Here is a 57,121-nt window from a genome sequence, read left to right as displayed (position 1 = left end):
CAGAAACTGTAAACTGTTTGCCTGCTGCGAGGTTACTTACTACGCACTTCATCATGGTCTAGTCTGTGTAAGATTTTGGCTTGCTTCTTAAAAGAGCATCCTTCTGCAATCTTAACAGTCTTGCAGTTTTAATCCGACTCCAGCATTCCACTAAAATGTTTTCCCTCCATGCCTGTGTTCCCCATCACTGTCCTTCCTCTTTGTGAGATGGGAGATTTGGTCTCAGGGAAACATGCCCTTTGACCTGCTTTATGTAAGATGGAAGCACAACTTTTTAGTACAGGATGATGCCTGGATCCAAAGATGCCTTACAAGACCCAGATGGATTCTAAGGAGAGAGGAGGTCTTCTCTTTTTTAAAAAAGGTGCTGGCTATCTGGAAAATGTAAAACTTTCCCAACACAGGATAACTAAGAAGGGACATACGTGTTCAAAGTTGGCAAAAATGTATTTCAAGTGAGCTGGATGCAAGGCACAAAACTTTATGCATGTCTGTCTCTTAAGAGTTTGCATTGCATCACCTAAGGTGTCAACATATCTCACATCTTAAATTACTGCTTTCTGTTAAAACTGCTTCAGTTAAAACATTTGTGGTACCTCCATGCAAGTCCGTAAAAATTGACCCACCAACTCAGTGGTCTTTTTAATACAAGCCAAGATCTGTAACCACAGTGGCCTGTTTCTTTCAAAAGAATGTTTTTGTGTTTGTTTGTTCTTTTTTTTTCCCTCAAGCTTATGTATTTCTGATAAACTACATCTATAACCAGAAAGTTTAGATGGTACTTTTCCCCAGCTGTTTGGGGACAAGCCTGTTTGTTGCATCCTCTCTGACAGTGGGGAGCTCCCCAGTAGTTCCCTGTGTTGGCAGAGCGAGGTGCGAGGTGGTGTAACTTGGTTCAGGTCGTAGCCAAAGCAGCTGGTGGGTAATCCGGCAAGAGCACGGGAAGTGGCAGCGCCCTCGCATACTGAAAAATAATCTGAGAGGTTTGGAAAACAAATTTCACCAGATGTCATATTGTATTATTCCCCTGTCAAGGCAAACAAGAGCAGCACTGTTTTCCACGGAAGTGCCAGACAAATGGGATGACGCTGAGCGAACATAATGATATTTGTTAAGTGGTGGGCCGCAACTTTCATCAGAAAACTTCAGATAAAATACCACAAAATAAATGGTTTGGGGACAGTGAGTAGGAGCTGAACTTTAACTAACTTTTGATTGAGTTCTGTGTAGTCTGAAGTTGTCCAGACGTTTAATGATCTGGATTTTCATCTACTCTGGGCAGGTATCCAGAGCAAGACATCCACTAATGGCTATCATAAATCTTAATGTTAGCGTGAAGTTTTCCCTTCTCCTCAACTTCAAAATAAAAACCTTCACACACCTATCCCTTGGCATACACCCTAGCAGAAATAGTTTTTTCTGGGAGACCTTTGATAAAAGGTGTTTTTCGCAGCTGACCAAGGCTTCAGCGTGTGTGCAAGACGCGAACGCTGAGGCTTCTTACTGTCTTGAAATAAACATGCTTTGGTTCAGCTCTGTTTGTTACTTTAGGACCAGTTTTGATTACTCGTTTTGGCACAGGGTTTGCCTGTCATTTCTCACCTTATACAATGTCAGAAACTGCTAGTGTCTTGTCTAGGATTTTAGGAACTCTCTTAGTCTTCTAGCAGTGTGTTTCATTAACAGGCTCAGAGGTATATGGGAGGACCAAACGTTAGCAAGAGCTTCCTCTTCGGTAATGGCAGTACCAGAACTGGCACAGGCTGTATACTGTGACACTTGAAGTTTCTCCTCTAGCTCTCTTGCTCTCACTTCTGCTCAAATGTGATTGTGCAAGTGTACTCTCTGTGCCTTAAGGTGCTCTGACAATATGACAGGTTAAGACATCCCTTAGAAAGAATTCAATGTAAACCAATTTTAAGGCTCAAATTGAAGGATGGCGTGGTTATTTGGGAAAAATGGGCAACCACAATAAAAGGATGCAAGAGGATTTGTAGATAACCCGAAGTTAGCACTTGTGAATACCATCCCAAATGCTTATTTGGAACCAATGCCTTACTTGAACTTGGGTTACTGGACTCTATTCCCAGTACATTTGGTGTTAAGTCAAGTAAGAGAATGTCACTCTTGATTTAATGGGCTCTGCTTGCTCTGGGTTATCTCACCTGTCTTTTATAGTGTTTGTTTATGTTAGGTTTGTCCTGTTTTCTTTAATCCTTGTGTGTTTTAATATAAATCTTGCCCTCCTTGATTTTACAGGGTATGATACTTGTAGGAAGAGCATGAAAGAATATGCTATTTTGGTCAACTTACAGGTCAAATTAAATTGTGAGAAGTACAAAAGGGAGAGCTAGGTCTGGAAATAATTTGAAGGCGTTCTGGTAAAAGGGTACTCACTGTGCTGAAGTCTGAATCAAAACTCGTACAATATATGTGTACTTTGTATATAAGCATTTCTAGAAGATTGTAAAGCTCTTGTCTTCCAAGTGTAAAGAACGTGAAGTCCTCTACCTTAAATTTCATTGTGCTGTGTACACCATCTCTGTGCTCATGATAAAATCTGGACTTTAAGTTAGTACCAGTTTCAGGAACACTTCTTTGAGTAATCATGTTCTTCCCTTGTAAATTGTGTACCTCAGTGGGTAGGTCAAGAGAGCAGACAGGTTCTATCTGTATGTACTGCTTAGGAAATATTTTACTTCACGTGAATCTGTCAGTAGAGTTTTAATGTAGCATTGTAGAGAGAGCTTGTACTCAGAAATACCTGCTTGGGTGTTTCTGTACTTAAAACGGAAGAGTTTGTTCACTGGTTTATATCCTGCTATTTATTTGAACAAAAAAAAAAAGAGGAAAAAAAAAAGGAGGGGGGGATTAGACTTATACTGTGTATACCATGTTTTATACCTGAAGTAACTTGGAAGTTCTTTATTTAGGATCAAATCGGTGCTGCTCAGTCTCTTCTGAAAAAATAATTTTAAATACAGCCATTACTTTGGCTAGCAGAGTTTGGAAGTATTTCTATTTTGTCTGTGAAAAGCACTGCATTTTGTGAGAAATGCTAATGTAGTTTGCTTTAAATGAAAATTGGTTCAAGTCCACTCAAAGGCAAAATTTGAAATGTCCTGTGATTTAACACAAATTTGGTGGTTCAAATATATTTCCTGTGTGGTGTTAAAAACTACAGTGCATCTGATACCTCTTATGGAACAGTATGGATTATTGAAGGTGTGTGTCCAAGGCTCATCCACTACTAATTGTATTTGACCTCTCCAGCTCGCATTTGAGGCGCTCTGAGCCTGCTCAGGGGTGGAATTTGCTTTTGAGTGTGCTTTAAATGCACCTTTTTTTTTGGGGGGGAGGGGGAGCACAAGAACACTCTCCTTTCCCTTCATGCGTGTAGTCCACCCCAAATTCTCAAGAGGTGGCTTGGGAAGGTCTGCTGGGGCCCCAGCCCTTTCTCCCAGCTGTACGAACACCTCCTGGGCAGCGGCGGGATGGCCACCGGGTGTCCTGGCACCCGGTTGGTGCTAGGACCCGGGGTGGGACCAGCAGCCACTCGGCGCTGTGACTTCGCTGCCTTCTATTTAAAGACTGCCCTGAGTCAGGAGAAGCGAGAGCTGCTGGGGATGACAGTTGCTTCAGGCAACCCTGGGGAGGACAGGGTCGGGGGTAAAAATCACTGGCGAGGGCCTGAGCTGGGAAGGGCATGGAGGGGTACCACCGCCCCGAGTGTGACAGGGCATCTGAGACCTCCTCCTTCGTAGGGGATGAAGAAGAAGAAGAAGAAGAGGAGGAGGAAGAGGAAGAAGAGGAGGAGGAGGAGGCTGTGGACCCGGAGGAAGCAGAGGAGCTGACTAACAGGTATTGCCTCCCCAGGGACTCGCAGCCTCGGGGGCAGCTGGCAGCCTCATCCCAAAGCACAAGCCCCAGGGATAACAGAACAGGGGCCCTGTGCTGGTTTTAGTGCCCTTTCCCCCTTCCCTCCCCCAATTGCCACAGATAAAAAATGTGTGTGTGTGGTGGGGGGGGTGTCTGTTAATGGGTGTGTTTCGGTTGGGTATGGCTGTAATTAAGTTTTGTGCAGCAACCGCCTGCCCTGAGTTCCCTGGAAGCTTTTCTATTTAAAGATCCTCTGGTGTGCCAGCTCAAGTGGCATCTCCCTCTGCTCCTCCCTCTCTGGCTGACTCCTTGTCACATATTGATCTGAAATGCGCTGCAGATTTGCTTGTCAGCAAGAAAAATGGTCAAAGATTATAATGGCACACTGAAGTTCGTTCCTTCTTGTGGCCCTTTCTCCCTTCCCACTTGTCCCTTCCTCTTCAGTCTCTTCTTCCTCTAAAAAGGAAAGACTTGTTGTATGTGCTCGCCACTGCCTGTCATGATTTGTGTGGTTGATTTTTGGGGTGCAAGGAGGAATATGTTATCACTTTGATTTTTTTTAGGGTGGTTTTTTTAATCTTCCTTAATAACTCTTGCACAGAAAGTTTGTTGTCCTAACACTGTGTTCCCGCTGTCAGGAAAATAAGGAGCGGGACAGTGGCCCGGTGCCTGGAGCATGGTCCTTGTCCTGCGCAGGATGCGGAGGCGTCTGCAACCCAACCCACGCAGACGGGCTCCTCCAGTCCTGCCAGTGCTGGACCTTTCCAAAAGAGACCTCAGAGTCCCCCCTGGCACGTATCGGCTCGCAAGATTTCTCCCTTGTCTGAGTAAAGCCTATGCGTTTTGGGTGGATACTGTAGGAAGAAGTTTAATGTCATACAGTTCCTAAAAGCTCAGTGCTTGTGGAGCCGTCCTGTGCTTCTGAACCACTCCAGGTGTATCGCAGTTCAAAGCGCTTTCTGACATTGCTGGTGGCCACTGGGAAGCAAAAGATGGCAGGAGAGAGGTGGAGAGGCCCTGTGCAGCCTAACCCACCCCCAGTGCTGCAGGAATGAAAGTCAAACAAGGAAACATAGCCCGGGGCTGCAGGAAAACCTCCGTGTGGAGGGAACAGAGAGCTGGTTTCCCAAAGAAGTTGGGGGGACAACCCCCAGAGTGTAACGCTGTTTTTCTCCAGAGGGAGATGTTGACTCTTCAGTCCCGTACAGGCAGAGAGAGGGGTTATGTGCTGATAAATACAGCTTGCACAAGGGTACAACCCTATGAGAAAACCAGCTGAAGTCGATGGAGTGGAGCTACTCACTGCAGACAGCTAAAACACAGCTGAATGGGTATTTTTTAATGTATTCTGCAGTTAAATGACTAATAATAAAACTCAAATTGAAAAACACAACTGGCAAAGGCTAACTTTTCCCTTAAAGGGAGGGAAAACTATGTAGCCTTGCAGTTATTTACCGCTCGCCCTGGGAGGACGGCTTCTCCACAGGTGCCTGTTAGCAGCTCCCCGCAGCTGGGTCTTGCTTCTGGCTGGCAGCCTCCGCACCGCAAACGCAGGCACTGCATCTCACTGCTTAATTAAATCACAGCAACCATTCCCTCTAGCTCTAAGAATTGTAGAGTTCATCTCTGTCCTTTACTGTCTTACTCATATGAGAGGTCAGACTCTAACAGAGAGTTTTTTAACAGCTGTGCTCAGTGGTAACTGAGTATATTTAAATCCATTGGATTAGTTTAATTAGGCTAAAGGAGATGTTAAATTTGGGGTCTGGCACAGATACGGTAACTGTACCAAGCGCTCAGCAATAGCTTAGTAAAGTTAAATAAAACTGATTCTTCAACTGCTTAAATTTTGTAGTAGTAAATGCCAGAGTGGTTGTTGAGCTTAGGGCCTTCTCCTGTGCTGAGTTCCTGGACGGAGCTCCTGGGAGGTGCTGGCTAAGCAAGAACAGCTGGACCGAGCCCCTGAGACGTACTTATTCAGACTGTAAGCTAATTATTTGTTGACAAACAGGTTTTCAAGCCCCTGTGGCAGAAGATTTTTTTTTTTTTTTGTGTGTGTGCTCTGAAAATGTAGCTTGAAGGAGATGTAACCAATATGCAAACTTGGCTGAAGACAGCCTGTCCTGGGCCCTGCCGTCATGGATTTACTTTTAACAACCCCAGTCTCTCTGCTGCTTTTGTCTTCCTCCTCTGCATGCAGTTGAGCAGCACCTGGTTGTGCAACATTGCAGCCAGCAGGAAATTCCCTGTTGGCCCTCATTTCCACCTTTCAAGCATGCTAAATGTCCTCATTCCTATTTTATAAGAGGGTTAGGCAGCAAGATGTCTGGCCCAAGGTCAGCAAGTGCCCGTGTGACAGAAGCAGAAGAGCCACGGTGTTTCCCTGGGACACCAACCCCTGACCCCCCCCACCCCCGAAGCCCCACTCCACTTCCCCACCAGTCCCTCTGCAGCGGCCGCAGGGAGTAAAATCCCAAAAGCTGCAGCAGAGCTTAGGGCTTGCTCCAAAATGATGATGCGTGCAAATAAAAAGCAGAAAAGTGTGGGTCTCACATCTACATTACCCTTTTTGATGTAATCTTTCAATAATTTGTTTTCCTAAAACAAGTGTTTATGCAAGTAACGAGACTAACACATGGCATCAGAACTTATTATAAAGATGGGATAAGGCATCACGTCCTTGTCAGCATAAATAACCCACTGATCTTCAGAGCGTTCATGCACTATTTTCTTGCCTTTGCACATTTTACTATCTGAGATAGACAGATCGTGGCAGATGCCTTTTGTTTCTAGCTCCGCAGATGTCTTTAGTTTCTAGCTCCATGTAGAATTAATCATCTAAACAAGGAAAATATTTTGAAAGTGCGTGTTGTGTGTTTTAAGGCAAACATGAGGATGAAGTTAATAGATTTTAATTTTTGTGTTGATAATGGTAAGATTAAAGCCAAGCTATAGGAAGATAGTTTACTGCTTATCTGTTATATGTACCCACTGGAATACCTGAATCTCTAACTACGTGATGGGTGAGCAGCTCTGACATGGTTCTGTCTCTCGGACCATTCCCAGCTGGTTTCCTTTTGCAGTAGGAAGGTGTCTGGATGTGTCAGTGTGCAGGGCTTACATAAAAATGGCTCTGCAGCCAATCTACATGTGTTTCCAGGTAACTTGTTTGCGTGGAATGGGTGTGGGTCTATTCATTATCTATTCATTTAGTCATAATTTAAGACCAGTAAATGGGGAGAAAGTTCTGGAGTTCTGGAAATGTTTTTAAATTTTCTTTTTTTTTAAATGAAGCAGTTCTTCCACAAGATCAGAAGTGTGGAAGCTTCAGAGCCAAGTCTAGCCTAGGATGAGTGGTGAAAACGATGAAAGGGGAAGCAAAGCAGAGCAAAGGGAAGCAAAGCTGCAGCATCCAGGAGAGAGAGAGAGTGCAACGATGGCCAATGGGATGGTGGGAAGGGGAAGGATGGGGATTTGTCTTCCCAAGGAAAAGATTGCCATACTCTCTCCGAAGCAAGGGAAAGGATGTGTGATTTTAGTTTCCTAGATGAAGCAGCACCTGTCTGGGGCCAGGGCAGAAGGTGCTGGCAGGGCCGTTCATCCACTGTCGGCTGTAGGGATGGTGAGAGCAGTGGGAACAGGGGACAGAGTCTCAGGATACTGGGCACCAGGAGCAGCTGAAGGGGGTGGAGCATCGAGGTGGGGGCATTGGTGCAGCTGGTGAACCCATCCTGCATCCCAGCCCCCGCCAGCAGCTGCAGCCGGGAAATACACCTCACTACGTGTTTGGTTTCTCTTCAGCCTTCTAGAGGACATAGTAACTGAGTCCTTGACAAAGGTCTAGATTGCAGTCTGGATCTACAATAGCACACAGTCTTTGAGAAGTTCCCCCTTAGGTCTCAACAAAGTTGTTAAATCACTGTGTAAAGGAGGTCTCCCACCCAGACTGAGGAGTTTGTTTGATACCCGTGCTCCCGCCACCACCTGTACGGTGGAGAATCCAGAAAGCAAGAGCAAGACAGGCCTCCGGGGCACGGACATGCTTGATGTCTCAAGCAGTGTGTGAAGCTGTGACAGCAACACCACATGTCCATGCTGTGACCTAACGTCTGGAAAGGAGACCAGCAGCACCACAGCGGGTTGTGTCACTTCCCAGGCGTTTGCAAGCGTCGAGGATGGAAAGAAATGTGTGAGGCTAGCCCAGCTCCTGGCTCCCAGCTACACTTAATAAAAATCGGCTTTGTAGCAGTGAGAGCAGCAGTCTTACTGCTTATACATAATTATTCATTTGAATTTGGACGGATGCATGAGCCACTGCGTTGCCAGAAGGGGCATCATTGACACTGAAGGAACCGAGCAGTAGGTTGGCAAGCGAAAGGCTGAGTTTAAAATAGTGACTTTCTGTAGCTTCTAATTCTTTCACCCTGAAGAAGGAGTGAGATGAGCTATAGCCCTAGGAAATGAGGAGCAACAGGCAGAGACCTCGCTGAGCGTACTGATTGCTGCAGGGGAAAGGAGCAGCATGGTGAAGGCAGAAACGACAGGAACGCACAGAACAAAAACACGAACACAGGAAAATAAAACATTTCCTTCAACTGGGAAGGCAAGCTGGCTGGTACCAATTTCCACCTCCCCTGCACTGTGCCTGCAGGGTCCAAGTAGGAGCCTTCAGGGGCTGAGAGGTCTTGTCGGTGCAGGCCATCGCCACAGCGTGACATCTCGGTCGTTTTATCTGGGCTGTTCTCAGCCCGCGAGGTGTTCTGCAGCAAACAGCAACAATGCTTTGCTGAGTGTGGCAGGAGTGACAAGGCCTGATGTGAGGTGGAGGGAGAGAGGCCCTGGAGGATTTTAGAAAGCTGATGGCCTGTCTATACTTCTCTGGGGTGGTGGCAGCGCAGCACGGGTGGACAGACCTCTCACTCAGTGTGTCTGAATACAACTGCTCCGGCAGCTGGGGGTGGTGTGGGAGTCCTGCTCTGTTTTGCACCAAATAGTGCAGAAAAATAGGTTTAGAAATATATGAGCGTAATTTAGATGCTGAAAAATCAAAAAAAAAAAAAAAAAAAAATTAGTCATCTGTTAATTGTGGACTGAAATAAGACCTGAAAGCTTCCTTAGTACTATTGCTATTGATTTATTTAATTTCATTTAATTTCATTTCAATTTCATTTCATTTTGCCATGCCCAAATCAACCTAACGCCAAGCCATGAAACTGGCAAAGGAAAAGCTAGCAGCAACATCGGTGTAGATTTGTTTGCTTTGCCTCTTCCTCCAACCTTATGGAGCTAGCCCTGCTAGAGTACACTGCACCAAGGCAGATAATCAGCTGTACACCCTGGGGTCTGTATCTGCTTGAGGACTGGTTTGGGGTTTTTTTTGGCTAAAATGGGATTATTTGGTATTGCACTGTCAGATTAGCTTTGAATTTTGGGTTTTAGTCCAAGCTGTCATGCTAGTCATGGTCTCCAGGCCTGCTCAGTCACCACAACTGGCTTTAAGCCCTATCACTGGACTTTGATACCATGTTGTCCCACTGCTGCCTGGTCAGGCTGTTGTCCCACAGGGTGACTCCAGTTTTCAGTTAGCACCAAGGCCATCAGAGCTGAGATGAGTCTATGCATCAGTCTGCATAGACCTCAGCATGGTGCAACCCAGGGCAGCCTTCTTGTTCTGTGCTCTGGAGAGCAAATTCATGGAAAGATAAGGCAAGCACTGCCAGTATTGGGATTACCTCGTTTTTTTCTGATAGGTACTAAGATGTTTTGCTGAGTTCCCTTTACAAAAGCCTTATTGTTCGGAGAGTTTGCTTGATGGAGCAATTATGGGTGTCCTCAGGATTTCCTCTTCTCCTCCTTCGAAGACCTCTGGCTTCTGCCAGGTGCTTGGCACCCTCTGGAGCGATGCTGTCTGCTCCTCAGGGGTGTCCCCCTGCCTCTGCAGCCTGGAGGCATCTCTGGTACCCTCGTGGTGCTGGGTCGCAGCCTGTGGCAGCTGGTCAAATGGGTTCTGCTTTTCCTATCCCATGGTCAGGAGCCAGATTTCTTCACTCTTGCTGAAGAAGTGTTTTATCCTAATCAACTGGAAAGCCACCCTTCCCTCTGTTCAGTGGAAGTTGGACCTTGTGTGGCCACAGGTTTGCATCCTTCCAACGGAGTTACAGAGACTTCAGCACTTCTGCTCTTCTGAAGCCTCTGCCTTTGCCAGCAGACACTGCGTTTCTTTCCATCAGCTACTAACACGATTTCCCTAAATGACCTACTGTCTTCTCAGGAAATATTGGAGTTGAGTGTTTTGATTACCTCTTCTATGCTTTTTTGGAATAATTATTGCAACCCTAAAAATGCTTTAAAAAAAAAAATTACATCTTCTAATTGCTTTTGCTATTCTTCACACTCTTATTTCTAAGACTGGGTTTTCTTTTCTCTTTCCAGCCTATTTTTTTTTTAAACTGAGAGAGATTTGATTGCAGTGTATGATAGCGTACTGATTACATATAACGAGGTTTAAAATTAGCTTTATAAAACATTGTTATTTCATCTAGAGAGGGGCCCGTATATTTTTATTGTTGAATGTATTCTAAATTACTTTGTTAAATATGTAGAGGATGAAACACATGAGAAGACAGTAACAAACTAGCAGATAGATCCCCTACTCCTTTGAGCATTGTATAATCATTTACACTTGGGCAAAGCAAATGTGGGTGCTATTAAAACACTGACAGTATCTTTTAAGTGTTTAATGCAAGGTTTAAATTATACTGTGAGATAACCATGCACTGGAGAATAGCCCCAGAATCAGCTCAATCTCACACTGGCAAAACAAGGTCAGATCAAACTGTTTTTCCTGCATTGTCAAGAGCATTTAAACACCTCCCCTTCATTGACCTAACCTTGCAACATGCAACTTAACAAAATTTTATCTAAAATACATTTGTTAGATGAAACATGTCTTTGCTTATGCTTGTGTTTCAAAATTTATGCACATGCAGTATTTTTACAACTTTGAAAAGTGTTTTTGCTTCAATGCAAAAATTTAGATTTTATTGCAGTAATTTAATTTGTTGTGTGTTTTTACAGCTTTTTCCCCTCCCTTTTGTTCTTTTTGGTTTTAGTTTAAAAGATCTTATCCAAAGCGAAGATGTGAAACCCAAGCTGCAATACATCATGAATAACCCTTCCTTTTCTATGGTAACAATTCAAAGTGAAGACAGTGGGATAACCTGGGAAACCAGCTCTAGCAGATGTTCTACTCCCTGGGCCTCCGAAACTAGTACAACTTCTGATCTTTATAGTATGGAAAGCTCACCGGTAGGTTCTCCTCCAGGAAAAGTCATCTTTATTATGGATGAAGGCAAGATTATTCGGAAGAGGAAGCGCAAAGCTTCAAATAGGGTGCCGATGGCTACAAGTTTGAAGGGAGGCCAGGGCAATAAAAAACGTGACTCTTCTGGAGTGCAGAGGCAAGAACAAAGAACCGTTCTAGGAGATGTTCAGGCCTCCGTGTTGAACGTTGAACAGGTGGAAGCACAAGACACAGATGAGGAAATGCTGGATGACAAAGAAGATCTAGAAAACACCACAGAAGAGCCAGTAAAACGGGCTCCGATAAGATCAATATTTAGAGAGAGCAGACTGAGAAAAGTAGGGCCGATCCTTGGAGGACCAGTACAAGCTAGAATCCAGCTGTTCAACTCAATTTTTGGAGGGACTGAGCCAGCCCCTGAAACATTGGAGAAAACCAGAACCCAGAGAAGCAGCTCAGTTTCAGGAGATCCTGAACAGTTAATTGAAACATCAGTAAAAGAGAGATTGCAGAAGTACCGTTCACTTTCAGAAGCAGCACGTTCAAAAACTTTCCAGAGAACAAAAAGTAGAAATCTTGAAACACCATCAGAGAGAAGAAGAAGGGAGCAAAGACAACAATCCACAGCACATGCAAATCAAAGCTATTCTTCACCAACAACACCTCTTGAAAAGCAGTTTACTAGTAAAGGTGATGTTTCATCTGAAAATATTAAACCCATTAAAATGAAAGATAAACCAAACAGATTTTCAAGCTTTGGTACAGAAACAACTCTTCAACACAAAGAAAGAAAAGACAGACAATCTCTTTCAGAGACTCCAAATCAGGAATCAGGACATCCACTGAAGTCCTGCCCTCCTGAAGAAGCCAGGAAGCAGCAAAGTTATTCACCTGCAGCCAAAACATCAATAACAGAGCAAACAATCTCCACTTCATCGGAGTCTGATGATAAATCAGAGAAACAAGTATTGCTTCCCTCAGCTGAAAATGCAAACAAGAAACCAGACCATTCCCTGGTGACAGCATCGGATCATCTGGACAAACTGAAGGAGCAGGAAATTCAGCCCAATTCTGCACCACAGTCTGTTTCAGGAGATTTTGTTAATGAATTAGATAGACAAAGTACCCAACCTATTTTGCCTACCGCATCCATGTCAGAACATCCTGAGAAGGAAGCACAGAAGTCAGCAGTTCAGTCTTACTTACCTAGTGCTCCATCAGCTAAACCCAAATATTCCACTCTATCTGAAAAAAGACAGGAGGGTATTGTCCCCCAGTCATCAGAAACTGCACAATCTGAGTCTGAACATGTGCTTCTACCACATTCTGTAGACAAAACAGAGAAGGAAGAAACTGAGTGTCATTCATCAACAAGTGCACTGTCAGAAAATGAGCCTTCTGGTCTATTGTATTCTGCTAAAAAAACAGAGGGTCAAAAGACCCCACCATCGGAAACCCAAAATGTTGACTTTGAGAAGCAAACAAGGGCCGAACAAGACTTTTCCTTCTCCCTTCAGGAAACAGAGGAGCAAGGAATTCAGCTAAATGCACCTATTCCTGAAAAGATAGATTCTAAATATTTTGGCATTTCATATCCTATTCTCACAGAAACAAAAGAAACTCCGAAAACTTCAGCTATAAATAAAGCAGTAGACTTGGATCACCTTGATTTTTCCAGTGAAAAAAACAAGCAAGCAGAGAGTGTGCAAATGGAGATGGAGCATCCAGATTTCTCATATTCCAGTAAAGAAATTGAGGAATCAGAGAGAACACAGATGGAGACAGAGCATCCAGACTTCTCATTTTCCAGGGAAGAAACAGAGGAATTGGAGGGTGCACAGATGGAGATGGAACATCCAGACTTTTCTTTTTCCAGGGAAGAAATGGAGGAACCAGAAAGTGCAGAGCTGGAGACAGAACAGCCAGATTTTTCATATGCCAGGGAAGAAATGGAAGAATTGGAGGGTGCACAAATAGAGACCAAGCATCCAGATTTCTCATATTCGAGGGTAGAAGCAGAGGAATTGGAGAGTGAAAAACTGGAGACAGAATATCCAGAATTGCTTTTTTCCACAAAAGAAACAGAGGAATTGGGGAGTGCCCAACTGCAGACAGAGCATCTGGATTTCTCATATTCCATGGAAGAAACAGAAGAATCAGAGACTGCACAGCTGGAGGTGGAGCATCCAGACTTTTCTTTTTCCAGGGAAGAAATGGAGGAATCAGAAAGTGCAACACTGGAGACAGAACATCCAGATTTCTCATATTCCAGCAAAGAAATTGGAGAATTAGAAAGTGTACAAATAAAGACAGAGCACCCAGATTTCTCATATTCCAGAGAAGAAATAGTAGAATCAGAGAGTGCACAGCTGGAGACAGAACAGCCAGACTTTTCTCTTTCTAGGGAAGAAGTGGAGGAACCAGAAAGTGCACAGCTAGAGACAGAGCATCTAGATTTCTCACATTTCAAGGAAGAAACAGAGGAATTGGAGAGTGCTCAACTGGAGACAGAGCAGCCAGATGTCTCATATTCCATGGAGGAAACAGAGGAATCAGAGAGTTCACAACTGGAGAAAGAGCATCCAGAATTTTTTTCCAAGGAAGAAACAGAAGAATCAGAAAGTGCACAGCTGGAGATCGAGCATCCAGACTTTTCTTTTTCCAGAGAAGAAATGGAGGAACCAGAAAGTGCAGAGCTGGAGACAGAGCAGCCAGATTTCTTATATTCCAGAGAAGAAATAGGAGAATCAGAGAGTGCACAGCTGGAACATCAGGAGTTTTTATTTCACAGGGAAGAAACAGAAAACCAAAAATCTGTTCCTTTTGAACAGCCAGAGTCTTACTCCCCTGAAGAAGCAGAGCAAGAAGAAGCAGCACAACTTGCAGTGGTACCTTCAGATTTGTCATGTTTGATGGAAGAAGTAGAGAAAGAAAACACTAGAGAACTCCAGTTGGTACATCCAGATACATTTGATTCCACCAGAAGAGCAGAGACACAGCAAACTGGGTATCTGGAAACAGCACGATCAGATTTACCATATTCCACAAATAAAACAAAGCAGCAAGAACTGGCACAAGCAGATTTGGATAATTTTCTCACGTCATATTTTGGTAACAAAGGAGAACAGCCGCAGCCTATACAGCAAGATTCACAACCTGGAGGTAAGATGTATTCCCATGCCAAAGAAGTGCAGGGAGAAACTACTCAATTGCAGTCAGAGCATCCAGTTCTGTCATATTCTACTGGAAAAGAACAGCCACATGAAACCTCACAGCTGAGGGCAGAACAGCCAGAGACATCATATTCCAGTGGCAAAACAGAACAACAAGAAATATTGCAACGAAAGTTGGAACAAGCAGATACGCTATATGCCCAGGGAGAAACAGTACAAGAAGTTGTACAAAGAGACTTAGAAGGTCCAGACTCATCATGTTTTGTTAGTGAAGCAGAGCAACATGAAAATGTACAACTAGCTTCAGAAAATAGGGATTTCTCATTTGCCACCAGAGAAGTAATGCTAGAAGGAGTGGAGTCAGGATCTTTGGGGTCCTCACGTTTGATCGACAGAGCAAAGCCCTGGGAAATGGCACAAATTGAGGAGGAGCAGTCACTTCCCTCCTGTTCCACTGCTGGTAGTCAGCAACAGGAAACACCACCACTCAGTGTGGCCCAGCCAGACACATCATACTCCTTTGGTAGAATGGAAGAACAAGACACAGTACAAAGAGAGCTGGGACAGCAGGAAACAGCCCAACAAAAAGCTATGGAAATGGAAATGGAGTACTCAGATTTGTCAGAAACCTTGGGGAAAGAAGGGCCACAGGTCATAGACCAAATTAATTTGGCACAACAAGGAACAGCTCAACCAGAGTTAGTGCATCCATCTCTGTCATATTCTCTCCGTGAAGAAATGCAAGAAGAAATGCAAGAAGAAATGCAAACAGAGCCAGCACATCCAGAACAGCCATTCTATGTAAGTACAGAAATGCAGGAAGAAATGACACAATACAAATCAGAGCAACCATCTCTTTCAAGTTTTACTGGCAAAACAGAGCAACAAGAAATTGTACATACAGAGCTAGGGCAAACATTTTTGCCATCTTCCAGTGGAAAAGAAGCTCCACCGGAAATGGAAGTGAGTTCAGAATATCCAGATTTGTCACATTCCTTTCATGAAGCTGAACAACCAAAACAGTTTAAACATCCAACCCTACCATTTCGTTTGAAGCAACAAGAAACTGCACCACTGGTAATGGAACATCCAGATTTTTCATGCGACAGTGGTGAAGCAAAACCAGGCAACACCGTAGATCAGGAGTCAGGACATCTAGAGCTCTCATGGTCCATGGAAGAAACACAAGGAAAATCAGAACATTTGGATTCACCAGAAAACCTGGGTGCAGCAGCACAAGATGAAAGTATGGAAGTGGAATCTAAATGCCCAAATTTAACATGTTCTGATGGCCAAAAAACCCAGGAAGAAACTTCACAATTGGGTTCAAAATATCCAGATTTATCATTTTCCTTTGGTAAAGCCAAAGAACAAGCAACTCAAGATTTTGAGTCAAAATATCAAAAATTGCCAAAAATGACCAGAAAAAGAGCTTCTCCAGCAACTGCACAAGTAGAGTCAAAACATCCAAATTTGACATATTCCCCTGCCAAAGAAAATGAGCCAGAAATTGCACCAAGGGAAATGAAGCATCCTGATTTGTCACATTGCACTGATGAGACAAACCAACAAGAAGTAGTAGTGTTGGATCAGAAACACAGAAAAATTTCTGTTGGTAGAGAAAAGCGGCAGCAAGCCATAAAACAGCAGTTAGAGCAAGAAAAGTTATCACATTCTCCTGGTAAAACAGAGCAATTAAAACATGCCCGGGAGGACTTGGAACAATCAGATTTATCATTTTCCATTGACAGGCCGGGTGATAAAATTGCCGCACCAGAGGCAGGGCACACTGATGTGATATATCCTCTGGACAACATAGAGGTGCAACGACAAGAATCGGAACAAATAGGTCTAACTTACCCCTTTGGAAAAGCAGAAGAGAAAACAATTCATCCAGAAGTGGAAATCCCACATTTGGCCTATTCTGTGGGTATGTCAGAAGAAGAAGAAATGGCAGAACCAGGGCAGGAACATCCTGCGTTGCCTTACTCCGCTTCCAAAGCAGGAGGACTGCAGACTGCACAGCTGAAATCCAAACACACTGGTCTCACGTATTCCCTCGACAAAGTGCAAGAAACAACCCAGCTGGGGTTGGATGTTTGTGACAAAACAGAGCAACCCCCACCTGCCCAGCTGGAGCTGGGCCATGCAAACTTGGCTGACAAAGTGAGGCAGCAAGGGATGGAGCACACAGCCTTGGGACATCCCGATGAGGGACAGCCTGTCAGCAGAGCAGAGCATCCACAAGCTGCAAAAGAGATACTAGGAGCTTCAGATGCATCATCTCATAGTGGAAAAGCGGAGCAAAGAGAGATGACAAAAATGGAGCCAAAGCATCCTGATTTATCATATTCCATTGATAAAATGCAGACACAAGAAACTACACAACTGGCATTAGGAAAACAAGATCTATCATCTTGGTCTGGCAAAACAAAGCGAGCACAAACTGCTGAAGAGGAGCAGCCAGGCTTCCTGTATTCCTCAACAAAAGCTGCACAAGGAGAGAAAGCACAGCCGGAATTGGGACATTCACAGTTATCTTACTCTGTTAGCGAGGCAGAACAAGAAACTGCACATGTGAAATCAAACCGTTCAGATTTATATGCTGGCAGATTAGAACACCATGAAATTGGACAACCAGAGGCAGAACTAATGGATTTGTCATGTTCAATTGGTGAAAAACAGCAACCTCAAATGGCTGAAGTGGATTTGGAGTATCCGGATATATTGTATTCCGTTGGCACAGTACAGCAACAAGAAAAGATTCTACCAGAGCAGGAAAAGCCGGGTGATTTTTCATCATCTCTCAGCAAAGAAGAGCAATGGGAAGGTGCAGGGATGCAGGCAAAATACCCTGAGCTGCAGCAGTCTATGGGTAAAACAGGATTGCAAAATCAGCAAAATCAAGCAAAATCAGAATATGGAGATTTGTCATTCTCTGTTGGTACAGCAGAACCTCATGAAACAACACAGCCAGAGTTGAAAGAACACGATTTGTTGCATTCTTTTGTCAAAACAAAGCCATCGTGGGCTGCCCCACAGGAGTCTGAACATCCAGATGTCTCAGATGACATGGGTAAAGTACTGCACCCTGATTTTTCCTCCTCTCTTAGTGAAGAAAAACAAAGTGCACAACTGGAGGTCAAACAGGAGAGAGGAAGCTATGCATCACACCCAGAGGAAACAGTACGACTGAAGTTGGAACAGCCAATGTTGTCAAGTTCTCGTGGCACAGCAGAGCCATCTAATAGGGCCCCACTGGAAGCAGAATTCTCAGGCTTCTTGTATTCCTCTGGCAAAAAAGATCCACAAGAAATGACAAAACAAGAGTTGGAACATTCAGATTTATCATATTCCACTGATAAAACACAGCAACAAGAAACCACACAACTTGGGTTAGGGCAACCAGGTTTATCATCTTGTCCTGGGAAGACAGAGCAACCACAAACTGTTCAAGTGGAAGCAGAGGATCAGGACGTGCTGCATTTCACTGGCAAAACAGAATGGGAAGGAACAGCACAAGCAGAGGCTGAATATCCAGATTTGTCATATTCCAGTGACAAAGTAGAGCAGCCACCAGCTACACAACAGAAATCAGAGCAGCCTGTAACACCTCATCCCATTGGAAAAATGGAGCAACAAGGATTGGCACATCCAGAGCAGCAACTCAGTTTGTCATATCCCACTTGCAAAACACCGTCAGAAGAACCAACACAAATGGACTTGGGGCAACAAGATTTAACATACGCCCTTGGTAAAGCAGATGAAGTGCAAACTGTGCAAGGTGAACTGGAACATACAGGTTTGTTGTATTCTTCCAGCAAAAGAGAACAAGACATGGTATTGCCAGAGTTGCAACATCCGCAGCTATCTTATCCTGTTAGAGAAGCAGAAGAGGAAGCTACACATCACAAGTCAAACTACCCAGATTTGTCATATTCTATTAGTCAACAAGAGCACCGTGAAATTGAACAAGCAGAGGTGGAAGAAATGGATTTATCCTATCCAGCTGGCAAATCAGAGCACTCACAACCTACCCCAAAAGTACTTCAACAGCCAGAGTCCTTTGGCAAACTGGAGGAAAAGCGAATGGCCCAGCCTGGCTTTTTGAACCCACTTGGTGAAGAAAACCAGAAACCAGCTTCACAGTTAGATTTAGTGCAACCAGGTTTATCACATTTGCTTGGCAAAACAGAAAAGCAGGAAGCTGCACAAGTGCCTTCTGATTTTTCATATTCCGCAGGAAAAGCAGAGCAGTTGCAATCAGAACAACGAAAATCAAAATATCCAGATTTGTCATATTCTCTTGGCAAAGCAGAGACTCATGAAATGAAACCACCAGATTTATTGTACTCCTGTGGCAGAGCAGAACAACCACAGGCGGCCCAGCTAGAGCATCCAGAGACATCATGTTTCATGGGTGAAATGGAGCAGAGGGATGGAGCCCAACCTGAACTGCCATGCCTCGATTTGCCCTATGCTGTTGTGGAAACAGAGCAACCAGAAACACCTTCACCTTCTGTATCATATGCCTCTGGCAGGACTGAGGATCAGGGAACTGTACAACTGGGCTTTGAACAATCAGATTTATTAAGTTCTACCGACAAAGAAGAAAAAGATGAAGTGGCCCCTCTGAGAACAGGACATGCAGAGAAACGAGACCCCGGGGCTACTTCATCTCTAACTACTCAGCTGGAAACAGAACAACAAGATTTATCCATCTCCACTGAGGAAGCAGAGAGCAAAAAAATTCAACTGTATTCATCTCTTACTGAAAAAACAGTGTCTGTACCTTTGGGTGTTTCACATTCTGTCTCTGAAACAAAACCAGAAGGAAGACCTAAGACTTCACCTGTAGCTGGAGACCTGTCCCCCAAGCACTTAGATTTATCTGACACCCGCTGTAAAACAGAGCAGTCAGAAACTGCCCAGCCTGAGTCAGGTTTCGTCTTTGCAAGAAATGAAGCAGAGAATAAAAAAAATATTCTACATTTTCCTGTGGCTGCACAGTCAGAGGCTGAACACGTAATTTTACCTGAAACAGAGAGGGAGCACGCTCCACATTACTTCCACACAGCTGTGCAATCAGAATCTGAACAATTAAATTTATCATATTCTACAGATAAAGCAGAAATTCTAGAAAGTCAAGGTTATTTAACTGTACCTTCAAAACTGGAGTCTGAACCTTCAGTTCCATTTTATTCAGCTGATGAAACATATCAGCAAGAAATTCCAGCTCATTCAAAACCAACTTCTGAGTATTTGGCTCCCACACGGTCCCTTGCTGAGCAAGAAAAGCAAAGCATGCGGCCACTTATTCCCCAGTCTGCACAACCACAATGTAAACATGTAATTCCACCACATGATGGAAAAGAATTGCAACAAATTCAGCTCTGTTCACCTAAACCAGCAAGCTTGAAGACAGTGCAGTCGGAGACTAGGTCTCTAAAGCACACACAAGACCAAGACAAGCAAGAATCTCAAGATCATTTGGTGGACACAAAATATTTGTCATCAGAGCAGCTAAGAAGCCCCCTCAAATTCACTGCTGAGCAGGATAAGCAAGAAATGCAACCTGGTGTGCAGATAGTGCCAAAGTTGGTGACCACAGAGTCGAAGGTGACTGCTGTAGCAGACCGGCAAGCAGTGTCATCAGATTCATTTGTACCTTTTCATACATTACCTGAAAAGTCAGTGTCAGTGGCTTTCACTGATGATGAAGAGAAACAAAATATTCCATCATCTTTATCTGACGTAGTAGGCATGCTTGGAAAGCGATCTAATGTAGTTTCAGGCAGTTATACTGAAGGAGAGGATAGACATGAAATGCAACGATATTTGGCAGACCAAAAGCACACATCCTTGGAGCATCTGGGAACTGTTTCATCAGATCTTGTTTATGAAACTGTGACAGTCAAAACTCAGCAGTATTCTGGTGAACATGGCAGCCTTTCTTCAGCGGAGATCAAGTCCCTTAGCTCTAGTTCCGATGAAAAGCAAAATCCAGATATTCCATCTCTTGGGCTAGCTAGCTGGCTGGTAGAAGAGGTGAAAGCTCACTCAATTAGTCCACTAAGAGCTGCAGAGGTAGACAGGCAAGGAATTAATCTTTCTCCAAATGAAGCTTCCGATTTTGGATCAAAAAAATCCCCAGCTGGAAGCTGCACAGAATTTACAGTTCATGGTGCTACAGAGAGTAAAGAACATATGTTTAGAGTTTCTGATTCAGCATCAAGTGAAATTTCCCATAGAATGTCCTCAGACACTAGTCACAGAACACAAAGACATGGTTTGCCATCTCTGGTAGGAGACAAACCAGATCTAGACAAAGTTCCAGACCGTGAAACTAGCATTGGAAACACTACAAAAATGGAAGTAATGCGACATATGGAGGTAGAGAAAGTATCTGAAATGCCTGAACATTACTTGAGAGGAGAGGAAGAAGTGGAACATGTGAGCACTGTAGAAGACAGACAGGATGCTCCAGAGACTACTGAACAAAAAGATCTATTCAATATAATTTCAGAAGGTTATGAAATACTCAATATTCATGCTCCTACACATATTTCTTCTGTGGATCAGGAAGAAAGTGAACACATGCCAGATAAACTAGAATACTTGGAAACAAATCCTTCATTTAAAAGAAAATTAGCTGATGATGGCCATAGAGCCCTAACTTCTGGAACAACCACAGAGATTTCAGAAAGCTCAATGTTAGGAAAGTCTGCAAGCCATAAACTAAAAGAATTGGTCAAAAATGATGGTGTTGAGGAAACTGGAGAATCACAAGAAGAAAATCCTATGTTGCCAGAAAACAATAATAATGCAGATACTAATAATGGTCTGGCTGATATGGATTATTTTGAAAAATATACATTGATTGATGATAAATCCCCAATTAAGCCACATTTTGAAAGACCAAGTTCATTGTTTCCTGTGGCAGAAGATCCCAATGAACCTGTGGAAGAAGCCACGACTTTTAAAGAAAGCACTGAGGTAGATACTTTGGAAGAGGAGTTTTCCTTACTTGAGGATCTGGATGAAGTCTTTTATGGTACTGTGAAAGGAGAAAGCAAAATGCAGTCCTATGCAGATGCTCCAAACCCTTTACCTCTGCAGAAATCAATTGATACGAGCAGTAAAAAGGTTACAAATGTAGAAGATGAACGGAAGTCACCAGGGACCCCACTCTTTGATTCAGAAGAAGGAGTGCTAGAACGATCTCTGTTGTTCCCTACCACTGTTGCTGCAGTTAATCCAGAACTTCTAGAGGAGCCACCCGCTCTGTCATTTTTATACAAGGACCTCTATGCAGAAGCAGTAGGAGAAAAGACAAAGGATGAGACTCCCTCTGATGAGGAAAGTGGTAATTCTAATGCGTCTTTCCCTAGTAGAAATTCAGACACAGATGATGGAACAGGAATATATTTTGAAAAATACATTCTGAAAGATGAAATTCCAAGTAAGGCCATAGGGCTTCAAAAGGATCAGATACCAGAGAATGAGTCCTTTAGTGGAGGAATTTCAGTTCAGATTTCAGAGGACAAACACAAGCAGGGGTCTGGTGATGTTCAATGTGTCAGGACTGACGTTCTGACAGAAAGGGGTGTTGTGGAGAAAGTTCAGGTTGACAGTGACATTCAAGCAACAATTTGTAAACCAACGCATGCCATTCCTTTTGGAAGCAAAGTAATTCTTTCAGGTGCAAGAGCTGATACCACTGAACAAAGAGCAGAAGAAAACGTACCTGTAGAAACAACTGAGGAGTTGCTAGAGCAATCAAGTCATCAAGTGTATAGTCAGGTAGCAGATTATCAGGGAGCTGCATATCAAGAAACTGGTAATAAGCAGGAGGAACAGCATGAAGTGACAGCAGTTCCTCAAATGGAAAAATATGTCCCATATGTCAGGACTCCTGTTGAAGACAGTGAAGATGATCAGTATACCCAGGAAAATCTTTCTAGTGTCCCTACCCTTCAGCAAACAGAGAAGCCACACTTGCAAGGAGAGGAGCAACAACCTGATGTTTATGAAGATCTCGCTGAATCAATGGACTATGATGTGATTACACAAGAAGAACTTTTGCAAGATGAAATATCATCTCAATTTACACATGAGGAGCTATTATTTGAAGACAGAGACTCTTTTGAGCATGCTGGTGATAGTTATGAATTTGTTAATGAGCCAGAGCAAAGAACACCTGTTGAGCTTGAAGATTCAGGCTTTGTGGTGATGTATCCTGAAAAATCCGCAACAAACATTCCTCAAGTTGAGAGCCCACAAAGAGAACTAAAGAAAGCACAAACAGACACATACTGTTACCACTGCAAATGCCCAATATCTGCTATTGACAAGCTTTTTGGAGAACATAAAGACCATGAAGTGACAACACTAGATGATGCTGCAGCCAAGATGAAGGTAAGAATTAATTTGGGTGAGGGTGGGGACATGCTAAAGGTGATTTCCCCAGACCTCCTGTGTTGTTAGCGGAGAGGCTTCAGAGAGCAGTCCAGAGGCTAAATCACGGTAACCATAAAATAAAAACTATTCCTAAACACCTGTTAGAGATCTTGAAGGGACATTATCTTATTAAGGTATTCTCTAGAGTCCTAGGTTGCTAAGCTGGTATTTTTATTTGTTCAGAAGTTTGAATGACTTTGTTTATACGTAGCTGTTACCAGACTTCCCATCTTTAAGCCCTCTCCCCTGTGTAGGTTTGTTCTGGTTCATGTATGTAGGGGGAGAATGTATGAATGGGAAGAGGGTTGTTTCTATAAAAAGAAAATTTTAGTAAGAGCAGCTCATTTCGCTTGACAAGGTAGAGAAACCTCCATATGTGGGAATCAGTATCATCATAAAACATTCCCTGTCCTAGCTACATGTGTTGGTTGCTCAGAGATGTTAGATGAGTTACACAGTTTACACTGCACAGTTTTGTTGAAACTGCATCCTCATTTTCTGTTCAGTTCATGTCCTTCTGTGCCAATAGTGGTTTAGCTGTAGCGCAGGTAAGGGTTTAGCAAGTCCTACTTCTTCCCACTATCTCTTAAGCTGTACCGCTCTAAAGGACAGTGAAAAATGCTCTCCATTTCACTAGGCTAGTCCTTTGCTATCAATACTAATGAAAGTGCTTTCGTTTCTCTGGAAGCTCTTCTTCATTGAGTTGCATGTATTCTCTCACATTAAGATGTAATCTCTCACATTTCCCATATTGGATTTGTTCATGTACGAGTATACAGGTGTTCCTTTCTTGGTTACCACTTATTTAATCTCACCCCAGTATCTGAAAGCTGAGTTCTCTTTCCTGGCACAAGTTGGGTTGACAGTAACACAGATTTTGTGTAATTTCATTAAAATTCCAGAAGGCGTGTATCTCTGGTGTTTATGTTACCTTTATGTTAACTCATATGCAAGAAAGAGAAATTAAAAGTTGTAGGAATCAATGTGGCAGTTTCAAATATCAGTATTTACAAACTATCTCCATGGTGTGCAGATGTATGACAGCAGAGTTGCTTTTTATACATGGCCATTCATGCTTGACTTAGAAGTGATAATTAGCCACCAGTAAGTAATAAAGTCACAGACCCCAACCATCCCTCGAATGTACCTGCATTGCAGCGAGTGAAGTTAAGCCACAAATAAATGTCCCATGATATCACTCACTGGCTGTGAAGCACGGACATGAAGCCAATATTAAATCTGGCCACAACACAGGCTTGGCTTCACATGATTTCTAGCACTCTGGGCTCAGGTTACTCTGAGACGGCATTTGTATGTTTCTTGTTACTTCTGTGTAACTACTGAGAAAACGTTAAGACAGCAAAGTGCTTTTCACCTGAGTTTTTACTGTAGAAACATAGCTTCACAGTAAATGAGCTATGGATGGCATGTCAGATTTTATAGGTTATCTCGACAAACAAAAGCTTGCCTCTGAGTCTTGGTGATTGGTCCTAAATACTTACAAAGTGAGCCTTCAATTGTGCAATCCAATGTGACATTTATAATTAATGGAAAGTCATATGCTAGTTCTCAACAGATCTAGCTGTAGAAGTTTGCCATATTAGAAGGCTGTCGCCAAAGGAAGGTAACCTTCCATTTAGATTTATGCCAGCTAATTAAAATTAAGTATTTTTATAAATTATAAATTGCACCTGAGCAGATGGCCAGCTTGCTTTTATGAAAGGTCAAGAAGGACTAAGAAGAAGTTCTGAGTCATCTCTGATGGCTGTTGTCCCTTGGACTGGCTTTTGTTTCCACATCTAATTCAACCCGGGATTCTGATGAATTCTGGTTTATAGGAAATATCTTTAAAATTCTGATTAAAAAAATTACAACACTGCATAATCTATTAGCCTCATAATTACATGCATTATCTTCCTTTTTATGGGCTTGTTCCTGCAATATCTCAAGGACCCTCATGAAGCTCTCAGTACACTCAGTCTCTAGCAAAACTGCACTGGAATTCATAGTGTTCAACAACTCGTATAGACACTCAGCACCCTGTTGAACTGAGCTCACTTTTTTTGGTTTGGAAACAGTTTTGTGCCTGTTCCAGTTGCTATTTCTGTGCTTGTCTTTGTAGCCAGGGAGATACTTGAACTTAATTTAGCAATTGTTCCAATGGAGGCTCATGGCAAAACAGAAACATTCACCTAAAATAAGTTGTGTGTAAAAACTTTATAAAATAACGTGCTTATGTTACTGAAACATTTTACATTTCAGGATCAGTTAGGTGAATTGCTACTAGCACTGGAAGAAAAGTCAATGAAGATTGAAGAGTTTGTGAGTGATATTGAATCGCTATTTAACTCTGTTGAGGTAAGTCCAGTGTTTATCGAAATAGGTTTTTTCCCCTCTACAAAATTATATCTAAGATATGCTTGCTTTGTTACTTAGTGTCATTACTTCCACTAAAACAGGCTGTTTGTCCAGTCCTCAAACTGACCTCTCCCATTGGAAGGTGTTCACTTTAGGAGAAGAAGATCACTTTTTTGCACATTATTGCAAAGTGGAATATGTCACTATCAAGCACTGGAGCAAAAAGTTCCCTTAATTTTGTTTATGCTTATAAAAACCTCACACTGTTTGTGTCTTTATTTAGGATCCTGTGTAAAGCATCTAAATGAGTAGCTTAATGTCTTAACTTGTTAATGCCCAAGTTCTTAAGCCTTGAGGACTGTATTAATTTCAGTTAAAAGTATTGATTTTTAGCTATTTTGTAGTCAGATTTCCTATCTCAATGCTTAAATATAGAAGTTTAATTTTAAACACCAATAGTAAAAAAAAAATAAATCTGCCATTGTTTTTACTGTATTTCTTTAGCATTATTTCTCCCAGATGAGTTTGATTAGAGGAATAAAGCTCTCTTATTCTCAGGGTGCCAGAAGGAGTCTGGTGGATGGCTCATGTATGGCTAATTGAGAGTTTATGTGTATTCCTGAAGTGTTGCAATTTTATTCTGCAGATCAATTCACATCTGTTTTTTTCTTTGCAGGAAAACTGTAAGAAAAATGCAGAGTTATTGGAAAAACAGAATGAAGAGATGCTTAAGAAAATGGTAGCACAATATGAGGAAAAATCAGAGAACTTTGAGGAAGTGAAGAAGATGAAAATGGAGTACCTGTATGAGCAGATGGTTAACTTCCAGCAAGCTGTTGATTCAGCAAAGGAAACTTTGGAGACAACAGTAAAGGAAACAGAAGAACTCGATGGATTTGTTTTCCTAAATGTAAGTAAAAATGGCTTTCTTACTGTTAGTTTTATGATATGAGGTAGGAAAACCTCATTCTCAGCCTACAGTACCTAGGCTGAGAATGAGTTATTTACCTTCACTTTTTTTAAGATAGCTAAATCCTGCAAGCTCAGCTGTTCCACTCTGAAACTGATAGATCATTTGCTTTTGTCACGTGAAGGCTCAGAGAGAATTGCAAGGATGATTCATAGGATGAAAACATGCCTTACGTCATTAAAATGGTTCAGTTTTGTTTTGTGAGGAGAAGGCTAAGGGACACTGATAATTTGTCTAGAATTAATTACTCACTAAGGAGTAAGAAATGTTACTTTACTATATGAAAAATAAAGGTGAAACAAGAAAGTGTAATTGAAATTTATGTAAATGGGAAGCAGAGTTGTTGAGTTGTGGGGTTTTTGTTGGTTTTTTGTTGTTTTGTTGTGGGTTTTTTTTGTATGAGCAGATACAGACAGTAGGTATGCACTCAAAGTACTGAGGCTGTGATAAATGTCTACTGCTGAAAAAACACTGAGTGGCTGTGTGGTGCTTAGTTGCTGGCTGGGGTTAAACCATGGTAATGGAATAGGTTTAGGAATGTGCATGTGGGGTGCATGTCTGTAGTGGTACTTTCTGGATGTAAAAAGCATCCCTTGAGTCTGCATGACTGGAGTTATCTAGCTTATGCAGTCATCAGTCATTAGTTGGTGTCAGAGGGTCTTTCAGGTTAATCATTAACTGCCTGGGTCCTCCAAGATTGCTCTTGTGCTGCAAGATTTGTCTGTAAGTGAGCTGCAACACTTTCTCCTTGATAGAAGTGTATCAGCAGTCTTGAAGGGCAGTAATCTTGTACTGTTACGGAATTAGCATGTAGTCTGGAAGCTGCAAAGAAACTCTCCTGCGATGCAAGAAATGCAAAGCTGAAATTACTGTCTAAAGACTGACCACTCACGCAAAATAAATCAGCTTTCCAAATACAAGCCCCCGGCCCATATACCAGTAGTTGTGGAAATGGTGGAGCAGTATTTGGTTTTCCCCCCTGCTCCAAGCTATGCAATGTCTTAGTATCCTGTAGCCAAGTGAATGCCATGGGAGACTGGCTATTTTGGGATGGGTGAGAAATATATCTTATTTTCCTGAACTTTGTGAGGTGCTGGATCAGTGCTTTGGCAAAAAGGTAACTTTGTAATCTGAAATTCTTTTTTGGGGTGGGAAAACTATTAGATTTCCTGCCCCCTTCTGTTCGTGATAAAGGATGGGAACTTTTCTGTCCAAGAGTCAGGAAATGTTAGCTGAAGATTCATGGACCATGGGAGAAGCTTTCACTCCACGAGTGCAAATCTCACACAGGTTCTAGTAACTAGAAGTTATGAAGGAGAATTCAGCCAGAATTTGGATTTAAGTGTTCTTATAGTACAAGTGATTTCTTTCTGTAAAAAACTTGGTTTATGAAAACATTTGACTGTGCTCTGATCTTTAAACCTGGATATTGAATACTGACCCCTCAGGAGTTTAAACCCAGATTTAGACTCTGATAGCCTGCTGAGCCAGAGCTTTGAAGTAGAATATTCTTAGGGAACCAAATGCTCTGCTGGTGTGAATGAGCAGCATCCCAGACAACATCAAGTCATGCTGTGCGTGTTTTATGGCTGTGGAGAGTAGCAAGGCTGTTAGAAGAGTGGCTCTTTAACATTTTCAGGGATTTGAAAACTTAATACATTTCTTTTTTTTCCTCCTTTAGTCATCTAAAGAATTGAATAAAAGGTATATGAAATATGGGTTAAGTGCACTGTAGTGAGTACTAGGCCTAGCATGCTAAATGCTTCACTTTGTACTTGCAAGCTTTGAAAACACACTGCTAATATTCATAGCTGCTTTTCTAAACCTTGCAAATAATGAAATTAATAGAAGGGGTTTTATGCTTGTCGCTGTAACTGACTGGTTTTGAAGTCTTTTGCACGTGTTCTGTAATACCTCAGTTAAACAAGTAGCACTTTAAAATGTCAGCTCAATTTTAAATCTCTGCACAGACGTTTTTAAACAGACGTTCCTTGTAGTTATTATCATTATTATACACACTTATACTAAAAAAAAAACATTTTGACCATGCTTCCGTCTCTTAGACATCACTGGTGTGCTCTTTTTTCACTAGTCTGGTTCTGCGTTGCTTGGCCTCTGAAAGGTTATAGTGCAAAGTGTCGCTCCCATGGCTGGGGTTGTTGGGCTTGGATTGTTGGGGTTATTTCTAAGCATCATTCCAGAAAAAAATGAGATTAAGTAGTTTTTAAAAGCTTACCAGGAGACTATGGGCTGATGTTTTCCCATTCCTCTTCATTGGCACTGCCTGATTCAGGATGGGTCAGAGGGCTGTTGCCTCATCACAGCTGCATCCTGGCCCTCCTGCACATACCGGTAAATACATGGAATAGCAAACAGTTCTCTGCCATGTGCGATATCTCCAAGGAAGTAATTTTGGTGAGACCCATCTTTATGAGAGAAGTGTTTAGTTATAAGCCCATGTTGCCCCGATAAATTTTCCAACGTGAACTACAAATATTCAGACCGGTTGGCTGCAGACTTCTCCGATGCAAGCCCCCAAACCTACTTTGCCCAAACCGCTGCCCCTGACTTTATCCAAAGGGCCTAGGTGTTGTGTGGTGCATGTTGGAGATCCCCCCGTCAGTGCTGCCTCTGCCATCACAGCGGTACACATGCCAACGTGGACTGGGGTACAACAATGACACCAGGGTTCTAGTTCACAGTCAAACTACAACCCCAGGAGAGTGGTCTGAAGAGACTGTGCCCAACACCCTTTCCGGTACCCATTAATCTGCAGAATTAGGACTATACATTTGGATTCCCCCATTCTAAGTCAAAATGTGACAGTCTGGCCACATACGTGCTTGTAGTTTATTGCATAAGAATAGAGCAGGTATAATGTGATGAAGAGATTTTCCAAGGTTTTCTGTATGCTTGGTATTTACTTGTTAACTTACACACTGAACTTCAAGCTTATTCTGTTTTGTGCATGGTTTTGGTTATTACTTTGATAATACCTGACTTGCTAAAAAAGTTAAGAACAAGTCTGTATAACAATGGATGTTTTTCTAAAGAAAATGTATTTTACATTTGTTGTGCTTTGTTAGGATTAGCCATAGTTAACTACTTTGGTGACTGGAAAAAAGAGGGGGAGAAAGGTGAACTTCAGTTGCCTTGAAAAAATTTCTTTTTTCATTTCCTTGAAGCTGCTTTTCCCTCACAGTTAAAAATATGTTGGATTTTTTCCTATAGTAAACTCAGCAAACAAGGGCTAATTAAGTGGAATCCATCTTATTTTCTTTCTTTCTCTCTCTCTTTTTTTTTTTTTTTTTTTAATTTGTTTTGTTTGCCACAAGCAGCTGCTTTACATTACGTGTCTGGAGTCAGCTGCTGTAGTTTAGCTCTAAGTTCGTAACCTTTAAGGGCACTGCCTTAGTAAGTCCAGATCCTTGTGCTCTGGGAGTCTTGCCGTGAACTTCAAATCCTCACGTTCTCGTGAGTCAAGTGTATACATACTGTGTGCACCCTCTCTGCACTCCTGATCTGCAATCACAGTATATTCTAAATGTTCAAAACCAGCAAAACAGCTTCTCATTGCACATTGTCCTCAAGTTCATGGGAAATGTTTAGAGAAGTGTATGTTGCATGGTCTTTTCTTCTGGCCTTTGGAAACTACATGGCACCACAAGGGATTTTTACAGCTATGTTTTTTTTTCTTCCGAATAGGTTACTTTCTGCAATGGATACTACTCTCTCTTTAGAAAAGGTGCCCAGTGCTTTTTCGCTGTTTGAGCACTATGCGGACAGTCCTGGACAAAGCAACCAGCACTCTTTAAAACAAGTGGCTGGTAAGCATCTCTAAGTATCCTCTTTGCAAAAGCTAACATTTTGACAATGGTTTGGAAATTTTATGACGCTAAAAACAGAATCTATTTGAGAAGTATAAATTTGCAAACCATGTAATTAGTGGAGTTGAATGTAAAATGAAGTCTAATTGTGCACAAGAGTTTGGCTTATAGTAGGACACTAAGATGAGCAACAGAGGGAAAAGTGCGAAAGTGGGGGATTCTTGCATCACTCAAGATATCTGTACCTCAGACTAGCTCTATCTGTAAATCTCCCAGAGCTAAAAAGAAATTGCTGTTCCCCTACAGGCAGGGGCAGAAGAGACAGTCAAAGGGTCTCCTGAGTTCTCTACTTCCAAGAGGGGCAGCCCTAGTATTGCTGGTGTGGGGATGAGAGCAGGGATCTGGCTGACAACTGAGGTCCCTGGGTTTGTGCCAAGTGAATGGAGGTACCTGAAACCCCCATGGGAAGTGAAGGGAAAGTGGCTAACTGTAGTTGGAAACAGCCTCAGCTTCAGAGTGCAGCAGTTAAAGTTGCACATGATAAAAGGGTTTATTCATCTCTACGTGATATTTCGTATTCTATAAATAGCCTGCCTGTGTGGACTTTCTGCTCTGCCTGTACATGTACCTGTAGAAATTATTTTGATCTGGACAGCTGTCAGCAAAGAGTTTGCCAGCACCAATTTGTGAATTCATTTTCATCATAATGAGGTCTCACTCCAGTGCTTCCTTCTCAAGAGAAGGTTTGTTTGGGGAGCTTGCTTCTCACTGTTGTGCTTTTTGAGCTCTGTACATTCACTGTACATGCACCATCACTGTCGTAGTCACCCTCTGGCTTTTCAAGTGGTGCCTCTTTCTCGTGTATTTGGTCCCTGAGCACTGGAACTAGAGCATAGATTATCCTAAGATGCTTTGTTTCCTGGCTGGATTTTCAGGTGCCTAATAGGACATTGGAGAAGAGCCATCCTGCCCAGACTCTCCAGGGTCTAATAAGAGTTGAGGGCACTCAGCAATGTCACTGTGGGGAGAGCATCTCTCTCCTTTACACCGCTACTTTTATTAGACCTAGAGGAACTGGATATCTCTGAGACCTTAACTTACCTGTCAGATTTGTATGAATTTGCCTGTGGCATTCATGGAATCACAGAATCACAGAATCTACTTGGTTGGAAGGGACCTTTGAGATCATCGAGTCCAACCAACCACAAAAAAAACCAAAAACAAAAACAGAAACAAAAAAAAACAAAAACAAAAACAAAAACAAAAAAAAAAAAAAAAAAAAAAAAAAAAACAAAAAAAAAAACAACAAACCCAAAACCAAACACACACCACCAAAACCAAACCAAACACCCACAACCACACACCACACCCACCCACAAACAGACACAAACCAACAGTCTCGGGCACTAGAGCATGCCCTGAAGTGCCACGTCTACACGTTCCTTAAATACCTCCAGGGATGACGACTCCACCACCTCCCTGGGCAGGCTGTTCCAGTGCCTGACCACTCTCTCGGTAAAGTAATTCTTCCTAATACCTAACCTAAACCTCCCCTGCCCCAAATTCAGACCATTTCCTCTGGCCCTGTCATTATTCCCTTGGGAGAAGAGGCCAACACCCACCTCTCTACAACCTCCTTTCAGGTAGTTGTAGAGGGCAATGAGGTCCCCCCTCAGCCTCCTCTTCTCCAAACTAAACATGCCCAGTTCCCTCAGCCTCTCCTCATATGACTTGTTCTCTAGCTGGACAGACACTCATGCAGCCAGTGTTGTCTCAGCCTCATTTCATTAGGAAGTCAGATAAAAAGATCTGTTTTTGTAACCTGCTCTCAGCCAGACTTAACTTAGTGGTGCAAATGTGTGATGTGTCTTGGTTTAGTTCCTAAGCAACCTCTTGCAGTCCCATGGCTGCAACCATTCTTTCCTCCTGGGCTGTTACCTGCTGGCAAGGTCATCCAGGAGGACAGACCTGTTTTACCGTGCTGTATTTCCTTTTCCCACAAGTCACTCCAACATGTTTCTCCCCAAACTTCTGAGATCTGCTTTTTGCTGAACACCCAGTGGCACCAGACTAGTATGCTTTGATAAACTGGAAATGGCTGACTGTCCACTAGCAAGCGACCTTCAGAGCCCCCCATTCTTTATACTTTCTTCTCTTTCTCTTTCTAAAATACCCAGTTTTCGCTCTTCACTTCCACTACCAAGTATTGCAATTGCTATTGTAATTTTTACTTTGGTGAGCAGTAGACAAAATACATATATTTATTTTTTTTTCAAGATTGCACTCTTCCTGAGGGACAATAGAGGTAAATGCCTACATGAAACTTTATTTGGAATTGAGCACCTTGAATACATCATGTGTCACATACTGCACAATGGAGGCAAATGTCAGACACTCTCAGAATCTTTTTTGACTGAAGCCATTGATGAAATAAATGTGAATTTGCCGTGTTTCTACAATCCACATATTTTTCCTTCAGAAAGTTTCGTCTTTTCCTGGACAATTTCACAGAACTTTATTTTCATCACTTCAGAAACATCTATACTTCAAAACACCCTTCATTTCCAAGTTTTTCATATCCACTCATGAAAAGCCCTTTTCCATCAAATTCTTCTTCTTTCACGTAAGTCACCCCATTAACAAATGCGTAAGCATAAAAAACCCTTGAAGCATGCCATTGGGCATACTGGAACCCAGGCTGTGGCACAAGAACAGTGGGTAAAATTAAAAAATGTAAAAATTTTTATTTCCAAAGCCTGCTGTGAGTCCTGATCTTTTATAGCAGAAGGCTGATTGTAACAACAACCTTTGCTGATTTTAACAATCTTCCATTAAAGTCACAGAGGAATGTAACTGCTCACCTTCAAGTCCACAGAGCCAAGGAAATGTTACGTCTCATTACACAGGAAAGGGGTAACTGTCCATAGAATATTTGGTATTAGTATTTTTATTTCTGGGGACCATGGAGATTAGGTAGTGTGAAAGAAAAGCTTCCTTACACCATGGCACTTCAATTAAAACTGAACTGATGAGAAAATGTTGCCCTTTTCTGTTGAAAAATATGATTTAGTCAAACTTGTGGTACAAATATCTAATTTATTTGACTAAAATTAATTTTAAAGGTGACTGGAACTTTGATAACACATAAATGTTCAGTTTCTGAAGAGTTCAGCTTCTTGCTTTGAAATTACTTCCTTTCAAAAGTTAGTTTCATATTATCCAACAGGAAATTAAAAATTAAATGTTTCTCAATGTTAACAAACTGAATTTTGATCTATAACTTCTTTTTTTTTTTTCCCCAGAAGTTTCATTCGTTAAGTTAGCTTCTGTTCAAATTTGGCATAATAATATATCTTGCAGTTGTGGGGTTTCTGTGATCATAAACAGCAGTTTCCAGGCAACTTCACAGGAAAAAAAACCCTTGTTTCCCCACTGGGTCCTCTGAAAGGAAGTCTCTTCCTGAAGATGAGCAATTTTTAAATTGACCAACTCTAGATGCAGTTAAAAACCAAAATGCAGATCGTTTTTAGCAGTGAGAAGGATGATTTTTTTTTTTTTCAATGGGAAGCAGATGTAATCCTACTGTACTGGTAGCTCTCTGTTTAAATGATAAGGAAACAGCCAGCATCTGCATTTGCCTTGTTCGTGGCACAGGGGATCATCATCATTTCTGCGAAGATAACTGAAAAAAAGCAAAAGCTTTCTGCTGAGATACTAGGAGAATTCATGCAATATGGAAATTTACTGAGTGAAGAAATAGAACCATGTATTTTAGTTCCCTGCAATCACTTTAACAAAGAGCATCTTTTGGGGCTTTTTGCTTCTTTCTTTTCCCTCCCTCTCCTTTAAGCCATAATCATAAAGGGAACAATATCTCATCAAGGATGGATCTGTACTGATCAGGAGACAAAGTTTATATGAAATGTGGGGAACCTTGGAGGTCTTTGAAAGCACTCTTTGTGAAAGATGCTCCTTGTCCCATGAGGTTCAGGTGCTTTGGCAGACCTGGGGTTCACTTGCACACAAAGGATCTTCTGTCCACTGGGTCTGTGGCGAAAATGACTGTGCCAGGCAGCAGCACCTCGTGGTGTGCCTGGAGTAGGAGTCCATCTTTGGGCAGGGGTGGACCCAAGGCTGCAGGGAGCTCCCTGCTCCCAGACTGTTTAGTGCAGGAGCTCTGAGCTTTCCTTTACCTAAAGCACATCCCTGCCACTGTCAGTCTCAGTGGATTTGACACGCTGCATTAATCCCTCACTGGTGTGGTGGGTTCTTTCCCCTACACACCCTTCTGGGATCAGTTACATACATCTGTCTTTGAAGGAAACTTTCTTCTTCTGCAAGCTCCTCCTCCCCATCAGTGAGCTGTCCCATGCTGTTTGCTACAAAGAAGTGCTTTCAGTTTCTGCTTTCATGAGCATCCTCTTCATAGGGTGTCCTCTCCTCTGGTGCCTGTGCTGCAAAGCAAGGCCAGGTAATGGAGAAGGCAATCACCCAAAGGAGCCTGTGTTAGGCTCCAGGGTCTTCTGGCCTTTCTGAGGAGGTGGCCTGATGTTATAAGGAGTCTCTTTGGGTTTCATCAGCGTGTGAGCATCAAAGCGGAGCAGACAGCTGGAGAGCTCTCCCTATGACTAAAGGGAGCAGGTCTCCTGGGGAAAGGAGAGGGGTGGCTGGAGTTGTGTGACAACTCTGCGTGTCCAGGATTGCTACAGTCCTGGGAGCCTCCCTTACGGAGGTTGGAATCAAGCAGCCATGCCATGACTCATCTGTGTGATGGTCCTGCCCCATAGGGAAGGAACCCAGGAGCTGGGCAGGGTGTGGGCACACACTTGGCACTGGGTTCAGGTGGTCACAGTACTAGGACTAGGTATTATTTTGTCCAGACTGCAAGGGAAACGGACGGATTACAATGCTGAGCAATTAACTTTTCAGTTCCTAGTTTAGAAGGACCTATCGATCTAAAACTACACCAGTATTATCTGTATTTCATGTACTTGCTGTACTTGTTCTGTGGAGATAAGCAACCTTAGTGAAAATAAGCAGCCAGGTAGCCTCACAAACCTGTAGGTAATTTGGCTGAAAGTGCAGGAGTGCGAATAACAACAGGAGACTTTCCTCTCAGTCCCGCAGACACCGACTGTTGTACTTCAGGAACCAAATTCGGCCACCAGCACCTCCATTGCTGTTTACTGGACTGTGAATGATGGGGACGCCATCGACTGCTTCCAGGTCTACTGTATGGAGGAGCCACAAACTAGCAAAGATGCAGGGGGTATGTGAGGTCTTGCCTTCATGAAGGCAGAACTCCTTTCTGCTCTGGTCTGGGGTCAGCAGAGGGGAGACCAAACTGCAGGGGAGGACCCAGAATGCAGAGAGAAGAGGGGCTGTGAAGACATCATGTGTAGGACTAAGGATGGGTAATTGTGGAGGAGAGCACAAGGTACATGCTGTTCCTTCCTCTCCCATTTGCCCCCCAAAATGCAAGATAAATATCATGGTCTGTAAAGTGCAGGGCAGTTGTTTGCAGAGAAGCAGCAACATCTCTGTTGAGGTGCCCTTTCATGAAGCAGGCTGACCTTCAGAGAGGATGTGTCCATGCTGCCCTGTGGGTAGTCATGGGGACTGCTGATAGGGCTCCCAAAAGGCTGGGCTTCCTTAGGTTATTAGGGCCCTGCATGTACTATGGAAATGTGTCCTAATGAAAAAAAATTACAGGGAAAGATAATCAGTATTTCCACATGTAGACAAAGATTTTTTTCAAAATGACATTAAAATATTTCAAATGTTAAATATGAAGTCAGGAAAAGAGGATTGAAATGTTCATTCATTAAAAAGATCAGACTCATCATAAAGTCACTTTAAGCAAGTGGGATCTGCAAGTGTGCATGTTTGTATGTGTGTGTGTTTGTGTACGTGTGTGAATGTTAAAGGATGCTAATGTCTTTTTATAACAGCTAATTTATAGCTCAGAGCTATAAAGTCCATTATGAGAAGTTGTTACATTATAGAGTGCTGAAATTAGGGCTGACAACTGCTAATTGTATGTTGCAAACTTGCAGCCTAGTTCTCAGTAGGACTGAGGGCCATAATCACCCCTTGCCACCAATGGGGTTTGAGTCCACTCAACTCAAGGGCACGTCAGACACTTTCTCTCAAAAATGGAGTCAGAGTAAAAGATGGAGATCTTCCTTAGTAAAGCTTCCTAGATTTTCTTAATTGACTGGTTTTTACATGTTAGAAGACAGGCGCAATCATAGGGCCTATCGGTGCAACACATGAGTGTGACATCCCGTGTGTGTGTGTGTGTTCCTCCTAGCTTTGGTGGAAGAGTACAGAGTGACAGTGAAGGAGAGCCACTGCATTTTGGAGGACCTGGAGCCGGATCGCTGCTACAGTGTGTGGGTCATGGCTGTGAACGGTACAGGCTGTAGCTTACCCAGTGAAAAAGCCATTTTTAAAACAGGTATGTACATATTTTGGCATTTTATTATTATTTTGTCATTTGATTATTGTAGGCTTCAGGTCCTTAGCCCAATTCTAGTCCATGGTGTTACTGAAAAAGAAGGAACGGCCTCGTTTAGCCCATCTGGCAGATAGCAGGCAACTTGCGGTAGTTTTCCTTTTGCTGAGAGGCAGCAGCATAATTGCTCCTGGGAGGAAACTTGAAGGAATTCAGATTTGAAGATGTTTCCAGGCCTCGTGACTGGGGCGTTGGGGCAGCACATGATGAATTTCTCTTCTGTGTGCACTGCGATGCTGCGGGGCAGCCCTGGGGAGGCCACACGGCTGCTCCCTGCTGCTGCTGTTGCTGCTGCTTCTCCTCCTGTGGAAAATGAGGCAACGGCTATGTTTTTTGCCTCTCTGCCATCCTCCCAAATACATCTACATTGCATCAAGTTAAATAATTAACTTTTCAGGGTAAGGCCTGCTTTATGGAGTTACATGCTGTGTCTACCTCAGTGGGACACAAATCTCAGGTGTGGCTGAGAGGCTCTGCTGCTATTTAAGTGCAATAAATTACGATGAGTAATTGGATGAGTATTGTTTATGAGCTTCATTTGACTGATTAATTTTTCTGAGCTTTAATTTCTTTAGTAATTTGTATTGACAAAACTAATGCTTCTTGAATTACGAGCAAGGTGAAACATCTTCTGTCTGAGGCCCTCTTGTCAGACAATTTTTTTAGTGTACAGGATAAAAACAATTGTTCCATTCTTGCAGTCACAAAATACAGACAAAGGTATTTAACAATTTTGTAATGAAATAACTCTGTACAACACTGAGTGTATTGTTGAAAACACTTGGCAGCAACCACAGCTTCAAGCCTTTTTCTTAGTCCACCAGACTTCACATTTGTTGATAATTCTCCTTGATATTCAATTTGCTATTAATAACTTTAGCAAAGATGATTTTCCAGAGAATTCAAAGTAGAAATTAAAATTTTATGGCCTTAACAATTTAATTGTGAGCATGATGGAGAATTCCTGCAAAACAGTCAAATAATAATGATTTATTACTAGATAATAAATCATAGTTTTAAATGGGATTCTCACCTCTCTGAAGCTGTTGTTTTTAATAACTGTCTTTGCCTTTTGGCATCAGGCTCACCATTTTTTTTCCCCAAACTGAAGCCTTCTGAAGAAGTTGATTTCCTCGAGTACTTTGATGCCTTACTTTGGCGTGTTTCTTTAAGAAAACAAATAAACTAGATCAAATAAGGGCTCATTAAACGCCTTCCCTCAAGCTGAGGTGAGCTCCCTCTGGAGTGCACTGAGCCCCAGATGGACTTGTGGGGACACTGCCAAGCACTGAGTGATGCAAAACCGCTGCATCCTTTTAACATCAGAGGTGGAAAGATGAGCACCGGTAACGCAAGCTACTTCTTCAGTGTGACCCCAGCTACTTTGGTATAAAGCTAGAATACTTTGGTTCTTCAAGTAGCCCAATGAACTCAGAAGCTAGAATTTAGAGAGTTTATTTTTAGTCATTCAGATTAAAAGTTGGCATGTACAAGAAAATAATATGCTAGTATATGCATTTACAGGAAGGTACACATTAATAGTGGATCAAAGCTGTGCCTCTCCAGGTGCTGGTAACCCCCACAATGTTTCCCTGTTGGGAGTGCACCCGTGGAGGTGGCAGTGGGCCTGGGGAGTTGTGTGTGTTGCTGCTGCAGCATCCCACCAGCACCTCCCTCCTGCTCCTGCTCCTCCACCTCTCAAACTCAGTCTGTCCTCCCCTCCCCTGGTGAACACGCTGTTTCCAAGCAGTATTTTCTGTGAGAAAATGATGCTGAAGGCAGCAAGTATCCCTCTACCCCAGCTCCTCCTCCCTGTCTGTCTCAAACTGATTTCCAGATGAAGGCTCATTGCAATCCTAGAGTCATAGGAGGGAATGCACCTTCTTCTGTTGTTCAAAACCTGTGTGTTTCTCAACCCGTATCTGAGGAACAGAGTAAGAACTTCCCCTTTTTGACTCTTTGCCTCTTACAATATCACTAATATGAGTGCTGGAATATTACCAGGAAATCAGATATATATTCTAACTGCAGTTTAAAAAAATCTCAGAAACACAGTAACAACTTTTTCTGGTGTGCTGACTCTATCTACTCTTTAGACAGATAATTTTAAATGAAGAAAAAATTGCTGAATGTCTTGTGACATGCTCTTTGCACATACATAAATGTGGGTATGTGTGTCAGTTGCTGAATGCAGGTACTAGGGGATTTAACTACTAATTTTTCATTCTTTAGAAACAGATGCATTTAAAAACAGGCAATAATCAAATATGTCAGAAAAGAATTAAGGGATTATTGCTAAAGGAGCTACACAGATGTATTGCCACATGACAATCTATCCCACAGATCCTTTCTTCTGCTGAATACCTAGATTAGCTCTTCCTGCACGAAAACGTCAAGTACATCTTAACCTGAATTGCTAACCTCCCAATTTTCACTAAACCAGGAAATTAATATTTCTTGTGGGTATCTTTCTTTCCTTTTCTACTAATAAAAAATATTTTTCTTACAAAACAGAATGCATCCAGAATGCATCTAGAATGCTAGTTGCAGTTCTGTAAGATTACCTTGTTGTAAAATTATCTAGTTTCTCCTTTTGTTTTAGGCTTCCTATTTGGAACCTGATCTCTTTAAAAGCAAAATAATTTTCTATGGCCTTTTTTTAATTACTAACCTTTCTTCTAAGGATTAGTATTAAGACTGTGTCCATGAGTTTCAACACCAGGTTGTAAGGTTTGTTTATGTTACTATTGCCTGGAAAGGGAAAGAGCGAGTGAATACTAGTGATCCATTTTCAGCCTATGATGTTGGATATGCAATTTCACACAATAGCTTTTGATTACTTGCATTCAGTGCACTATATTACATTCAGTTTTCTGTCTTGCAGTTGGGCCTGTAGTTCTTAAACTGAGGCTCTAAAAAAGAGAAATTACAGGACCGAATTTTAGCATTGCAAAAATAAACAGAGCATAATTAAGCAGAAAGTCAGCATCTCCCCATCAGTTCTGCAGCATTTGTTTCTGATGCAGTTCGTGCAGGAGCTGCTGAGGACAGGATTGAGGTGACGCAGGGGGAGCTGTAGGCAGTACTGCCGTGGTGCTCTGCTCCTTGAAGACTGGCAGAAATGAAGAAAATGCGCTTGAGGAAAGGCGTAAAAATCTACATAGGAATGTAAGAATGTGCAGAAATGCACAAATATTCACAGTGACTTTCCCAGCATGGAATTTTTTCCCCATGATGTAGCCTTCTGCCATTGAAACACAAACTAGCAAAAAATCATTGCCGGATTGGCAAAACTAACTATCCTGTGGGTTTTGGGGGAGGTGACTCTTCGTTTCCCTCGTGAGCATCCCGGCCAGCTGCTGGAGCCCTCCCTGTGGTACAGCTAACCTGTCCCTGTGTCCCCAGCGCCTGCTGTCCCCACCATCAAGGCCGAGGACTGCATGGTGTGTTGGGACACGGCCACCATCCGCTGGCGCACCAGCTCTTCCTCGGTGGAGTCCTTCACCCTGGAGTACTGCCGACAGCACTCGCCAGAAGGAGAGGGTCTCAGGTCAGTGCTGCGGTCGCGAGTGCCACTGGGTCTGATTAAGCAGCCGCTAACGAGTGTCCCCCAGACTGTGTGTCGTTACGCAAGGGATTATTCTGCCTTCAACCACGCAAGGAAGAAATCTGCTTCTGCGTGCTGAGGAATTTAGGGAACAGACACCAATCTATGAGATTAGGCTGAGACATAAAAATACTTCCTTTTTTTTCATTCTGCTTAACTGGGTAATCCCTTTCATTTGGTGCCAAAACCCTGGAGACACAGTGCTGTCTGCAATCAAGCAGAAGTTGCAGGGCTGTGCTGGCCGGGGAAGCAATCGCTGCCTTGCAGCTGCCGTGTCCCCGGGCAGGGCAGAGGAGGGCAGCTGAGCTCCACGGGAGGGAGCGGGATGGAGGAACCTGGGCCAGATTGCTCTCTGCTTTGAGGTGAACAAGATAGGAGCCATCTTAGGGGATAGGGAGGGTGATATGGGTGTCCTGGTAATGTTGGTGACCCATCTGGATGTATGGGCGGATCTGTCCCACAGGATATCTGAGCCCCGCGCTGCCTGGCTCTGCAGGCATGCCACAGCAGTCAAAGAGCAACCCAAAGAGCAGCTTTGACACTGGGGATGGGGTCTGCTTATGCCAGACCCCCTCTGATTTCTTCTGCACTAAGTCTGTGCTGCACAGAGGAGAGGGTGGGGAGAGAGGTAGGCACCACTAAGCCATGAAACCGTGCACTGTATTGAAATGTATAGAAAATTATGCGATGCTCTGTATGTCCTTGGGGCTTGGGTGGGTTGGTTTGTTTTTTAAAAACAATGACAACAATGTTCCAGCAAAATACAGTTGCAGAGGTCTGAGCGGCTTTGGTAAGTGGGAGGTGACTTGCCGTACAGAACCCTGTGGAAGAGCCTCAGCCCAGCTGAGTTCGTATGTGGTCACCTCCTGGGTGGCCTGATTAGGGTCTTCCCCTGGGGGTTAGTTCACATGGACTCACATGGAGATGTAGCAGAGAGGGAACAGCTCCACCCCTTGCAGTCAAAACTAGTCAGGTGGATTAAAGGATTCACAGGTTTCTAGTAGTCAAGTACGACAGTGAAATTTTGTGCACCTTGCTCCTTAAAAAAAGTATGCTAAAAATTGAAATAAAAAACTTTTGTGGGGTTGGGAGACGTGTTTTTTCCAAGCAGTACCAGTGTGCTGTGCCCAGCTTTCCTGCTTCTCGGAGGGCAGACATGACCTATTCTGTTTCATACATATTTCATGAGGCCACCAGGTGCCTGTCAACCTGCCAAAGTCACTGTTGGTCAGTGATAATGTAGCTGCTCCCAAAACCTGTGCTCTGTGTTTACCCTCAAGTTTCTTTGCTGTTAATTGGAATTGCCTCTTTTTCTCACAAATGAACCAGAAACTGTGCCGGTTTCTGTAATCTGTAAGTGAGGTGTCGATAACACCAAGCAGTTTGCTTGTGTGGTGATAACTGTGGCAAAAAGCTGCCAGAACTGACCCGTTCCCTTTCTCAAGTGAGCTTCTGCAAAATCTAACATGTTTATAATTATACTGAGTCACATTTGACTTTTTGGCCTCCATATGGGAAGAAGCTGGCCTTTTACTGTGACAAGCGTGAAAAATTCCCACAAGACAAAATAATGAATTTCCTCAGAATTGCTGTACTTTAAATTTCTGTATTTGTAGAAGGGCTCTGACCTCCTTTTACAGTGTCAAATACCATCTTTTACCACTTATTTTCTCTCAAAGCAATGCCCCTCTTTCCTTTTTCACAAGCAGCCCCTCAAGATTAGCCTTGACAGCTTCTATAATGGCACATGATGTTTTGGTGATTGAGATTTTTTTTTAAGATTTCTATTTCATTTTTTGCATCAAGCCAAGGAAAAAGGAGCCCACGGGTAGTCAGAACATACTGCCTGTATTGCTCCCGTCGAAGGGCCCGAAGTTACTAGTTACGAATAAAAATCAATTCCTTATGTAGCTGATACAGTGAGAAGCTACCTTCTCGAAGTACCTTAGGGAGCTTAGAGTTCCTGTGTTAAGAACATACATCAGAAGCAATAAAATCTGTCTGGAATATTTGGGCCTGGAAATACTGTAGTTTATTCTGGTTGCTCTCCTTGAAAGATTGGAGTTTTTCCTTCATATGTTTCCTGAGCTACACTTGTCTTGAGGATCAGGCAAATGTGGAGCCCTTGGACAGAGATGCCTCTCCCGCTTGCAGTGGCCCCGTAGTTAAGCAGTCCCTGGGTGGGAGTTCAAACACATTTCTCAGCAACCCTGGAAAGTTCATACAACTGCTGTTGGGGGCACAGTGGGAAAGCACAGGTTGGGGAAGGACATCCAAAGGAAGTCCTGGAGAAAGCAGTGTTGTCCCGTCCCACAAGGCTGCTTCTGCACACGTCATTCTGGGAGCTCATCCAAGGCAAGGGATACTGCCAAGGAAGCAGGCAGGAAGAAATGGCCCCATCAAACAGCCGGAGATGTGTGTGGAGCCCCTGGTCTGTGCTGGCTCCCTGTAGCCTTTGGCACGTCACAGAATCACAGGATGGTTGAGGTTGGAATGGTCCTCTGTATGTCATCTGGTACAACCCCCTCCTCAAGTGGCGCCACCTAGAGCCATTTGCCCAAGTGGCTTTTGAATATATCTCCAAAGAGGTTCTTGGAGCAGTCCTGAGGCAGGCCCAGCTCCCCAGGGAGAGAATTTGAAGAATGTCTGGAAAGAAATCCTTGTAAAAAGTTTCCTTCTGAATACCATAAAAAACCCCAACATATTTCCCTCTTCAGGTTCTCTCTTCTTGCCAGCTTGCCACCTGACGGACATGGTTTCGTAGAAAACCTTCTTAAGAATCTTCTGCAACAGAGTCCTTAGCCTACTGTTGTGGTTTTAAAGCTCCTTCCTGGGTTGATTCTGTTTCCAGAATCTTTATGAGGCTTTGAAATATTTCTTTCAGTTTCCAGAGTTCTGCTATTTTCTCACCGTTCAGCCTCTTTGTGTTGAGAAGTCAATGGATCTGTGTGTGGGAGATGGAAAACTGCAAGAAATGTAGTCCAGGGATTAGCTGTGTGGGATGTTCAGATGGAAACCATGTATCACATCATGAGAAATATGTAAGACTCAGGGAGGCAGATAATACAGCATGCAGTGAGTTCGTAGAAGTGGAAGTGACTGTCATCCACTGCCAATGCAAGACCGGCACTCCCAGCAACCGAAATTTTCCATTGACCCATAGGGCAGGTCTAGTGCTGGAAAAAGGGGAGCAAGCCTTCCTCCTGGTGCATTGCCCACATCACTGTCCTGCCAGCTCAGGAGACAAGATGTGGAACATAAGGAATCTTCTTCCCCTCTGGCTGTGCTGGGCTTGGCATCTGAGATAGCAATGAGGACCACTGCAGGTAGTACTTTGGTGATCTAACCCCAACAACCAGAGCTGGGACAGGGGAGAGGAAAGGAAGCAAGCGGCACAGCTGGGAGCAAACTTAGAGCTATTTGTTCTTTATTTTTAGCTTCAAGAGCTTTTTTCCACCCATGGTACAACCCTTCTGTGTGCTTCTACACATATCTTGAGAATGCTTTCAGCTTTAACTCCACACTGGTAGCAGTGCAGGTCTGGAGGTGCTGTTTCAGTGGGATCTTGGGGGTGGAGATGACAATTATAGCACAGAGGGTGTTCTGAATCACTGCTAGGCATATCATTTGCTGGGTTCATGCCATATTAAAAATTATCCTCTAGACGTTTCCTTGAAATAAATGAGGAAGCTGATGAGAGAAACATGCATCAAAACACAGCATCAGATTTCCCTAAACCCAGGAAAATTACTTTAACAGACAACTGTCACTATAATATTCCTTGACAATTTAAAGGTGAGGAAACAAGTAACTCCGTTCTGCTCTGCTTTGAATATCATGTACCTGAAATGTGGAGGCTGGATTTTGAGACTTTAAAAGACTCATCTTACAAAGAGAGTCATTAAGAGGAGATACTTAAAAATTAAACTTCAAATAGTTCTTTAATTTCTATAAACTGAATTTTATATCATGATACTAAGACAGTGCAAATATGATAGGCTAGGATACCTCATGGTTTGATAATAATATTATTACATTTCCAATCATCTATAAAATGGGCAGATGTATTTAAAGGAGAAAGTAGCTGACATAAAAAGTATTGCAGGTGGATTTCTCTTTCTTTCATGACCAAAATTACACAATTCAATACTTTAGGTGAGCTTGAGGAAGATCTAGCTGCAATGGAGCTTACAAGAACTTGGAAATGAACTCTCCCGTGCATAACCTGTATGCTGTAAGCTAAGCAGTAATCATACCTTCTCCTCATCCTTGCTTTTTTATCGCTGATTGCAGGGTCAGCCTGAAGCATGACAAACTACAGTGACTGCTGGGGAGCCCTCTGTATCCTCTAAACAGAAAAAGAGGCGATGGAAAGATCTATTTCTTCTTTGTACACAGCCTCTTGTGAGCTTGGAGCTGGCTTAGAGTGTTGCGAATGAAATTCCTTCAATTTGGCATATTCTGTTTTATTAGTTGGCAGCAGCCAGGTTTTTTAAGCCTTAATCATAGCTAAAATTGATGGGCTCTTATTCTTAGGCAGCTTAAAGCTGGCTAAAATAGATTACCAAGCAGAGAATGCTATTTGAAAATCTGATCACTGTTTACTGACCAGATCTGCTTGAAGTCCAAAGTTTTCTGTCTCACTGTTACAACTGAAAGGAGGCATGCTATTGCTCTCAGATTTAAGCATGCAACCAAATTCTTGATTTGGGGAATTTCAAATTTGAAAGAGACCCAAGTTTGAACTTTGATTGCTGACCCTATTCTGCAATTGGCTGGACCCAAACTCTTTTCTGAATACCCAGGCTCTAGGATCCAGACTCCAGAATATGAATACCTCAGGTCAACTCATTACACCAGAATGTACCTGTCTACTTGGATTTAGAAACAATTTTGTGTTTTGTTAAATAGCACATAGTGAAAAAGAAGATCTCATAATTTCTTTGGAAGGATGCTGATTTACGTGGCATTTTCCAGAAGACAGAAGAAAGAGTTATGTAGAAGGCATCACTGTGCTTACGACACATTGATCTACACATTGCCACAAACAGCTTCCAATGAATAGCTTAGCGTATCCTCCCCTCATTTCACTTGTAACTATTGGCTCAAAACTTCTTTCTAGTGGTCTGTGCTGTAGATTCACACCAAAAATTTCAAGATGGTGCTTGTCTAGGAAGCATGGACAAATTTCTTCAAAGCTTAAGTGCCCACTTCTTTTCCCATGCTTCTGCTTCCATCCTTGTTTTCCTTTCTCTTACTTCTCTTGTATTTGTCTCCTTGCCCAGTTCCCATCTTATATTTTTCTCCTACTCACCTTTCCTTTTTCAAAGGCTCAAATGACCCTTTTTCCTCTTTCAAGTCTAAAGATCTCGGGTTCTTACCAGGCAACTCATCAAGTGGCACCTCTTCCTTCCATAAGAACTGACCAGCCAGCCGAATTCCCGGTGCCTTGCTGAAGTGCTCTCATGGTTGGGGCTTTGGTTAGTCACAAGGGTGAAACAAACTGTGCAATTGCTACCATGTTTGGGCAACCCATTTCTATTTACTGCATCAGTTCCAGCATTAATGTAACACATTCTCCAAAGGTGGCATGGCTCCAAACTCTCTGAAATTTTTCAAATTGAAAAAAAAAAAGATCCCAGGATCACCCAGTGTTTTTTCTCACTTAATGACAGCTCTCAGTACAAAATACCTGTTACAAACTAATAAAGATGGTACACCAGTCTTTCCCCAGGATGCCATTCTCCTAGATGCAGAGCTTTATGTGGTGTTTTCAGGAATTTGGTGTGTGCAGGGCTCTGGGATTTTACCTTTATGTGGTAAATGCAGCAGAGACAGGCATGTGAAAAATCCTTATGGATAAACATGGATTATTCTTCAGATTATACTGCTCTCTGGTGGGACATACGCGGAAAAACAGTCGCTACAAATGAATAGCAATGTTCTGATCTGACTGCTGATTTGCCTGCCTTACCTCCTCTGGGCTCACAGTAATTAGTGCTGGAGAAGGTAATGTGTTTAATCTAGCTCCCCATAGAGAAGCTACCTGGAGGAGGGAGACCATCCTGGGCTCTACTGTCGAACCTGAGGTGGAAGGGAAAGTACCTTGCATGCTCTCCAAAGGCACGTCTCCTGTTCATGAATTTGCTGGAGAGCAGAGCAAGGCTCCTGCGTTCAGCCCTTCCTCACACTACCCAGGTTATCGACCCTCAGCGCAGAGGACAGGGGCGTTATCTCAAAAGACCTGCATTACACTTGGAAATTTAAATACTTACCTTGAAGAGTCCTATAAGTATTTCTGTGAGGAAATGATCTAGTTTACACGGATAAACAGTCTTTACCAGCAGGCATACAATGCAGTGGATAAATACTGTCTGGCTTTGTCGTTATCATACGAGGCAAAAATGAGGAAAATCAGGATTCAGTGTATGAGAATTTGTTAAGTCAATCTTTCATACTCCTGACAATAGAGAAAATAAAATTGGCATCTTTCTTGCCTTCCAAAGTACTTTCACTGGCACTTCAAAGTGCCTGTGAAGCAGATTGAGTGGGTGCTGACTCTCGCTTTCCTGCAGTGTGTCAAGACATCAGCAGTGGAGGATGTGAGGGCTGGAGCTTTTGAGGCACCACAAAGGGGAGACTTAGTCAAAGCACTGAGGGCACTGTGCAAAGGCAGTTCCCCTGCTGCTGCCTCTTGCAAAACCAGCCTGTTAGAGTGCACAGCACCGTGAGGGAGACGGAGCCAAGACTTTGTTGAAGAGCAATTTGTGAGCAAGGAGTTCATAATAAGCAATGCACGGTTTCTGCGTGGTCTCAGATAAGGGTATCCATTCTTTTGGATCAGTACAAACACACCAAGCACTTTCACTGTCAGGCAACTGAATTCATTAGAAGGAGTTTTTTTTCCTTCAGAAGCTTGTTCATTTTGTAATGCAGCCTTTTTACAGGAGGCGGATGAGAATTTGATTCTGTGCTGCTTGCATTTTATGTGATGACTTATGCTGCAAAATGAACATGAAGTGAGCATTATACCAAATGACTGTACTGAGTGAGAAGCTGGTACAGGAGCAAAGGCTTGAAAATGTCAGATGAAGTAAGGATGATCCCTCAAGCAAAATGCCGAAGGTCCTACATAACCCAGTTGTTTGTGAAAACAGTGTTTGTCTTTCCTATTTGGAGTTTCTCGGTGGTGCCTGTTGTTTCAGTAGTCAACAGTACTGCTAGGTGACTTAGCTGTTTGCATAAATTATTCTTTCCTGATTTGGATATCTGCATACGTTTTCATGTATGAAAATCTTCAAAATTTGCAGATCTTTTGCTGATATAAAGAGACCTGAACTGAAAGTATCCCTGGAGCCCAATGTGAACTATTTCTTCTACTTGAGGGCAGTCAACCCATTTGGGACAAGTGAACAAAGTGAAGCAGCTCTCATCTCAACTAAAGGTAGATCACCATATTCTGATGTCAAAACAATGGGATGGAGGGGCAGAGGCCAAAGACGGCATTTTCCTACAGAAAACATAACTGAGCTTTACAATATGGGAGTAAGCAAGTTATCAAGATGAAAGGGATTGTATTTTGTCTGCTTAAAATTAGCAATCAGGGACTACTTCTCTTGAAGTTGGTAGATTTATGTCAATGTAAAACTGTTGTGACGTCAGAAACAAAACCATTTAATTCTGCCAGTAATATGAATGATTAAATATTCACCTCGGTTTTCTTGCGTTTGGCAGAGCACATTCTGATAAAAGATGTCTTGATCTTTAAAAAACCCCACAATTAAAACCTTATGGACTTGAGGTTTCAGGGATGAGGAAGCATGCAGAGCAGCTTTAAAATGTCATGGATGATTTGAACTTTAAGGTTTCCAGTGTTAAATCATGTATGGTTCTTCCAAACCACCTTCAAAATTCAAATTTGCTATTTTGAAAAAGCAATTGCTTGAAAATTATTCAACGTTCTTGAATACTGAAGATTTCTTTGTCACCTGGCCACATTTCTGAATAATAGACTGCTGTCCCAGTCAGGCACAGCTTGGGAGAGTCCTTGCATTTGCATCCAATATTCTGCTGCTTCTATCTGAGAGCAGACACAGCTCTGTCCATCTCAGAGAGCAGTAATTGTTGCTTAACTTTTTATGATTCAGCTCATGTTAACATTGCCAGCCTCTCAGAACTGGTGTTTCTTTGTCGTGAATTGTACCAGGAACTCGATTTCGCCTGCTGAGCGACACAGCCCATCCCGCTTTGCAAATCTCCTCCAATGCAACGGTGATCCGCCTTCCTGAGAAAGCCAAATTCACTGGGTGAGTACCAGCATGAAGAGTGTGACTACCCTGAGGGGTTCAGCATGGGTTCCTCACTCTTATTTTTGCCTATTGGTAGCTTTCACGTGGCACTAACCAATTTTGCAGAACTGAATCATTTCAGTCATGCAGTCCCTGGACATTGTGTGATTGACCCCCCATTCAATCACTGCAATATCTCAATAAAGCCAGTAGCAGCATTGGTGTATATGCTGGGAAGAGTTCGGTGTTGCACTGAGGAACCTCCAGAAAGTCAAAGGCAGTGGTACGTACTGGGACCACTAGCTGTGCCTCAGCTGATGGTCACTGCTTAATCCTTCAGAGCACTTCAGTCTCAAAACAGCTTGTTGCTGCCCTGAAAAGGCTGGATTTGTGGGCTAACTTTTGAAAATATTCTGGGTAGAATTAATCCATGCTTTTACTTTGCTCCTCTACTCAGGACATTATTGGTAAAATTTTCCGAAGCATCTGTGGCTTTGGAGAACTCAGAAGTGGCCCTGGGATACATTAGAATGGTTGTACCAGCCTAGCTCCAGCAATTGCAAACATGATTTTTGTTTTGACATACTGATATTAGTCCCTTCACAAGCACAGGCCAACTTGTATAAGCTGTGCCATACTGATATGACTTATTAAAAGGTAATGAGGTGTTACTGGTTTATGTACTTCTTTTTACTGTTACAGCCGAATACACATGAGATGTCTGTCACTGTGCCTACTTCAAAAAGCCGTGCTTTCTAGTTTGAAAAGTCCTGCTAAATTACTATATTTGAGGTCTTGTTTACCTCCAACATCACCTTTCCCACCTTTTTTTAGCTTCATAGGATTTGGAGTAAAGCTGCATAGTTTTCTGTCCTCACAATGAGTCCATTGCAGTGCAAAGATGAAATTTCTCTCAGTAACGGCATTCAAATCTTTGATAAAACCCCTGCAGTTAGAAGAATAGAGTGCAATCCACTAATAATTTTAGATGCAGCTGCATGACATGACTATAAGAAATACCACAATATACTTGGTCTACCACCATACTCATGTTACTGTACACCTCTTCCACAAACAGGATTGCTTCGGTCCTGGGTGAACTGCTGCCTGCTCAAGGGCATCATTACTGGGAAACCATTGTCTCTGCCTGCAGAAGCTACAGGATTGGGATTTGCTACAAGGCAACATCACAGAGCAGCATCCTGGGGCTGAGTGATACCTCCTGGTGCATGCGGTGCTGTCCTACACAAGCCAGGTAAATCTGGGTCAGTCTTAGCTGCTTGGGGTGGTACTTGTCCTTCAGGTAAATAAAGTTGGCCAGCTTCAAGAATCATGAGAGCAGAAAGGACCTGTCCACTTGCTTTCTGCAAATTTGAGTAATAAGAAAAGGACAACTACAAAGGAACTTTAAACTTCCTCTTAATTAAAAAAAAAAAGTTATAAAGCACCTTAAAAAATAAAATTAGTCTAAAACAGACCAATTGAATAAAGCCAGTGAATAAAACTTAAAAATCTTATCTGCCACTGCTTTGTCATTCCAGGCTTATATCCTGAACTGCTTTACAAAATCCCAAGAAGTGTATTTATTTCCATAAATGTAGTCTTTTTAGAATCTACAACCACCTGCAGGAGACGTCAAGCCTCCGTGGGGAATGCCTTCTCCTATCTTGTCTCCCATGGTGACAGGCACCCACCTGCCACTGTGGCAGGACTGCTGGACCCTGGGGTGGTCTTCAGTGGTCCAGTGCTAGGCTGCTTGGAGGTTTGTAACGCCTGAACCCTGTTAGTGGTGTAAAGGTGCTCTTGATCTAAACAAGTGTGCTTTTCTAGTGTGGAATCATACAGATATATGAACATAACTACCTAAATGAAATACCTGAGAGGCAAAGGGTTTTGCCAAAGCAGAGCTCATGCTTAAATCCCCACGAAGACATGTAATAAGAAAGATAGAGATGAATATGATTGCATCAGGACTGCTTTTATCCTGAGAGTCCAAAGGTGCCAAGTGAAAGGGCTCGTCAGCATGCCAGGCAGGACTTTGAAGTGATGCCACATTTGCTTTGCTTATGTACTGAGCAAAATGCTGTTGCCATGTGATACGCTGTGGTATGCAGCCACCTAGGTTAATAAGTTGGAATTAAGCAGCATATTATTTCTGGTAAATTGCCATGAGGAGGCTCGCTGTATCCTGGTTTCCCTTTTCCTGTAGCCTTCTCTACAGATTTCTTCACACCGATGTGATGGGCGATGTCCGTGTGACAGAACACCCTGCCAGGATCGGCATCCTATTGGATTACAGTGGTGGCAGACTGTTGTTCTTCAATGCAGAGAAAGGACTGGTGCTGTTCGCCATCAGGCACAAATTCACGGATGCTGCTCACCCAGCCTTTGCCCTGGAGAAGGCTGGAGTGCTTACCCTGCGCACGGGCATGGAGCTGCCGGAGTTTGTGAAGCACAGCTAATCCCTTGCTTCACACTCTCAGGAAAACCAACAATCAGAGTGTCAGGGGATAGGGAGGGGAAGGGGGATATCACGGAGGGGTGTCTAGTCTTCGCTGATGAAGACCACAGCTCTCTCCCACATCATCAGTAACTGTAGTTAGTGCTCAGCCACGTAATCACCCTGAGCCTGGAGAGAAAATTGATGCCTTCAGATAGAGTGTGCACCTAGAGATATACACAGCAGTACTTTTGAGGGGGAAAAAAAGTTTTGTTAGATATGAATATTAAGAGGGGGGGAAATGTACTTTCCCTGTGAAAATAATGACAGTGCTAGCTGTCTTTTTAAAGTTGGTGATGAGCCTGTGTATAAAATAAATGCATCTCTCACTGCAATACGTGAAAGCCATCGTTTCATCATTTGCCAGGACAGTTGGAGCCTGAATCCAAGCTGATATGTTTGAAAACTGTGCAAACATTTAAACAACTGAACCATTCCGCAGGTTAATCTATCTTGTGTTATTGTTTGCCAACTCTTTCTTTAAATGCACAAATGAAGAACACTTGGAAACTTAGAAATCTGAATGTTTCCAAATGAGACAGTCCCAAACTAGTCTTCATATCAGTTATGTAAAGTTTGAGTATGCAACACCTACCTACCCTGCTCACAGCAGACTAACAGACAGCTACCTGACTGGGTCTGTAAATATCTGTACCTGTAAATAAGTACTCATGAAACACATGCATGAGGAAATTTGGGAATAGTGGTAAGTCTTCCCTATGTTTTTTGTTCTCAATCAGTTGGCTAGGTGGTTTCAATGGTGAAGGGAGGGTTCCCACCTGGGACCTTAGGGAAGTGTCCAATTGCTAGTGACCTTCTTGTGGATCACCCCCTTTTCCATCATGACTTTTTACCTTTGCACTTACTGATTTGATGCTCCAAATTACAGGCTTGTGGACGTTTTCCTGCATCTGCCTGGCTCCCTCCTGTTATCTGCTCTAGCACCAGCACCACAGCAGCAAGGCACAGTGTTTCAGGGCCAGACAAAAAAATGGCTGGTGCAAGCAGAGCAGTAGGATGCTCATTTTCCCCTTTGCTTTTTTCAAACCATTTTTCCAAGCACTTCACCCATTCAGTGGTACGGCTATCTTCTCGCCTGCCCTAAGGGCTGAATGCATGAGTTCTAGTGGTGCTGAACTCCAGTGAATGCTGGGGGAAAATTAATCTTAAGGCAGACGGGCAATGCTTTTCATGCTGTGCCTGCTCTGGAGATTTCTGCCACCAGTGAATACACTGCCAGACTCATTTCTGAGCTCAGCTGAAGAGCTGTACTCCCCAAAGTAGAGCAGATTTCAGGAGTCTAACAGAGAGGGCTTGTTTCTGAAGAGAGGACTTAAATGAGCTACGGGAAAGCTTCTGCTTTTTATGCTCAGAGGAGGTGCCTGCTGCTGCTGTTTTATTTATGATTTAACACCACCAAGGCATGTGCTTGCTGCTTTAGCCTGCTGTCCCAGAGGAGCCACTCTCCACACTGTTACAGCAGGCTCGGACAGGGTGGTTGAGGCAAGATAAACAGGATCCTGTGACCGTTTATTTTAAGCCAGAGCTCTTTTTGGCATTTCTGTTAAAGAATGCCAGTTCCCAGTCCATGCCTGGAGAGAGGGCAATGAAAAAGCAAGGTAGTGACCTGTTGGGTCAAGAGAGTGTTTTGTGGAGGCGTGCAGGACGGTGAGAAAAAGGCCCAGGATTTACTGGGAAAGAAAGAGAAAGGGTATAGAGAGTAGCAGTATCATGAAAGCTGAGGAGGAGGAGGCAGAAGGCAGTCTGGAAACTTACACAGAACAGATGGTGATAACTTAGAGGCAGGTCAGTGGTGTTGGCAGGATGTGTTCCCCAGGCTCCTGCAGCCAGTGAGCTTGCCAGGGGTTTGGCTGTCTCCAGAGCTTAATGTGGCGCTCTGAACTAAACCTGAAAAATCCCAGTTTTGGGGCAATTTTACCTACATTCTCCTTGCCCTGGTCGCTGCTCTCCCAAGTGTGGGATTGCTTCATGGACACCAATGTGAGGCACTGCCAAGGGGACAGACAGGGAGAAGAATAGCAAACAGCCATGAAATTATTTGGGTGGCTTTTTCAATGAAAGCAAGAAGCAATTGCCTTGTCGAAGGTAACTGCATATTAGTAAATAGAGGTTTTAACATGAAAAGAGAAGTCCTCATCTATTGCCACTCATTATTACTCAGCTGCTACTGCAGTATTTGAGCTTGGCAAAATGTTTTTATTGGAGGCACCTCATTTTTAGAAATATTTGGTTCAATTTTAAAAACTGCCTGACTCTCTTTTCTTGCTACTTTTTGTGTAAGGTTCAGCTTTTAGATTGGGCAGTATCAAAAGGTGTATTTACCATTTATGTGAAAGTGGGATAAATTATCTTAAATTTAAAATGCCTCAAAACTCAAAAAGTTGAACAGTACTGATTTGAATGTCTAAATCTGGTCTGCGTTAAGGTATGCCAGATGAAGAAATGCCTAAAGAGAATATCTTGTTCAGAGAAATGGAAGAAAACGCACACTAAACAAAAAAAATTATACAACAATTAAGATTCAGTATAGGGAGAAAATCCTGAAAGCTACAATTAAGCTGCTGTGACTTATAATACATGATGAAAACTCTCCTGCCCTTGGAAAGCCTAGAGCTACATCTGCTGTGATCTTTTACTTGCCTGATGGGCACAAAGTGGCACCAAGTTCAGAATTCACTTTCCAGAAGGTAACTGTCCACAGACGCTTGAATGAACAGTGCAGTCTGTATGACTTTTCATTTAGATGAATTGAGATTTTGAGGCTTGTTGCATGAATTTTTTTTCTGGCCATTGCATTTTGTAACTGTATTAGAGAAGAGAAAGACAAAAACCTCCCAGTCACTGTATTTCTCTTGCGCTTGATGAGTTTAGCATTTAGAAATACTTCAAAAATAGAGTGACTTATTTTTCAGCAAAGTATATTAGTTAGTTTGGCTGAAAGTAACTAAGACTGTGCAAATGCTGACAGGCTTGTGTGGTATGTGTACACATCTCTACATCTAATCATCATTCCATGCTTAGAATTACATAGAAATAATTTTAAGAGTTACAAAGAACTGTCAAAGAGTTCACCAGTAATTGGGGATTTATTTTCATCTCGGAAGTACAAAAGCTGATGCCTAATGCTGTTAATATTGTTAATAAATATTTGGACTGATCTGAAATACATTGCATTAAAAGGAATGATTTCTTTTCACTTCAGCAGGTTTTAGATTAGCCTTGTAAACCTTTGTGCACTGAGATGAGAATACAGGCCTGACTGCTGGAAGAGAAACATTAATTTCTACTGTTAAAATAGTGCTGAATGGGAATATTGCTAGTATCAGTAGTCATGATTCTTAAACCTTGCTTAGGCCTTTCTGTTCCAGAGAGTTTAATGCTTCCATGTGACATCAGGCGGGGAAACTCAGCAACGTGTCTGCAAACCCCACTGCATGCACGCAGCATGACTTTGCTCGTGCCCTAGCTCTCTCTAAAATGGGAAATGTCACTGAAATTTAACTGTTTGTGCTGAAAATTGTCTAGTGACACCTTATTTTAGAAACAGGTACGTTAAAAGCCTCCCCTTCCTCACTACTATAACTTAATTACATGTTATCACTAAGCCTGTTGTAAGACGTAAACCCAGCATGGCACAGTACCAGTAAACTGTTGGTAAATCCACAGTACTGTGACATACATGTGAAATATGATTTCTATTAGCATGGCAGGGTTTTGAATATGTATGTAAAGATGGATTTAAAAATAATATGAACTTATGTTATTTTTGGATCATCCTCATTTCAGGATAATAAATAGGACCTCGGCCATGTTGAGGAGACCTTGGCCAATTGTTTAAATTGGATTTGAAAAATGACATTCTGTGGTGGAATCATCGCTACGCTACTGTCATTTTTCTGATGGATTTACTAGCTATCAAGAAGCTCAGTATGCTCAGATAGTCACACAACCAGCAAGGAAGTGAGAGTATCTCTTCCACTTCCAGCCATGTGCTGTGAAAGGGAGACTGAACTAGAAAAGTACATTCATTTTTCCTGTTGAGTTTGTCCAATTTTCTATCGTAGTGGAAAGTAGTGTTTGCTGACCAGAGACCACTCCACAGTGCAGTTCCTACAGGACCACAACCTGGAAGGAAATGGAGCAGATGTCTACCCCAGAGCCACAATGATTTTACCAACAGTTAGAAAATGCACCATTTCAAGTGCACTTTTTTCACTCTGGAAAGTATCTGTGCAGATATGATACCTTCCTTTTCAGGACTTGTATTACACAGACACTCTATTTCTGAATCATACTTTTCTCAGCCCTGAAGAAACAGTGCTGCAAGCAGAGATGCAAGACACCCATAGCTTGTCATACACCATTAATGCAATGGTCAGCTAAATTTCAGCCTACCAGACTGTGTACCACACTATTTGGGGTGTGAAGAAGGGAAAGCTGAACACCAGCCACAACAGGTACAGGAGCAGGCAAGAAGCCTGAGTGGCTTTTAATAGTAGGGCTAGCAAAAGCAGACCTTCATCTGAGTATCCCTTTATATAGCCCAGCCTTCTGAGTTTGTAAAAGTCTATCTCACATCACTTCATGAGCCTAGATCAGAAGGCACATTGCATGTGTAGTCCACAACTCCTATTTTCACATCCTCCATGAAGAAAACTACCTTTTGAAGTAAAATTAGCAGAGATTATTTTATCTAATGCTGTGATTGTGTCTTAGATATGTGTCTGTCTGCTTCCTACTGTCTCTTTAAAAAGAAGAAAATTACTGAAAAATTATACTTGTAGAAGGAGGAACAGCTTCAGCAAAAAAAAAAAAAAAGTTTCAAACGAATAATCCCTGAATACTTTGTAACAAGGGAGGGAGCTTTACGTGCTACTCGAACCAGTCCATTGTTGCTGGTGTCCCACAGTGGCTACCAGTGTTACTCTCTTTACCTGTGAAGGGGTTTCTTTTTTTTTGTCTGAAACACATATTAATAAAAATACTATGTGCAAGATGTGCAACTAGCAGTGCAAATAACTATTAAATGACTGCTAGCGCTGAGGAAGTAGTCTACATCTGTATTTAATGTGCCAAATGAGGGCTTTCCTTCCAAGGCAAAGAATGTGTGTTGAGATAGGTAAAGAGGTTTCTGTGGTTTGGTCACAGCAGAATTGCACAGGAGCACAGAGTAATAGCCTGCCTAGGTACAGAAAGGGCATTGTTCTCTAGAGTATAAAAGCAGATTTTGGAAGTTAAACCGGGGTGTTTCTTGGTTTTTGCTCAGGGCTGTATATTTCTATTATATGCTTCTCCAGGAGAAATCGATGCTATGTTCTGTGATGGCAATGCAGCGAGACTCGGCTTTGCTGCACAGCACTGCAGTTACTGTCGCACAGGTTCAGTAAGTTCGGTGGAGCCTGAGTAGGTTGGACTTGCTGATCATATGTGACTCATTTGAGCAATTAAAGAACAATAAATCAGGCAGTTCCTTGAAGTGTAGGATTCCCAGGATACCTGCATTTCCATGGTGGAAAATGCCATCCACTTTTCTTCCAGTTATTCTTCCACAGCTGCTGGACCCTGGAAATCTCCAAGGAAGGAGTACAGCAGCTAGACTGCGTCTGAACAGTACTTCTGCTCTAAGAAACGTTTGTGCTGGAAGGGCTTACTTTGGGCCTTAATCATGACTGAGCTACATTTTCTGCTTGAGTTAACAGGATAAAGGTAGGTAGGTCACATTCAATTTACCAGGAAAAAAAAGTAAATCCTCTGCTCCAGTCCACTGTATGGAAGCATTATGGAACACTGTATGTTCTGCTACTGAAAGCTTGCTTTCCAACTGCTTTGTAGTGCATTCCTCATCTTCAAAAAAAGCAAGATCTCTGTTAACAGTAAAACAAGTAACAAGAAATCCCAAGCAGTTACACTTATATTTGTCATTACTTTTACACTGTTGGGTTTTGTTGTTTTTTTTTTTCAAACAAGACTAGAAATAATTTAAGATTTTCACATTAGTGAAATTCTTCCCTTAATTAATATAGTTTTGATCTTGAGTTAAACAGTTTAGCTTTAATTTCCCAAGCTTAAAATAGTTATCTGCCTTTTGTAGATATGTTTCAAGGTGGTACATATGCTCTGCTCATATATCATCTTGAAACTGCACGCAGCTATATTATCTGCAGTGCAGTGGTTATGGAGGACATTAAAGATTGTGAACTAATGGGTTAAAGGAAAAG

General features: G+C 42.6%; 1 protein-coding gene across 1 annotated transcript; it reads left to right on the top strand.

Annotated features, from left to right (window-relative positions):
• Positions 1-3,598: 3,598 nt before the first annotated feature.
• On the top strand, positions 3,599-51,223 carry CMYA5 (cardiomyopathy associated 5). The gene is made up of 13 exons (XM_074166450.1): positions 3,599-3,861; positions 10,992-22,773; positions 25,078-25,173; positions 25,850-26,083; positions 27,825-27,847; positions 29,849-29,970; positions 35,090-35,239; positions 36,284-36,430; positions 39,893-40,037; positions 47,405-47,538; positions 48,301-48,400; positions 49,461-49,637; positions 50,592-51,223. The coding sequence occupies exons 1-13, from the start codon at positions 3,707-3,709 to the stop codon at positions 50,842-50,844; spliced, it is 13,518 nt and encodes a 4,505-aa protein (XP_074022551.1). The 5' UTR covers positions 3,599-3,706; the 3' UTR covers positions 50,845-51,223.
• The last annotated feature ends 5,898 nt before the right edge of the window (positions 51,224-57,121 follow it).

The sequence above is a fragment of the Numenius arquata genome, chromosome Z (assembly GCF_964106895.1).
Source record: "Numenius arquata chromosome Z, bNumArq3.hap1.1, whole genome shotgun sequence".
Lineage (NCBI taxonomy): Eukaryota > Metazoa > Chordata > Aves > Charadriiformes > Scolopacidae > Numenius > Numenius arquata.
The sequence above is the reverse complement of the archived record's forward strand: the minus strand, read 5'-3'. Positions and strand labels throughout refer to the sequence as shown.

What these genes read in the sequence shown, in the direction of transcription:
- CMYA5 (XM_074166450.1), top strand. Translation starts at nt 3,707, where the DNA reads ATGGAGGGGTACCACCGCCCCGAGTGTGACAGGGCATCTGAGACCTCC. An exon ending in AGCTCTCATCTCAACTAAAG is followed by an intron (nt 47,539 to 48,300) that starts GTAGATCACCAT and finishes GAATTGTACCAG; the next exon opens with GAACTCGATTTCGCCTGCTG. An exon ending in GAGAAAGCCAAATTCACTGG is followed by an intron (nt 48,401 to 49,460) that starts GTGAGTACCAGC and finishes TTCCACAAACAG; the next exon opens with GATTGCTTCGGTCCTGGGTG.